This window comes from Phragmites australis, chromosome 10, assembly GCF_958298935.1.
Source record: "Phragmites australis chromosome 10, lpPhrAust1.1, whole genome shotgun sequence".
Taxonomy (NCBI): domain Eukaryota; kingdom Viridiplantae; phylum Streptophyta; class Magnoliopsida; order Poales; family Poaceae; genus Phragmites; species Phragmites australis.
The window spans coordinates 8655217-8725689 of NC_084930.1; the positions used below are offsets into that span (position 1 = coordinate 8655217).

At 43.4% G+C, this 70473-nt stretch overlaps 6 protein-coding genes and 2 pseudogenes across 6 annotated transcripts in view; 4 read left to right on the top strand and 4 right to left on the bottom strand.

Annotated features, from left to right (window-relative positions):
- Positions 1-4746: 4746 nt before the first annotated feature.
- Positions 4747-6037, top strand: LOC133931224 (protein MKS1-like). The gene has a single exon (XM_062378062.1). It carries the CDS (start codon positions 4882-4884, stop codon positions 5512-5514), a length of 633 nt encoding a protein of 210 aa, XP_062234046.1. The 5' UTR covers positions 4747-4881; the 3' UTR covers positions 5515-6037.
- Positions 6038-33466: 27429 nt separating this feature from the next.
- Positions 33467-37559, top strand: LOC133883467 (heme oxygenase 1, chloroplastic-like). The gene is made up of 4 exons (XM_062322801.1): positions 33467-34109; positions 36548-36771; positions 37120-37227; positions 37326-37559. Exons 1-4 carry the CDS (start codon positions 33710-33712, stop codon positions 37416-37418), a joined length of 825 nt encoding a protein of 274 aa, XP_062178785.1. The 5' UTR covers positions 33467-33709; the 3' UTR covers positions 37419-37559.
- Positions 37560-37707: 148 nt separating this feature from the next.
- LOC133883466 (2-alkenal reductase (NADP(+)-dependent)-like) lies at positions 37708-40417 on the top strand. Its single transcript, XM_062322800.1, has 4 exons — positions 37708-38761; positions 38896-39249; positions 39736-39818; positions 39898-40417. The coding sequence occupies exons 1-4, from the start codon at positions 38543-38545 to the stop codon at positions 40325-40327; spliced, it is 1086 nt and encodes a 361-aa protein (XP_062178784.1). The 5' UTR covers positions 37708-38542; the 3' UTR covers positions 40328-40417.
- A 325-nt stretch (positions 40418-40742) lies between these two features.
- Positions 40743-46087, bottom strand: LOC133883465 (beta-glucuronosyltransferase GlcAT14A-like). Its single transcript, XM_062322799.1, has 4 exons — positions 45219-46087; positions 44584-44659; positions 44393-44508; positions 40743-41750 (listed from the first exon to the last, which is right to left on the bottom strand). Exons 1-4 carry the CDS (start codon positions 45829-45831, stop codon positions 41236-41238), a joined length of 1320 nt encoding a protein of 439 aa, XP_062178783.1. The 5' UTR covers positions 45832-46087; the 3' UTR covers positions 40743-41235.
- Positions 46088-57235: 11148 nt separating this feature from the next.
- Positions 57236-58758, bottom strand: LOC133930070 (uncharacterized). Its single transcript, XM_062376782.1, has 4 exons — positions 58432-58758; positions 58283-58355; positions 57740-58179; positions 57236-57268 (listed from the first exon to the last, which is right to left on the bottom strand). Exons 1-4 carry the CDS (start codon positions 58477-58479, stop codon positions 57236-57238), a joined length of 594 nt encoding a protein of 197 aa, XP_062232766.1. The 5' UTR covers positions 58480-58758.
- Positions 58759-58951: 193 nt separating this feature from the next.
- LOC133930071 (uncharacterized) lies at positions 58952-60226 on the bottom strand (annotated as a pseudogene).
- A 6516-nt stretch (positions 60227-66742) lies between these two features.
- Positions 66743-70022, top strand: LOC133931253 (adenine nucleotide transporter BT1, chloroplastic/amyloplastic/mitochondrial-like; annotated as a pseudogene).
- A 279-nt stretch (positions 70023-70301) lies between these two features.
- The window catches only part of LOC133931160 (uncharacterized protein At2g34160-like), a 1484-nt gene continuing 1312 nt past the window's right edge, over positions 70302-70473 (bottom strand). The window contains exon 4 of the mRNA XM_062377973.1: positions 70302-70473. This exon is cut by the window's right edge and continues 124 nt beyond it. Within this exon, the coding sequence (XP_062233957.1) occupies positions 70437-70473 (37 nt within the window). The 3' untranslated portion in view covers positions 70302-70436.

The following is a 70473-nucleotide window of genomic DNA, read 5'->3' on the forward strand; positions in this document are numbered from 1 at the left end:
CTCGTAACACTTTTTGTCAACTTGAGTCTGTTCTGTAGATTGTAGAAGGCCTGCAGAACCAAAAAAACTCACATACCTGTTCATGACTAGCTTTTGTTAACATAGATGCTTAGATGGTGTCAGTAATTTTTCTATCTTTTTGGGAAGGAAAAATTCATGTGTTAGTTAGCTGCATCTTGTTATCCTGAGTTGCCAATCTGAATAGTTTAAGAAAATGATTTTTTAGTCAACCATTCTAGTATAGCTTATCTGGTACAGTATATTAAACTGACAGCATGAATTCAACAAAATGCAATGAGTGGCACTTGTCTGGTTTGGACATTTCTTAGATCTCAGTTTTTTCCATTCTATCATTCTGAAATCAACGAGTAAACATGCACAAATCTCATATTTTTGATGTTGATTCCTGTTACATACCAACCATTACCTCTATTATTTTTGTACCGAATAGATGGATGAGTTTGACAAAGCAGATTGGAATACAATGTTCTGTAAAATATGTGTTGAGGAAATAATAGATGGGAATAGGCTTATTAGAGTTATGACTACTACATGCTATAAGAATATAGCTGAGAAGTACTTGTTAAGCACGGGGTTGCGTCACTCTAGAATGCAACTGAAGAATAGGTGGGATGCACTTAAGGGTTTGTATAGCTTCTAGCTAAGGCTAAACAAAGATACTGATCTTGTATGGGACAATGCTAAAGGAACGGTAACTGTAAGTGACACTTATTGGAAAGAGAACACAAAGGTAGGAGGTTTCTAATAATGTCCATCATTCAAAGAGCATGTATTGTTTACAAATCTGAACTACTATTATCGTGTAATGTTTGCAGAATCATGTATAATGGAGGAAGCTCAAGAATGGTCCACCTGAGTGTCTGGATGAGCTTCAGATCATATTCGATCTTACTGCAGTGGATGGTTCTTCTTCTTGTGTTTCCAAAGAAGGAATTGGAGAAGGAGGTGGTGAAGAAATGGCAGAGAAGAGAGCAATTCAAAGGGCAGCAATCTACTAAAGCGATGTAGTAGTAGTAACAATGCTACTAGCCCAAAGAAGAAAGTGAAGGATCCCATGCTTAAAATAATGAAAGGCATTTGGGAGACTATGCAAGCTAATAGTGTTGTTTCCAAAAAGATGATGCAAGGTGAAATGAGGTTTGATTCCATGGCTAGCCAACTCTTTGTAAAGGTTGAAATCGTGATGTATTCCACACCATAACCACAAACGAAGGGCGGTTCAGTTGGTTGAAGATGTGGTGCAAGAAGGAAGGCTATTAGTAGTCATCTAATATTAGCTTGTGTTAATTTACTTTGCTTGAACCTATATTCGGCAATAGTTATGTAATATTTGCTTGAACCTATGTATGACAATGGCTTTGTTTAAACCTATGTATTGGTTGCATTATCAATGCGAACTATGTTTGACAATGTCTATGTTTAAAAATGTTGTAGATGAACATGTATGGAAATGATGATGAGGATGAAGCATTTGAGGTTGCACACAATCAACTTGATGTGCTTGAACAATATAGAGCAATATCTTGCGCATTTGGTACATACTATGCCGACACTTATTTGAACAAGTCACAAAGAAGAGAATCTATTTTATCGGGTCATGATTGGGTTATGCATAGCCTTAATATTTCAAAAGATTTTATGACATATTTAGGATGAGTAGGCCACTTTTGGATAGGCTTCATAACTTGTCGGTGTCATCTTATGGTTTGAAGACAACTAGTAAGATGATCTCCATTGAAGCTTTAGGCATGTTTTTATGGATTATTGGAGCTCCTCAGCCATTTACTCAAGTGAAAACTGATTTGAGATGTCAAAGTAAATAATCAGTAGGAAATTTAATGAAGTGTTAGATAGTATATATCTTATTTTCAATAGATGTTGTGAAACCAAGGGACCCAGAGTGTACAATGGAGCATCCAAGACTTCAAGGTTCTCGTTTTGCACCATATTTTAACAATTGCATAGGTGCAATAGATAGTATTCATATGCTAGTTGTTGTGCCTGTGGCAAAAATGGTACAACATGTGGGACACTACGGATGTTCCACTTAAAATGTGTTGGCCATATGTGACTTTGATATGAAGTTCATTTTTGTTGTTGCGGGGTGGCCCGAATCAGTACTTGATATGAGGGTGTTCAATGATGCTATATAGAAATATACCGACAAGTTCCCATTTCCTCCACATGGCATAGCCACATATATTATCGATTTCATCTCACTTGTTTCAATATCGAAAATAATTTCTCATGTTGTACATTATTTTTTAGGAAAATTTTATCTTGTTGACTCAGACTATCCTAATCGAACGGGTTTTATAGCTCCATACAAAAGGACGAGGTATCATTTACCGGAGTTTCGACAAGGCCCATGTCCTAATGGCAAGAAGGAGGTATTCAACTATTTGCATTCATCTCTTCGCAATGTGATTGAGTGCTTATTTAGTGTTTTGAAGATGAAGTGGAGAATTTTATTGGACTTACCAAGTTATCCTAAGCTAAAGCAAACAAGAATAATACATGCATACATAACTCTTTATAACTTCATTCGGGATAGTGCTATGAGTGATGAAGATGAAAACTACATGCCAATACTCTCTCAAGGTAGTGGTGGTAATAGTGAATTAGGAGATGAAGAGGGAGATATGAGTGTCTTCCGTGATAACCTTGCTAATACTTTATATGTCATGAGAGAGTAGATTATTTATTGGAGGATATTGGTATAGACAAAAATTAAAGTTTGTATGAATGATGTATCTTTTGTAATTTAATTATGCATTTTCGTATTTTTCAAATATGGAGCTTATTTTATTGCATTATTTGTGAAAGACACCATTGCTCAGACATCTTTTAAGTTGGACATATTGTTTGAGAGAAAATAATGTTTAATTTTGAAAATTTTGCAAACAATTGATGTCCACCAGACAAGAAAATACGAAAATATAGCTAAACTGCACCTATGTGTTAATGACATGGCCAAGAAGACATGTATACCTCAAACAATTCTAAAATAAATTCATATGTGGAATTATGCACATCAAAAGCAACTAATAGTAAGTCAAAAGCAATTTAGGAGAAACTGACATGACAACTCAACAAGAGGCGTTTAAGCATTGTATACTCGTGTCGCACCCTTATCCGGTCACATGCACTGTGTACACATAAATACGCAGATCAGGTTAATGTGAATGATACAGTGATGATCAGTTGAGTGTAATGTATTTCGGACTTTTGATATGTACACACAGCAATCCAATCTATCCAGAATCTAGGTTACTAAACAACCCTTAACTTTGATTGTCAGTTTTTTACGATCTAAAATCTAAAAGCTATTTTTAAATTCACAACTGAAACAAATGGGTCTTAGACCCCGTTTTAGAGCATAGAAAATTAACTTACCTGGTTTATGTCGTATTCATATAAAACTCCCACTTCCAAATAGAGCACAGAGACATAGGCGGACCCAGAGAGACTCAGTGAGAGCATAGGCCCGTTCAAATTCTTGTTTTTATAAACTTGGCCTATCTTTTTAAGTTGAAAAGGCTTGGTTATCGTTATGCCACCGTTCACTTTTTAGACTGGTCCGTCCTTGGCACCAGAGGTTATAAGTATATGATATCAAATCGCGGGACCGCATCCCACGAGCGCGAGTTGGTACGCAGTCGAACGCGGCCGCCGACGCGCGCGCACGCACGCATGAACGTGGTAGAATCACTTGAACCACACCAGTCACCACCTCGTGCTCGCCTGCCCTTTCCGCCGGTCCGGTCTCTCTCCCTCCCCGCCAACTCCGAAGGTTCGTGCATGCGCTCGCCGCATACGTACGCCGTACGCCGTACACCCGTGCCCGCGCGACTTTCGCCTCCGCGCGTCTTGTCGGTCTCGGCGGCAGGTGGCAGGTGGTCCCCGGCTGCCTCGCGCGCGCCGTCTCGGCGACAGCACAACGCACGCCGCCTCCCTCCCGTAGCCGCCGGCGGCCAGGCGTGCGCTGACTCCGCGGCCTCTCGGGCCAATGGCGTGAGGTGAACGGAGCGGAGGCCGTGGCCGCCTCCCCGCTCTCAGCCGAAGCCGACAGGAAGGATACAAAAGCGAGAGGACGGCCATCTGCACTACTAGTAGTAGAGTATTTTTGTTGCTTTCGTAGTCGGCAACTCTTACCTGCAGGTGGGGCCCAAAGGCAGATGCGCTTTTGTCAAAAGGTTAGTTGCGTAAGCGTGGCATGATCCATTGTGGCTGTCAGATGTCATGTTTCCATGAAGCAGGTAGTGGAGAACTGAAGTTTCAATAGGATGGGTTCACTCTGTTGTCTTAGCCTCTGTAGAGTTAGACAGAGCAAGAGCTTGAGTTATCATGGCCAAAATACCAAGACATAACGTTATCATAATGACAAATAGAATGATTTTGTATGTCATATAACGCTGAATGATGTAGTGTCATGAATAATAGAGTCTGATCTCATATGTCATATAGCATTAAACTTTGCCGAGAAATTACAAATGTTATAGTGACAGGAGAGAAAATCTGCTCTTTCTATAGGAGACTCCTAACGATGGAATAAGAGATAAACCGGTTTACAATTTGCGCTCCACAAACAATGTGGCACAACTAGGGTTACGGAGACGTGTGCACATGGGATGGATCGAGTGGCACGTGCCCTCCGATTTTCTCAGTTGACCAGAGCCAATCCAAGACGCCGTCCTAGCCTATATATGCATCCATGCCCTCCCCCACCCCGTACATTTGTCTTGGCCTCTTGCTGTCCCGTCAGCCTGTCCCCTTCAAATCTTTCGTGTCCACTTCCACTTGCTTCCTGCCTCCAATCCATCGATCCATTGATCGTCGCCCTCGCTACCGTCAACGTTCATGGCCACTGCGAGCTTCGACGGCAATGTCCCGCGGCACGGCGGCGGCGCCGGGAGCGGGCCCCTCGGCGTGCACGGAGCGTCGCGCAAGATCGGAAAGCCTGGCGCCGGGCAGCAGGACCGGAAGCCGGTCATTATCTACGTGGTATCCCCCAAGGTCATCCACGTTGAGGCCCACGAGTTCATGGCGCTCGTGCAGCGGCTCACCGGACCGGACGCCGGCCGCGGGGACAAGAAGAGCAGGCCGTCAACGCCCGGCGGCGCGTCGTCCCCCGCGAGGCCGGAACCGGAAGGCGCGCGCAACAAGGGCGCTGGGACCAGAGCGGCGCCGCCGGTGCGCGTGACGGCGTGCGCACTGAATCGGCCCGCGGGATCCGCGGTGTCGGTGTCGGTGACGGCCACGAGGCAGCAGGCCGCCGGTCCCTCGGCGGCGGCCGCTGCGTCGCCGTCGGGATTCATGTTCCACGACCTCAGCCCGCTCCGCGGCGGCGCGCTCAAGGGCGAGCACCCCCTGATGGTGTCCCCCGGATGGCTGCACCACGTCAGCGACCACTTCCTCAGCCCCGGCACCTCGCCGTCGGCCGGCTTCCTCGACATCTTCGGGCCACTGTCCACTTCCTCGCAGCAGCAGTGATCGAATCAACCGGTGAGTGGTGACATGACATGCATGGCCAGCATGCGCTAGGGTTTCTGCATGCACTCGCATGCATGGACAGTTGGACACTGATGAGATCGAAGAGGCCATGCATGCATATTTCTTCTCGATGTTTGATAGGACTGGTTCAGAAACTGTTTATAGTGTAGGTTCTACACTTTTCCCTTCGACCCGATCATCCAATCGCTTCACAACAACTGACCGGATAGACAAAAACCCCAAGCTTCTGCTGCACTCGTCTGGAAGATGAAGAAGATTGAATTGGAAGAAAGGAGAGATGGGGATGAAGGGGGTATATATACACATCATATGTACATGAGTTCTCGATCTGATATTGTATTTGTTCTTGCTTACTTTCCCTTGATTAGTATTTTGTGATGGGAGTTTTTGATGCAAGGATTGTTTTGATTTTGGTGGAGTGCTAGTTGTAACATCAATAATGTATGTATGGTACCATTTCGTACGCTACTCATGGAATTGATTTATTTATTGATTCGTTTTAGTGGCGTGCAAGTTAATCAATTGACAGCTAACTATTGAAATGTTTGGTTAATAATATTGGGGAATATGTACATCCTGTGCGAACGGGCGAATGCCCAGCGTTAAAGCTCGGTGGGGAGCAATAACCATGGGTCGGGGGATCGTGTCCCCGCTCTCGCACCATTCCGCTGAGTCAAGCTCGGCGGGGGCTCCGTTCCCCGTTTCACATCTAACCTCAAACCTCAAATGACCGTGTAGATAGAGTCGCACTGGAAAAAAAACATCCTGAAGCTGGTATACACCTTGATACAACTTTTTTGCTGCTATAATCTATCTGCAAATTCTGCATCATGGAAACCACTTCTGATCGAAGAGAGCATACTGGTTTAGGGATTGCAGGAGAAGAACTTCACCACTATATATCTTCGAGCTAGCAATTGATATATAGGTGGATGTCTTTCAAATCAGGCGATCGTGCGTGTATGAACTGAGCGAGTTGCAAAGTGCAGTGCGCATTTTTCTAAAGGAACTACCAAAAAAGAGATTTCAAAGAGAGTTTGAACCAAAGTTACAATGATCTAACTTTACTAATTTGGCAGTTTTGCTTAAGCTCTCTTAGTTATGCTATCCTCCGAAATTAATCAGTTAGTGCATCGAAATTCACAAATTAGAAGAACCTGTAACGTGAGTTTGTCTGGACTATCGGGTGATTCTCCATACCACTACTACAGAACAGGTCATAAGTAGCGACTCGTCAGTATCGGTTCGAGTAACCGATATTGTTGATGTATCAGTGTCGGTTCTTAAACTTTCGCGCGTGAACCACGATTGAGATGCCAAGAACTAGTACTGATAGGCGCTATCAGTGTCAGTTCTTGGCGCCTCAATTATTGCTCGTGCGCGGGAGTTTAAGAACCGACGCTGATAGTCACTATCAGTGCCGATGGGAACTAGAACCGGCACTAATGTCTCTGTTATATGTATATCCAGCACTTAGCCTCTCTCCTCGTCTGCTCCATTTAGCATGACACCGCTCCTCCTCCCCAACCGCCGCCTCCTCCCCGTCTGCAGCCTCCTCGTCGCGCATCGGCTCGTTGCCTCCTCGTCGTGCATTGGCCCGCCGCCGCCTCCACATCCTCATCGCCTCCTCGATGTCCTCATGGCGAGCAGCAGTGGTAGTGGAGGTGGAGGGCATAGAATTAGGCAGCGTGGAGGCGGCCGCTCCATCCTATTCGGACGCTCGGGTCCGGATGACCACCCTCGTCCTCCCGGCCTCTAGATCCTCAATAGTGTGTCCCCTTCCTATCCAGAAGGGCTACCAAACATCTGGGTTAGTTCTGAAACTCAAGTTAGCAAATTGAATTTAGCAAATTGTAGTTAGCGAATTGTAGTTAGCCAATTTAGGTCCTGAAATTAGATATGTATTTTAGTTCAAAATATATTGGCTTATTAGTAGATGTGTATGTCATGATATTTGTAAGACCCCCATTACCGGGATCTCCTGTGCCTCCTGTATCAGTTCCTGGATTATGTAGTTGATACGCACAGTATAACAGTTGTAGTATCACAGTCAAACTTCGTATGTAAATAATAAGGTTCTGGGTATAAAAGGCTTACAATTCATACCAAATATTACAAGCCTGGCCTAGTGACCATCAAAACACACAACGGAAGAAAAAGCCCAAGCCACAAGCAGTGAGGGTGCGAACACGACTTCAGGGACTATTCTTCATCCATGGCTTCACCTATAGCGAAGTCGGCATCGGGATCTTCATCTGAATGACAGCAAAAGTGAGTACGGAAGGTACTCAGCAAGCCCTATATTACTTTAAGGTGTTGATAGATGCATAAAGAGTTTATTCAAGGATAAGCTTTACAGTTTAGATTTAAACGTAAAATAGTTTATGCAAATTATCAATTGTATCAACTATGATCGACTTCAAAACATTTTAAGTAGTTCAAAAATCCGCAACAAGCTGAATCTGGGGTTTCTCAGTCCCAGGAGGGGCTATACCTCACTCCACAGTCCCTTTTATCACATCTGGTTTATCTCTAGTACCACACAACTTCTGACGAAGTGAGCTAGGAACCTCATCATACGGACATCTAGTCCACACACTCACTCATCAAGACACATGCATCCGGAGTCTATTCAAGCGTGACGATGCCTTCGCACGTCCATGACTGTAGACACGGCTATTTGAATAGATTTACACTCTACAGAGGTTATACAGCTTTACCCACGCGATATGCTCAGCCTCTATTCGTAGCTAGCGGAGGAGCGAATCATACCGAGACTCTCCCAACACCTTTCCTGCCGGACTTTTCCACAAGACACGCCAAGTCTCAGAGGTGCATGTTCCGAAGGCCAGCATCCCTTTTTAAGCCTAAGCCGGTCCCTGAAACCTCCAAACAGCATGACAGATAGACCCTTGGCTGCTCGTTGCTCTCAGCCTCCTGGTATGATGCCCAACTCAGTCCAGTGAAAGAAAAATCAAGTCTTGCTGTCGGTGAATCAGGAACCAGGGGTCCCCGAGTCCCGAGGTCAGGCCAGCAGTTTGCCACATGGCGCCCTCCCGCGGGGATCATCTCCGCGAGGTACGAGAAGACTAAGTCCCGGGAGGGGGTGCTCGAGGCCATAAACAGTGGTCCCCGAGTACCCGAGTTCCCCGATGATCTGCAAAGACCAAGTGCCGAGAAGAGAGTGCTCGGTGTCATGAACAGTGGCCCCCGAGCACGCAAGTCCCCCGACGACCAGAAAAGCTGAGTACCGGGAAGGGTGTGCTCGTGGCTGCGAACAGCGGCCCCCGAGCGCCCGAGTACCCCGAGGACCCAATGGAGTTAGTTCCGGGAGAGAGTGCTCGGGGCTGTGAACAGCGGCCCCCCGAGCACTCGGTTCCCCGAGGATCTGAACAGTCAGTCCGGGAGAGAGTGCTCAGGGCCGTGAACAGTGGCCCCCGAGCACTCGGTTCCCCGAGGACCAAGAAAGGGTATATCTGGGAGAGAGTGCTCAGGGATGTGAACAGTGACCCCCGAACACTCGATTCCCCGACGGCCTAAGAAGTCCTTCGTTGGTGGCCCCCACAGGGGTCCAGCGGTGAGGTGTCAGCTAGTGAAAGGCCCGATGCCGCATTTAAGAGGGCGCGTGGCCTGTCACTTCCAACTACTCCAGCCACGCTCAGTGTTTGTCCCTACCACATTCTGGCAGGAGGGCGTGGGGACATTTAATGCACGGGTCCCATCCCGCGTTATCCGGCGTGCCTTGGGATAGCATCGCGAGGCCCAAGGTGCCCTGCCTGCCGCCCTGCTGTGTCAGACGTACAAGATCGGGCGGGCACGCCGGGCTGCTCGGTGGCTGCCCGGTGGGCCCTCTCCGGGGTGCCCGTTGCAGAACGCCATCATGACGACCGAGACCGGGCGGGGGGCTCGTTTTCAACCCCCCCCCCCCCCCCCGGTCACTTCGCGCAGCAGCCCATGATGGTTGCTTTTCCATTTATGGCACCTTGGAACTCGTGCCCTCCCTTTCGGGGCACGCTACCACCGGCGAGTATTTAAGAGGAGCCGGTGGACTCCGAAAAAGGGACTCTCTCTCTCTCTCTCGAGGCCCCGGATTCAAACACTCAGAGCTCCAGTACAAGCACAGAAACTAAGATCACCGAAGAACAAGGAGCCCGAAGCTCTAGGATAGACAAACATTCTTATAACCAGCAACATCCCTGAGAGACATTCTCAGTGCATTTATAACATCCACACAGGAGTAGGGTATTACGCTCAGTGCGGCCCGAACCTGTCTAAAAACCTCCAGAACATTTATTGCATTCTGCATCCGATCATTCCATTCCACCTGCCACGCATTTACACCCATTTATTTCTCCCGCAAACAGATTCAAAATCATCCCCCGGCCGAATCTCAAAGGGGGTCCCTCCGGATCCCTGCTTTAGGAGTTCACCCTCCGACACCTGCCCATACATGACGTATGGTTGCACGGGGTGGCTAAACATGACGGCGCAAGACTCGGTCCTTAAGCGACCGGGCTAGGCATCTTCATGGGCAATGAATACCATCATGTAACTCAAGCCCCCAAGAGCATCCTCCCCGGAGGACCACTCTACATGCCCGCGCTAAAACAGTTTTCATCCATTTTTACACATCACCCTCCATATCTCACATGACATCAAGGATTTCACAACTATCACAGAATTCACAACCATCAAGGATTCATTGTATATGAGTTGTCATTGATAACAGTAAATCTTGTCTCTGAGGAGAGGTGTTTTAAAAGCGACATCTTCGAGGAGACGTATTCAATCCTAAACATGCTAGATATCATGGCGTCGTCCGACGTTAATATAGATAACGACATGTAATCCTAGGGTGATATGTATTCTGGATGATAACATTTAAGACATGGCTTGTGTTTGATAGGATTAACTATTATAAGTAGTTTTATAAAAGCGTAATACATAACACATGCGATAATAAGTCCAGTTTTAGTTGATCATGTATATTATTTAAAAACATAGGTTCAATATGATCAAGGAGATAGGACTTGCCTTCTCCAGAATTTTCTTCGAAGTCTTAATTGTAATCGGGATCCTCCTCACTCCTGATGCTTCCTGCGCAGCACTCGCAGAACTCTGGTTGCCCTGAAATCACGACTACGATCAATAACGGTGATACTAAAGAAGAACTAATTAACACCAAATGTAAAGCCAAATGAGCCCTAATGGATACCATAACATGACAGATGAGTAGATCTCAATTTTAGATGAATTTTGGCGAAAGAATTACCGAAATCGGAGCCAAAACGGAGAAGTTATGGCTCCTGAAAGATTTAATCAGAATTTAAATCAAAAAAATTAAGAAATGCCATTGTTCATAGGTGGGGCCCACAAGTGGGACCCACTGAATAGTAACCTAGCCCCACATGAACAGTGATCGGTGGGACACACATGAACAGTATGGGTTTGGGCCGAATGGGCTTGGATGGGCTGGGCTGGGCTTGTACTGCACAGTGTCGGCCCGCTTAGGTTTAGGCTGGGTGTTTGAGTGGGCCACAGGAGCTAGGCCAGCCCACGGACTCCCGGCCTTTGGCAGTCAGGCCGGCCTGGCTGGCCAGCCGATCGTTGGGTCGAAACATGGCCCATTCAGCCAGGCCGAGCCACGCCGGCTTGGCTGGGCCGCAGGCGCACGGGCAGCGGCCCGGTCAGGCGTGATCGCAGGCGCGCGGACGCACGGGGCGGTGAAGGGGGAAGAATGTCCCGGTGGGGAGGAGTAACGGCGGAGCCGCGCCGGAGTGCTCGTCGGCGGCGCGTTCCAGCCAGAGACTCACGAGGACGAGCGAACGCCGAGATACTACAGGGTACGGCGGACTCAGGGGGAAGCTCATCGACAGTAGACGGTGACAGAGGTACGTCCAGACGACAGCCGGAGAAGAGCGCAAAGGCGCGGAATGATTGGGAAGCACCTCCCCTTCATTGGGAGGTGCCAACCTGCAAGGGAAGGAGGCCTAGCGCCTCTAGGTATCACAGCGTGACGACCGACCGCACTTATGGAGAAGATACACGCTGGCGGCTATAATGGCGATGGCGGCAGAGCCACTCACACGACAGTGCGTGGCAATAAGCTACGAGGGAGCCCCGGGGATACCTACACGCTACCTACGCAGACATAAGAGGGAACTGGGAAGCTCACCGAGCGCAGAAATGGCGATGGGCGGGGCGGCGGGGTGGGCGGGCTCCCGTCGGGCTTCCGATGATTGGACTGCGGCCCTGAAGCTCCTCGGCAGCACGTGGTCGGCGGATTGATGACGGTGAGGTCACGGCGGCAGTAATGGCGATGGCGGTGGTGGTGTCGATGGCGAAAAGGGGAAAATGAGAGAGAGAGACCGGGCATGTTATTTATAGAGGGAAGGGAGAGTCGGAGAGAGGCAGTGCACGTGCTGGCGTCACGGGGACGTCGGCGGCGAGGTGGCGGCTGGGGCCCACCTTTTTCTCCGGGGTATGGGCCGCTTGCGCCGGCCAAGCATGGGAGTGCGTCCGGAAGTCGTGCGTGCAGGGCATGGGAGGAGAGAGGAGCGCGTAAGAGATAGAAGAGAGAGAGCGAGGAAGCGGAGGCTGGTCGGGCGCGCACGGGGGATATTTCCCGGAGAAACGACGGCCGATGAAGGCATCGTCACGTTGGAAGGGAAGAAGTAAGGAGAGGGAGGATGGCGTGCGGGCGGATGGGCGACGCGTGGACGGCGCAGTGAGGGTGGGGCGCGGGCGAGCGCTGGGCCGGTAGCGCGGTGGCGTGGGCCGAGCGCTGGCGCGCGCTTGGGCGAGATGGGTCGGCAACGCGGGAGAAGAGGGAGAAAAGGGAGAAGGAACGGGCCGGCTCGGTGGGCCGGGAAAGTGAGAAGAAGGAGAATTCAGCCCGAGAAGAGGAAAAAGAAATAATTGGGATAAGAATTAACTTTAGATTCAAATTTCGTATTTGAATTTGGATTTGACATTGAATTTAGATCAACTTTATTTAGAATATCTGATCCTGGATCTTGAGACTTTTGAAGATGATTTGAATCCAAGAATTTGAATTCGAATTGGATTTGAGCTGAACAGAATCTCAGAGTAGGTTTTAAAATTGAGAGACATTCAATTTCAAACCACCACACAAAGAACCATAAGAATCTCAAACCAAAGCATATAAACCAACCTAATGCAGAGATTACTTTGGAATTGATTCTAGTGCTATTTGGAACACTTATTCAACTTAGCACATCTAATGTACATGAAGGTATATATACATCCACATACTTATCTTCTTAACCTTAGTTAGATTAATAAACCCTAAAAATTTAATTTGGAGCTAAACTTGCAACTAGATAAACATGCTAAAACTCAGGATGTTACAATATTATATGTGTATCGCTATATCGGTGTTATAGATGTTACCATCACTTCTCAGTGAGTAACTAGTTTGATACTTTCTTGTTCTGCAATTGATGACTTGACATAATTATGAGATTATCCACAGGTGTCGATTGATATGGTATTGGCGTTTTTTTTCTCTGGTTATGTAGACGTACCTATGACTTGTCCTAGGTACATATGGATGCTCAGGAATGAAAATCCATTTGTTATAAATTATAACAAGATCAATTAATATTACAGTTTGAAGTTAACAAATTCAGAAACTAACATACCAATTGATGTAGATGCTTCCTCATCTACAATGGCTACATGACATTATTACAGACCTTGGTGGCACATCATCTGTGGTGATGACCATATTGGTTGATAACAATAAAATGAACATCACTATCTCTTTTAGCATTGCTTTTCCTAAAGAAGGATATATCACTTTAACAGCATCAAGCTCTGAAATAGACCAAAGATTTATGGCTGAAAGATCTGCTGTCCATACGCTTCTACAATCGGTTAACCTGCAACTTGGATACATATTTTCGGACTACAGCTATTTCAAATTGAAAGTGCTAGAACAGAATGAGGATGTGCTTGCAATGACTTCTAGGCTCTCGCGGTTACATGCAGCTAAAACAGTTGGTGACATGAACCTATAGTTTATAGATATGGTTATTTCAGTAATATGAATTTATTCCTCTATATTATTGCTCTTTGTCTGTAGGGTTTTTACTAGAACAGTCGGATGCAGATGGATCGTAGCTTGACTTCAACTTTTCGTCTTCTTGTCCAGCAGTGGAGGTACACATTACTTAGTCCTCAATGCAAGAAGGTTTGAGAAGGAAAGTAATAATTACACATTAAGTTTTAATGTGATAGTAACAGTTTTTTTATTTACGGAAGTTCAATGAAACTTCCATTTGAAGCAACAGCTAGTGCGCTCATTTATGCACTGAATTATTTTGATGTAATATTTGGAGTTAAAATTTTAGATATCAACTATGCATGTAATGATATTTGATGTAATTTTAGAAATGCTTGTAGTTTGAATTAATATATTAAGTGTTTATCGTGACTTAAACATTAGAAGAATGTATGCATGTGCATGTGATGTATTTTAGATTGTGTAATTTTTTTTGGTTGCCGAATATCTATCAGTGTCGGTTCTATTTTAGAACCGATACTGATAATCAGTATCAGTGTCAGTTACTGACTATCAGTATCGAGTAATCAGTGTCTATTCGAAACTCTCCACTTATAACAATTTTAAATTGATACTGATGAAGTATTCTGCAGTAACGCACACTGCTTAGTGCTGAGGAAGAATGCGTATGTTTTATAGGAACATATATAATATTCCATTAACCAGACGGCATAGCTAAATCGCTAGCCAAATGACCTGGTACAAAGTTTTGCTCGGTGACCGATGTATTTCAAGAAAACATGATTTGCCACGCTTATGTTTAGGGCAGCACATCTTGCCTTAAGTGTGCCGAATAATCCACATGCACATATTTTCAGAACGCTTATTATATCGGAGAAGCTAAATAGTGCTCGTGCGTTTCATTGCATCCCAGCACACGATATTTTGTCCACCTACGCTGAGTGTTTGAGGAAAAAATAATGTGCTTTTAGAGCCCTACTCACCTGAATTTTAGTTAAGAGATATTCATGTGTTTTTAAGGCCTCCAATAAATGATTGTTTTTGTCATAGCTACCGGTACAGTTAATTTATACTAGAATTATAGTTACTCTATGCTGGAGTTAAGTCATTTATTTGGTGTAATTTTCAAGTAGTGTTGGTGTAAATAAAAAAATTCTTGTGTCAGAGTGTCCAATTACACATGATTTTTTGGCTAGTATAAAGTTACATCTAATATGAGGTAGACATCTAGAATTGGAAGGCTGAAAAAAAAAACAGGTGTTGGCATTCACTGCATAAAAAAAAAATCTAAGGTGACTCCGAATACGTTATCAATGACTAGTCAGGACCTATCACCAATAAGATCACACGAGATAGGTCGTAACCGTGATCCGTCACCTATGAGCGTCGTCCATGTGCTTGGAAGCAAGACATAAGTGACGGATAACCTCACCCATCACTTATGTCCTAACATAAGTAACAGGTGACCGTCACTTATGGCTTTCACCCAAGTGATGGGTTAATAAGTTACTTATCATTATATGAACACATAAATGACTGGTAACAAAGCTACTTGTCACTTATGTATATTTACCCGGGATGATTGTATTGTTTCATGGCTACATCCTGGAGCATAGCCAGGATTTAGCAGTCATCTTCTCCCTGCAAACAACAGTCGTATCCAGATTCATATCGATAAACACACTTATATAAGAACTCATTTATCACATACTCGCAAAAGTTACAAAGCTTCCATCAATTCATTACTGAATCACAAATATTACAAAGGTTCAGTCAACTCATATTACATAAGATATCTAGGGTTTCTATAGTGCAACTCGCTATGTGGGTTGATGACTTCACACATCATGAACTTGGCGATCTGTTGTCGAATCCCCGGGAGTGCACCGTCATCGAGAAAACAAGCTGAAAAATCATGTATAATTTGATGTGTAACCAATGTCACGTTATCAAGGAATTTAATTAATTACTAAAATTAGTATTGAATAATATTGTATTGAACTTACAATGGGGGATTTGATATCCTTTGATTGGAGCGTGAAGAGTATGTTACACGCAACACAGAATTCGCAGGCGTTGTCTGGTGGTTGGTGGTGGCATTGCAGAAAAGAAAATTTACGTTTAGATCGAAAGGAAAAAAGCTCAAAGATATATCTGTTTGGTAGCACTTTCAGAAAATTTACTTTTATGAAAAAGAAATTTTCATAAAATACAACTTTGGTATACATTTGTTTTTTTTAAAAAAATCATTAAGAAGGCCTAAACCTTATCTGAACATGACCGAACTTTTTTTTATGATGAAACAACAACAGCAAGTTTAAATGGCCAAAACTGGAGTTCTACTCATCCTATGAAGACATACTTTGCGTTGTTGGAAAGATTATGAAAAATTCTACAATCTTGCTTCAGATCATACCATAAAATTATTCCATTATGATGGCCAATAACTAGTTTGATCTACTACTATCCAGATTCTTGACAGAGAAAAATAGTCAACTTTTAACGATGATATCTCTCAAACTACATGAGTTATGACGGTAATCTTTGTGCAAAAAGAAAGGTATTGAAGTCCTATTCAACGTTTTTCATAGTGGACAAATTTATTTTGGCCGCTAACTTTCCCAAAAACGACGTTGAAGAGGGACTACACAATCTGATGGATTTCAGATCAAGGACAAAACTGATTTCGACCCAACCTCCAACTAGGGCCCCTCTAAACTCGTGATCTAAACCACAAAAATCAACCAAAAGGAGGGGATTAGAGGTGAGGAACCTCACCTAGGCAACCACAGAGAGCACGACGACGTTCCCTAGGGTTCTCCTCCTCCTTCCATTCTTCCCTTCTTCCTTTTCTTCCTTCCCTCTCCCTTCTTAGCCGGATTCTAGAAGGATTCGGCTATTGACAAATTCGGCGGGGACCAGAGGGAGGCGGTGCCCGGGGAGACCAGGCCGCATCGGGGATGAGGAGGCTAGGGCATCGCATCGGGGATGAGGAGGCCGTGGCGAGTCGGGGACGAGGGAGGTGGTGCTCTGAGTGTAGCAGCGTGCGAAGGAGAGGGCGTCGACGGAGGCCAGGTGCTCGGAGGTGGCTCAGGGTCGATGGAGGAGGCGCGCGGTGGAGGGTGAAGGGCGGTAGAGAGGTTTTGGGGGGCTTTGAGGCATGGTGGAGATGGGCGGCAACGAACCCTAGCACGTTCTCGCGAGAAATGACTTAGGCAAAATAAGACGAAGGAGGGTGCGTGGGGACTTCCTATATATACATATATGGTCATAGGTGTCGGGTTAAGAATTTCACCCGTCACCTATTATAAATTATAAGTGATGGATTAAGAATTTCACCCATCAATTATAATATTTACCCATCACCTATTATAAGTCATAGGTGATGGGTTATAATTTTAATCCGTCACTTATGACTTATAATAGGTGATGGGTGAATAATATAGGTGACATGTTACAGTCTTCACCCTTCACCTTTTACTTGTGTCCTATCAATTTGACAGAAATCTTCCAAGTTCAAATTCATAAATTATTTTGTGAAAGCAAACAATTAATATTACAAGTTTGACATTAATATTACAAATTCAAATAACTTGAAACCTAAAATTCAAATTTGACATATTAATATTACATATTTGACATTAATATTCCAAATTTAATATATATAAATTCAAATTTCTTCAAGGCAACTCGTCTGTTCTCATGACCCTTTCCTTTTCCCTTCATTTGGACCAATGTAGCGATCAAACTCTCACATATATTCTTCTTTACATGCATGTTGTTGGTAGAGTGGCGAATATCTAATTTTTTTCAATACTCTAGCTCGAATAGTATTGATTTCTTGTTCCATATTCCTTTTGTGCATCGTCCTTAGAGGATCATTTTTGCTTGCCAAGGACAACATTAATATACTTAATCTGTTTGTGGACATCTTCCCTGCTGAAATGTCTCAAGGTAACGTTTTATCCCTTGTGCCATCGAATTGCTTGTTCATGTTTCAGTATGGGTGCTTCTTATTAGGAAAACATCTATGTCGCATATACACTATTTTCTTTGAGTTATTCAACCTCAAACTGCATGTGCCATCTAAGCAATGGGGGCAGGCTTCACCTTTTCTTTTGCTCTGACCTGAGAAGTTATGAAGTGCTGCCAGATCATTGATGTTGATGAACAGCATAGCATGCAAGGTAAAGTACTCTTGCTTGTACTAATCCCAAACCTTGATGCTTTTCGAATAGAGTTTCTTAAGATTGTCGACTAAATGTCTGAGGTACACATCGATATCGTTATCAGGTTGTTTCGATCCTGATATCAAGATCGACAACATAATGTATTTCCACTTGTTACTACAAAGCCAGAATGGAAGGTTATAGATCGACAATACAACACATCCGGTGCTATGTGAGGTACTCATGTTACCGAATAGATTCATGTCATATGTGCTCATAGCAAACCTAACATTTCTCAATTCTTCAATGAACCAACCAAATGTGGAATCAATGATTCGCCCTTGAGCGGAATCCATCGAGTGTTGTATCATTGCATCATTTTTACGACCTTCCCTATGCTAACACACTAATTGGGCCTCCTTTATGTTGGCAAACAAATGTTTCAGACGAAAAATTATAGAAAAATACCACACCACCTTGTTAGAAGATCTTTCACTTTTCTTGCCTCCATCCCCATCACCACAGTCATTTCTAAACTTATATTAATGGGTTCCACATACAGAGTATTGATCTAGTTCTGTATACTCTCCACAAAATAAGATACAATCTTGCTTATATGCGTGTATTTTTTCTATCCGGTCCTAAAGGACAAGTTATTTTCTTCGCGTCGTAGACACCTTCGGGCATCAAATTCCCCTCTGGTAGCATGTTCCTTAGCAGATCTAACAATGCTTCGAAACTCTTATCAGTCCAACCATAGGTTGCCTTCAGAAGTAGAAGCTTTAGGTTCCTAAATATCCGTGTGTACTTCTCCTTATAGTTGGGATAAAGTGGCATGTTGGAACCCCGCACAAATTTCTGAAATTTAGCAAACTCACCATTACTATATTCGACATCCCGCACCATTTGGTCCATATTCTCCACAAAATTCTCGAGATCATTATCATTGAAACCTAATATGCCCTCGTCCCTGAGATCATGATCCATATCATAGGGTGTAAGTCCTTGAGCCACACTGTCGACATTGAGGGCCCAATCCATCTTTCCCTCGTTAAGTCATACATCGCCATGTTTATTCCAACATGTATAATTCTCTTTAAATCCATGCATGATCAAGTGTACATAGACATTGTCTTGTTTCAGGAACTTATTATCATTCCTGCAATCATGATATGGATAATATATTGTCGTTTTACTATAATCTTTCATATCCACCAAAGCAGCACTAAAGAAATACTTCACTCCGCTTAGGTACTCTAATAAGTTCAGGTCTCAAGATACATTCAATTTCTGTCCGCCATCTACAATGTAAAAATATTCATTCTTCATTAACAATTATATTAATTCGGTGATTAAATATGCGATTAAAAAATCTATACAATTACACTATATCTGTTACATGATGCGATAGATCGGACAAACCTAGTATCAAATCTAACATAAATACAACTCACTTGTACTAAGATTTTGGAGAAAGATGCAAAATAATCGATTACAACTCAAAGTACTAAACATCATGATTAAATAGACGTTAGAGGAGGAAAGGGAGAGATGCAAACCTTCAAAAACCTAGCAATAATTCAAACTTCGAATCAACAAGATATTGGAGAGTCTATGATGAAACCGAACAAAATCGTCAGATCTACTGTGCGCGCAGTAAGGTTGAGTTTATTCTACGCACACGGTACCTAACCAGCTCTTATAATAGAGCTAAGTCATCAATGATAGGTTAAAATATAACTTATCACCTATAATAGTCATAAGTAATAGATCATAATATGACCCGTCACTTATGACTAGTAGGTAATATATGACCTGTCACTAATAATTTGTTATCAGTGATAGATCAATATTCAGTCCTGATCTAAGATTATATAAGTGACGGGTTATATAATATCCTATCACTAAATTATATTTTTTTATCTATTTTTTACATAGGGATTAAAAAATCCCTGGGTATCATATAGACAACCCCGTATTATATTGGCCGTGCATATCACAAACACACAAGCAAATAACTAGCACTCGTATAGCTGATTGAAATAAAATAATTTGGAAAAATATTTATCTAGTGGTATGATTCTCGCTTAGGGTGCGAGAGGTCCCGAATTCAATTCTCGGAATATCCCCAAATCTCCTATTATTTTTTTTCCCTTTTTATTCCTTCAAATCTCCTCCCACCTGCTTAACTAACACCGCCCATTTGAAACGTCGTTCCTGAACACAGATCAGCTGAATGCGAAACACGATCAGGCATGGAATACTGAAGTTTTCAGTATCTTCTCTCTTTCGCGCAAGTCAACTGTACCTTGCTTGATGGGAAAAGAAGAAGAAATGCGCCACTCGACAATCATGCAGTTGAATATTCGTACAATTTGATCTGATTAGTACTGGAACTTCAATTTGTTTACTGAAACGTTCGAGTTCACAAGAACCCGTAAATGAAGCTAGCGTGAGGTCTACATCTAAGCGTGGGTTCATATAAGTAAGTCATCCGACACAAATCAAATGTCCATGACCACAAATAATTCGCGATGGTCCTATGACATTGTTGCAATGGTGTGTGCATTAATTAGAGCATTAATTCTTTCTTTTCTTTTTTCCGAGAGGATTACACTATTATTCTTTCTAATTTTATCAGAAGTGTGTTTGGTTGTAGCACAAGATTAAAAAATGGGATATGATCATTCATGTTTTATTAAATGAGACATCCAATTTATTGTTTGGTAGTATTGATATGACAATATAATTTGTTGTTTTAATGGATGGATAGGACTTGGATGAGGTTAGCTAATTTTGTGAGACCTACTCGTTATTTATTTAGTTTTTCATCAAAATATAATCATGTGAGATCTTGTTTTGTCGATTTAATTGAAATAAATACAGTGGTACAATCAGATCGTAAATCAGATAAACTATTTAGGAGATAATATAATTTGAACCATGTCAAAAAAAGTGCATTTGCTCTAACCAATCAGAATATGTCACATCGGTAAAGATAAAGTTTATTCAGAATATAGATAGCTCCGTCCAATTATTTTTGGTGAAATAGCTCATCCAACATCTAAGAAGAATATTCCCTCTCGATGATCATCCTATCCATCTTGTTATTTAACCAAACACTTTAAAAACTGAATAATCATCTCTCATCCAAAAATATCCCTCCAACCAAATATATCATAAACGTATCGATGTGCGCTAGAAAGAGAGTCCATACCCCGACTTTACCTACCACTACCTGCCGCCTCGCCAACCCACTCGCCAACCACCGGTTAACCCTCCCTCTCACTTCTATAGCCAATGGAGATAAAGACCCATCACAATCTAGAACCCTAACCGTAGCTCTAAACTCACAAAGCAATAGCGACACGACACCAGCGACATGGGAGGGGTGAGGTTGCGGCGCCGAGAGAGGCTCAAGACGACGTGATCCGAGGAAGGAGAAGCAAAGATAATTGCCGCCGTCCGTCGCTCCTTGGCACGTATCTCAAAATGACCAAAATGGGCTTCGGGCTCAGTCGACCGATGTATAGGAAGTTCCAGAAAAAGGCCCGTGTATTTAAATCGGGGTTGGAGAGGCTCAGGCCTAGCCCAAGGACAGTGGCCTGCCGTCAAGGTTTGTGGGCCACTTCACTCCCAGTTAGAACAAAGGCCCAGATAAGGAGGAGGGCCTCTAACGGGCGCGCATTTGCGCGAGAGCGTATGGCCCAGTAATCGGTCCTTTTGGTTTTCCCTTTAGCAGTTTTTTTGGACGCCGTAGCACGGCAAGCAAGACTCCCAGCCGTCCTCTACGACGCAATGTTGGGAAAATGCAAACTTTTAGTTCTTACAGAATTTGTATAAATATTCCTGTATTTGAAGTATATCCTTAAAACATGAGCTAGGCATAAAAAATCATTGTTGCCCAAGCATCAAGTCACCTATTTTATGGACAATCTTGTTTTATACTCCCTCTGATCATAAATACACATAATTTTATATAAGGTACGGTCTTCAGTACATAACTTTGATCACTTTTTTCTATTAGAATATATTTACAAGATCTATTGAATCTGTGATATTATAAAAGATTTTTTTCAAGACATATCTACGTATGATTTTAAAGTTTCCAAACTAAATATTTTGAAAGCTATTGTTAATCAAAGTTTTAAAAGTTTGACGAAACTTTTTTCAAAAATGACATTTATTTATGATCGGAGGGAGTATAATTGCTGGAGAGAGAAAAAACTAAAGTTGAAATTCATCATAATATGGTGTTATCCAGTCATCTAGCATGTAGAACATACGTAAGCGCAAACCATATAAGGTTTCACATAGTGAGTTCTTATAATTCATTCAGTTAAATAAATGAAAAATTACATAAACCACCCCAATTATAACTCGGGTTTTGAGATCCCCCCCCCCCAAAAAAAACATTTCGCTGCAAAAGGCACCCAATTTCCCAGCCTGATCTGATTTGAACCCCTCTGCTCGCGTGCTCATCCAAGTCGGTCCGTTTTCACCACAGTGGAGCCAAGCGAGCTAGGTCAGCTACGTCAGGCTTGATTCGCCATGGAAGCTTGTTTAGCCATGTTGCCTGATCCAAGCCTGAACCTTGTCTCCGAGTATGTTCAAGCACAGACAACATCGCCTCACACGATGGGAGCAGGAGGGAAGAGAGAGTCACAGCGGCGGCGGTGGGAATGGCTGGTCACTCCGAGCTGATGAAGTCATACTCTGGACAGGTGCGCTCGATTTTCTTCAGTCGGGTATGCATGGATTTGGGAGATTAGGGTTCCACCGAATGAGGGTTTTGTGTTCATGGTGTGATTCGGATCGTAGGCAAGTTGTGATTAGGAATTGGTATGAATTTAGGGATTGATTAGCAATAAAAATATTTAATTTGTACTTGCAATGTGTGATTTGGAAGGCTTCAAGCTCTTCATCTGGCATTGGGAGCTACTACTTGGAGTCCTCTTCCCATGACACTTGCCTTAGATTTCCTACAAGATTGTGCAAGCACCAGTTGTTTGTTGCAGTTAGGTACGCTTGGACTTTTGACAACCCTGGATGACATTTTGCTTGCTGCCCCCAAGGTAATTGGAAGTTGTTTGCAATATATAAATGTTGCTTCTACTATTGAGATTGCATTATCTGAATTTGGTCCATCTTTGTTGACTATAGGAAACAAGGCAATGCTTAGCCTAGAAATGGGTCAATGCTGAGTGGGATGCTAGAACTTATAGTGTCCCGGTAAAGCTGATGCGAAGGAAGGAATGAGCTGAATAGGATGCCAAGAAGTGGGAGGAAGAATGGGAGAAGGTGAACAAGGAGCATGAAGAGGCTACCAAAAGAGCTAAACAAGGTGAAGAAACAGCCGTAGAAGGTGAACAAGGAGCTGAAGTCATGGTAGAATTATGCTCATGTGGTAGTGTCAAGGTGTCCTGTTGTTGGCATTTTGGGAATGTAATAGCTGTTTGTGGCATTCGTCATCCTAAAATCTTCAACATACTCCTTTGGAATACACTTTGCATCCATTTGTTTCACATCATGGGACCTTCCACATGTATGATATTTCACAAACATCCTTAACTTGAATGTCTTCTCATCAGGAATCACTCTTCCAAATATGTACCATGGACAACTTCCCTCGAACACTTAGCAGAAACCTTTTATGGATCATTCTTCTTCCTTTCAACCTTCCTCCCTTATCTAATTATCATATTCTTCATCGCCTCCTTGAATTGACCAACATCAGTAAACAGCATCCCCACTTCAAGTAATGGATGTCCCATTGTTCCCTTGTCAAACCATTTCTCCTTAAGACTCTTTGATCTATGCACAAATACTGGACTTTCAAATGCCTCATCTAGGGTGTGGTTGCTATCATCTGGTTCATCAAAGAGATATATCGCACATGCTTCTTATTTTCTAAACTATAAGCAACTGCATTGTTCTTTTCCCACGCTCCGTGCCATTCTAATTGACCTTGCACTAACCCAAGGTTACAAAAGGTGCTAGGAATTACGGGCGGTGACCCTTCGCCTCGAGCTTAGGCTTGCCTAGGCGTTTCCTAGGTGCCGCCTAGGTGGTTTGTACTGTAGTAGGGCAGGAGATCAAGGTCAAGAAGGCTAAATCCCGGGACAGATGCGAAGATGGTGCGATGCATACAAGGGGAAAAGTAGGATAGAGCAACCAGTTTGTGGATGAATAAATGGCACATTGTAAAATTACTTAAGGTGAAGCAATTTAAATGAAGAGTAGCAGTTCCAAAATTCTAACTTTGTATGTGTAATTGACTAATTATGAATAATAAATAGCAGCATACATCATTTGATCTTTATTTCTAGAGTTTTCATTATCGAGCTGAGCAGTTCTTGACTTCTTGTTTTCAACTTATAACAGAGATGAGAAATATCAAATAAGTACTCATTAACTAATTGATAAACTGAATGAGTGAACAATAATAGTAAGGAATTAGAAACTCATCTGAATGATCTCATAGATATACACCCATAACAGGTTCAACCATCCAAGATCGTAACTCTTAGTAGCTTGTAACTCATAAACAGCACACAAAAAGTTATAAACACGCTGTAATAGTCACTAACAAGTAACAATTGTTGATCATAAGAACATTACATAACAAGTTCATAAATAATGTCCTTTATTAGTTTAGACTTCTCTCACAAGTCACAAAATGAACATAGTCCCACACATGACACACATAAAAGATAAAACATCACATGATGACACACATAAAAGTCCCACGGCCACATATATAACAAAAGATGCATTGCCATCATTCCAGCCTCCTCAATCTTCATTCATGCTATCCTCATCACCTTCATCAAACTCCTCTTCTTCGGACTCAAATTCCTCTTCTTCATAAAGCCCTCTTAGTCTTGCACTTCTACGTAGCTCAAGTTGTTCATCCACTCCCATTGCTTCTCCAATAACAGACCATCGTATCCGCTACCGGGTATTTCTTCCTCCTCTTCATCCCTATAGAAAACGATTGCACAATCATCTCCATCCTCATACAGAAAACCTTGAGCTTCAAAAGCTTCAGTAGATAGGAGGACATCGTTGATTTTCTTTGACTTGATCTTTTGTTGCTTGGTCATCAGTTTGGAATTGAATTGTATGGAGACAAGAGAGTTGAGGCGGTTTGTAGTCAACCTATTTCTTCTCTTGGTATGTATCTACAAATTAAACATGAAAATCTAAGATTGAGTAATTGATTATTCATTATTGAATAACTAGCGTTAAGAAAAGCACAATACTTTGTGCTCCAGTGCAATATTTTTTTGCATAAGGATACTCTAAGCAAGATAAGCAAACAAATGGCTACAACTTTAAAAACATAAGAGAAGCATAACAGAAAGTTGTAGCATTTCCAGCTGTATATGTGGTATTACTTGTCAGACACTAATAGTGATACGCCAAATAAAAGAAATCATAAGAAGATTTGTGAGAGGGCCACAATTTATCTCTAGAATTGTAACATTTGCTCAAATAACAATATAAGAAAAATATTCATATTACCAATCAAACCATCGGTAAATAATATTACTAAAAAATAAACAAAAACTAAAAGAATATCAAAGGCACAATAAGAGTGAATATTTAGACTTGAGAATAGGGACTAAATGACTAACCAATTAAAAAATGCTCCAATTTCTTTCACAACCAGAACAGCTTGAAGTCAATGAGAGGAGTCTCATAGCCATCCTTTGTAAAACTGGCATGTCGATTCCATAGAGTTTCCACCAAGATGCTGAAAGGAATAGAGAATTAGTTTCCACCAAGATGCTGAAAGCAATATTTAAAGGTCTGAGGTAGAGAATTAAGTTGCCCGAGTTATAATAAAGTTTTGACAAGTCCTCTCAAGCTTCTTCGCAAAGGAACCTTCTCTACTCTGAAATTTCCTCAGCTCAGCCTGATCTTGCTTATCTTCATCACCATGATAAAAGGTCTCAACACAATTGATAAACCCTTCTATTATTGTGCCATCATCGAAGATTGAACTATTAGTATAATTATAGTGTGGATTCAGCAAGTATGCAGTCAAGTGCAGTGGAGAATCAAGTCACCCTTTCATCTTGTTGTCAACAATAGCCATGACATCCTTGTAACTAAACTCCACATTGCCATATGACTGCTTGATCTCTCTCTTTACCTTGATTAATTCTCCAAACAGGAAACCCATAGATGGCTTCACATCCCCATCAACCAAACAAAGAACTTTTACCAAAGGCTCAAAAACATTCAAGCACATCTTCACATCTTTCCAAAAGGTTGCATTCATCGTTGTTGTTGTTGCATCCTTTCCTCTTTTTTTTTTTTGATTTCACATCTTTCAATGTGTCCCATTTACTATGAACCACTATCTTTCTTAGCTCATCCTTCTTCTCCAGAATGCTATTCAAAGTAAGATAGGCTGAAGCAAATCTAGTCACTCCTAGCCTTATGATTTATTTCCCCTTCGTGAAGTATCTCAAGCAATCTAAGGTTCGTGTGTGCCCATAAACGAAGATGGTGAATGCCTTTGCTTGGTCCAGTACTGTCTTGAACCTTGGCAGGTTGCCAATTCCTTGGAGCATCAAGTTGATTGTGTGAGATGCGCAAGAGCTCCAAAAGATGTTTGGTCTCTTGTCAAACAAGAGTTTTTTCGCTCCCAAGTTGTTAGAAGCATTATCAGTCACTACTTGTACCATTTCATGTGGACCAATTTCTTCAATTGCTTTGTCCACTAGTTCAAAGATGATTTCACTTGTATGTGACACATCTGACATCTCCTTTGAGCTGATAAAACTTGCTCCATCAGCACAATGCGTGCACAAGTTCATTATTCTTCTCCTCTTCCTATCTGACCAAGCATCGGTGATAATAGAGCACCCATTCTTCACCTTTTCAGCCTCACGTTCTTGTAGCAAACTCCTGGTTCTTGCGTATTCCTCAACTAACAAAGTCCCCCTTAGATCATGTTGAGAAGGAAGTTCAAATCCAACACCAAACTGATCAATGGCTTACACATTTGCTTAAACTCATCATTGTCACAAGCATTAAATGGTATGGCTAGAAAAGAATACACATAAAAGAGGTTAGTAACAGCTAACAACAAGTAAGAACTAATAAGATAGCAAATAATACAGGTAGTGAAAAATGAAAACAGAATAATATATGGCAGCAAGGGTAATTAGTTATACCATGTGCATACACCCATCTAGCAACATAACATTGCACCTCATGTGTTCATTGTCTCCAAAGTTTCTTGTTTAACTTTTGCTGCTTGAAGGCTTCAGCTTGTGTTGATTTAGAATCAATAGGACTTGTCCAATTATCAATGAGGCCTAATTTGTGAGGCTCTGAACTCCCAACACAAGTAACTTCATCCTTTGTCTCTCCTCCAACTCGAGAAACATTCACACTTTCTCTAAGATCTAGCTCACAAGCAATCTTTTCCCTCCTCTTCCGTGTTGCCTCCTCAAGTGATTTCCTGCACTTGTCTTTTACTTCCTTTGTGCTTTTCTTACATTTAGTCACAACACTCCCAATATGAGCTACATGTTGCTTGAGATGATAAATCCCTCCTGAGCTCACATAGGCACAAAACAAGCACTTCACCTTTTCCTTGTTGGTAGGATGAACTAGAACCCCATACTCCCATCCCACATCGTCTAACTTCCTCTTGAGGACACTCTCTTCCTCCACTGCTGCTGTCACATTCGATTCAGGTGTTAACATCCTACAAGTGCAAAGCAAGTATGCAACCAATCAACATACAATGTCATAATCACTAATCTGTAATCACTTAACCAGAGGAATATAGTATGTCTAGATGGACCAGATCACAAGTAAAGTAGCAATATATTACACGCAATTAGGCAATATTCTATTCAACTATTAAGCTATACAAGTAGCAATATATTATGCAAGGCAATATAGTATATATTGCTGCAATCCAGAGGCAGAGTAAGATATTATTGTATTATAGTATTGTACACTAAGCAAGCTGCAATTCAGAGGCACAAATAATCAAATACAAGTGGCAATCTAGAGGAACAAGCACACATGCGCTACGGTGTACAAACTACAAGGCTACAGCCTACAAGCACATCTGGATAAGCACATCTAGGTCAGAGCACATCAACAAATCGCCAAACCCACATCTATACACACATACATCTAGATCAGAGCACCTTAGAGAATTGAGAAGAGAGGAGGGAGAAGCAAAGAAGGGATAAGGGAGAGGAAGGAGAAGCAGAGAAGGGAGGAGGGAGAAGGGAGAAGCAGAGAAGAAAGGAGGGAGGAGCAGAGAATGGAGGAGCTGAGAAGAGGATGAGGGCTCACCTTGCTGGACGCATCGATGGGAGCTGAAAGGAGGTGTGCAGGGGTCAGGTGGCGACGGCGAGATGAAGGGGACGAAGGAGCTTAGGGTCACGAGCACGCAACAAGTTGATGAGGAGGAGGAGGACGAGGTCGACCTCAGGTCCAGTGGCACGACAAGGGTTCCAGCAGCATGGCACAGCACAACAATCCGCTCACTCTCTAAACCTAGCCCCTTAGATTCGGCGGCGCGACCTCAGGTCTGGCTCCAGGTCGACCTTTTATTCCTCGCCCGTGATGCGTGAAATAAATCATGCCAAGCCGCTCGCTTGTACGCTTCGCGGATCCATCTTCCTGCTAAGCTGCTAGTGAGCTCGCTCTACTTCCGCGCCACTTTTCTATGCTTTCCTCCTCCTCCGCCCACCTCGGTGCCCGCTTTTCTATGTGTAAGTGCTCACGATGCCTAGGGTGCCGCTTATGCCCCTAAATCGTCACGGTGCCCATTCGCTCAGCGCTTCAACGCGATGAAGCGAACGCTTCTCTACACTTTTTTGAATGCTGCACTAACTTTGCATTTTTCTTTCTCTTTTGAGGTACCATCAGCAGTTCCTTTACCAACTTGTTGAGCCCTAGTGTGTTGCTTGTTCAAAGAGTACAATTCATCATCCCCGACATCACCATCAAAGAGATAACCACCTACATCCACAACAATGTTTTTCCCCTCATGTTCAGAAACAAGCTCCACATCAGGGGAGTAATCATCAGTTTCATCCAGTCCAGTATGCTTGTATGTCTCATCTTCTACATTGTCTTCATCATCACTTGATGTTGTTGTCATTTGTCCTTCAGCACCACCATATTGTTTTCTAGTAGGACTATGCATTGAACTTCATTCATTTATCACTAGGCTTGCAGGGTTTGGGACAATGTACATAATACAATTTGCTTTTCCTTCATGTTCAGCAAATAGTTGATCATATTGCTTGTCATCAATCCAAAGCACAAGACTATTGGGTGCACGATATCCAGGCTTCAAGTAATACAAGATGTCATCATCCTTAAGCCCAAATTCCTTCAACCAGTCACACAACTCAAAGTAGCTCATATAATATTTGTCAAAGTCAAGGATAGTTCTACAAGAACCACACCGACATGTGTTTGCTCTCATAAAATGATCCACCGTTGATAATCTTCACCGATATTACACCAAGTTTAGCCATCATGAAAGATTTCAAAGCCCTGTCATTAAGAATACACATAATACAAACAAAGTGCACTACTATAACATATAAAAAATAACTTTAAGCCCAAGACCTGACATCATGCAAACCATTGCACTAATCCCATTGATTGTACCCAATTCCAAGAAACATGGTAAACCCTAACCCCTGACTTTTCATCAAATACTTTGCAAAACTCAACAACCACTGCAAGGTTTCGTGATTTACTATCCTATGGTGCCATGAAATCCCCCAATTATATATTCAGACGAAAACCCCTACTTTTTTCTCCCAAAAATATGGCCTCTGTAACCTGAAATCCAACAAATTACCAAGAAACTTACCAATCCGTAGTGCTGAAAGAGGCGAAACCAATCCACCTGAATAGAAGAGTGATTGTTGTTGGAATTTGAAGGGGGTTTTCCCTTTAAAATTCGAATTTGAGTTGAAGTCAAATTTGAATTGAGCAAATTCCTTAAAAAGAAAAAAAAAATGAGGCCAGACCGAGTGGGTCGCTTCAAGGCCCAAAGGTCGAGCAGCCCACCCGGCCGGCTGCCTAACCTAAAAGGGTGCCTGAGCCCTGGGTGCTGGCGGCGGCCGCCACAGAGGCGCGTGAGGGGCTCCGCCCTTCCCGGTCGCCCGTTCGTCATCCGGCGGATTCGGTGCGTCGTTGTAGCGTCGTGGGGTTTAAGCCGGGCCTCTCCTTCTCCCTTGAAAAGCAGGTGAACTCGCCTGAGCTTTCCCCGACTTTCAACTTGCTGCTCTCCACTTGCGCTCAAGGCCGCGGTTCTCTCTCTTTCTCTCTCTCGCGTGAGCCTGTGCCGCCTTCTTCCGGTGGGGCGACGACCGATGCAGTAGAGCTCGTCTTTGGTCGAGTTCCCGTCAGCTCTCTCTCGCCGGCCTCGTGCAGGATTTGGCGCGGCGCCTTCCGCTTGTTCGGCGCTCGGTGGTTCGATTGCCGGCTGCGCGTGTGCGCGTGCGGGTCCGTGGTGCTGTCGGCGTGGTGGTTTCTGGGTTGTGCCTTCGTACCCGCCATTGCTTGCAGTGTTTGGCCACTTCGCCTTGGCCCGGTGTTGGACTCTTGCTATTGTGGTCTTCTCTGCTTCTCGGGTGTCGGCTGTGGTGTGCCTCACAGCCGGCTCTGTGGCATTGTATCTTCGAAAACTATTCCCAGTTGTCCTCGGCATAGAGGGAGAATCTCTATTTTCTAGGACAGCGCGTTCGCGTGCCTTGCCATCTTCATCTTGTTCGACAGTAAGCTCGTTCCAATCCCTCTTTTACATTCTAGCGTACAATTTTGATTCTCAGTCAATTTTAATGTATATGCATGCTAGAAGAGGCAATAATTTGCTCTGTGATGATTGCGGGCTAAGTAAGATTAGTGTATCAATTGTGCTCTTAAGCTGGGCCGTAGTCGCCAGTTATTGATCTAGTGGTATCTTTGTTAATCAGCTTTGTGTCCACTGTGGTGTGCCTTTTGACACCCTCTGTTCAGTGGCTCTGTCTTGGCTCAGTGACTCTGGAGAGCACTTGATGCTCTCTGTTCTTATTGGCAAGGGCGCCCTTGGACTTATCTCTTGATCTGGTGCCACTTTGTGGCACTTTGTGTTGGTTTGTTGCCTTCGGCTGTCTTCGTTGCTGCCTGGTCCTGGTGGGCTTGAGCGCCCTGCTGTTCTCTGTGTTTGGCTCTCTCTCTGTAGTTTGTGGAGGCCGACTGGTACTGTGCTTTAGGTTTTCAGAGTTGTTCACTTGATCATAAACTAGGTAGCTAGGCCTAGCTCTAGAGGTGATTTGATACACTGATCGGTAACATCTTAGTATGTGTTGGATAGCCGTTAATTCAGCAACTCGCACTGAGAGCCATAACTTTGTTTTAACAATTGTTTATGTGTTATATTGCCTCTCATTGTCAACTGTCATTTTTGATTCATTTGTATCCATGAGTAGCTTATGTGCTTCAATATATGCTTTTGAAATGCTCATGTTTACCTATATGATATATGTTGGCAGTTATGCTTTTATATATTCATGTAAATTCGGAATCAATTTAATCGGAATATTGCTAAAATGTACTTTACAACAACAATTGTACCACGACCAACGTTGATTGCCTTTGTCCTCTCGTCGCTCCCGCCCTCTGGCCTCTCCACCCTCCTCTTCCTGCTTCAAACTGACTCGAGGACAAGGAGTCGGGATCGGGTCACACGGCTAACTGAGCCCAATTTAACTAACCTGGCCCACTACGCTCCATGGTGGTAAAAATGGGCCTACTTGGATGAGCACATGCGCAGAGGGGTTCAAATAAGACCGGACTGAGAAATTGGGTGGGCTTTTGCAATGAAATGGCTTTTTTGAGAATCTCAAAACCCGAGTGACAATTGAAGTAGTTTATGCAATTTTCCCTTAACTAAATTATCTTGGATCAAAATTTAAATAAACATGTGATGTAGATTTCCATATATCAATAGCATAACAATTTATCGCTCGACGATACCTTACACGATAAGGACACATGTATTTTTCTCACAACAATACCACAACTTGCAACGAAAGAAACTTTAGGAGTGGGGAGCGTTGCTTCTTTCCACAAAGAAAAATAATGGAAAGTCATATGACGCCTTTAGTCAATTTTGTTGGATTTTTTAGAGAAGAGGATGAGGATCAGGATGGCGAGTTTCTTCGTATCGGCATTGAATTCATCTTTAAATCACAGTATACGATTTTTTCATAACAGAACAAAAATTATCACAATCTCTGCCTCCCATGATTTTTATAGCCGTAACCGTGCCCCATCTCAAGATTGGGCAAACAGTTCATCCCTTCCCCACTTTCAAGGTCACCATCGTCTCGGACACATTTCACATTTGCACGCAATGATTCAAGCAACTGGGCACCTAGAACGCTTCACGGAGACTCGCCAAACAAATCAACACGCATACCAACCGTAAGATTAGAAGATGATGTATCACTGCAAGAATCATGACGCCTGCCACGGATGACAGGTAATTAAAAGTTTAAAACCACAAGCTGGTACCCCTGCGTAAATAGATTAAGGAAAAAAACCTTTCGTCTGATTCGATTAGATACCGAGATAATCAAGTCGTCTCCATCCAATGGCGTAGTCAAGCAAAGGAGCCACTAATGAATCCCTGTCTCCCTGAGCTCATGGAAAGTGTCGCGCTAGCTTTCTAAATCCAGGGCGTGACGGCACCGAAAGCCTCTGCCCTCACACAGCATTTTCCAATGGAGTAAAAGCAAAGGTCTCTTCTGTACTACCCGGCCTAAACTGCCGAATATTCCAGGATGCTTCAACGATTAAATTTTATCAACTAATATACGGGAGAAGAAATATAACCGACGAACTTATATAAGCCTATACTAAAAATCTGAGAACCAAGGATTGTTTTGAGTGGCTGAGATCAAATCTAAAGTTTGCTTATTGTATGTCTCACTTAGGTGAAACTGTCTTTCAGTAGTAGATGATTGATCTGTTGATAATGAGACGTCTTTGATAATTTTATTAATCTTTGGTCATCAATAGGTATTGTATATTTGGTATTGTTAGTATGTAAGTGTCTACGTTTTGTACTAAATTTTCTAAAAAAGCATATAGTAAAATGTAATTGGAGATTTGGGTTATTTTATGTAACAAAAACTAATTGGGTTTAACTTCTCGCCGCATGGGCAAGAGGCAAAACCAAGGATCATGGATGAGACTGTCGCCCAGGTTCCTGACACGTGAAGACCCATTGGCCCCTCGTTGGCCCCGGGACCCACCGTCGGAGACCACCACAGTGGTAACACGTTAGACCTGTTTGTTTTTTATTTATAGTTTTATTTTTACTACTGTTGAAAGTTAGAAGTCAGAATAAATATAATTTTATAGAAGTAATTTCTAAGAAGCTAGAAGTCTGTTTTTAATAGAAAATAAACTTAAGAATCTCAGTTCGAGACATTTTTAAAAAATACTAAAAAACTAAAAATTTATTGTAACAACAAATAACTTATTTTAAAAATAACTTTTTAGATAAATTAAAAGTACGACTTTTTAGAAAAAGGGAAAACAGAAGCTCAAACAAAGTCCTCCTCCCATCCCCTCGGGCCTCCCTCTGACAGCCGGACCCGCTCTGAACCTGGCCCCACATGTCAGAGGCAACCGTCTCCTCCATTCCGCCATCGTCTTCCCCAGCCGGCCGTTCCAATCCACTCCCCCGGTTATTCTTTTCGATTCCCACCCCCGTCTCCTCATCGCGCTCACGACCACGCCCCAGCGCCTTTGCTGCCCGCACCACCACAACACCGCACTCCAACGCCACCGTCCCACCCCGTCCCCGTCGCTTTCGTTCGTCATCGGCGCCTTCCCTTCCCCCGCACGGAACCTCAGCAGCGGTATAAGCCTATAAGGCAGTCCTATCCCCCGCCGCACCATGGCCCCCGCATCGCTCTCCGCCCCGCACGCCCTCTCCCTCCTCGCGCCCCCTAGAGTCGCGTCCGGGAGGAGGAGGAGCTTGTCCGTGCCGGTCGCGGTCTGGCCGGTGACCGGGGTGTCCGTCGCGGCGGGGAGGAGGCTTGTGGCGGCGGCGGCGGCGACGGAGATGGCGCCTGCGGCGAGCGAGGAAGAGGGGAAGGCGTTTGTGGAGGAGATGCGGGCGGTGGCCATGCGGCTGCACACCAAGGACCAGGCCAGGGAGGGGGAGAAGGAGCCCCAGGCGCCGCCCGTCGCCAAGTGGGAGCCCTCCGTTGAGGGGTACCTCCGCTTCCTCGTCGACAGCAGGCTCGTCTTCCAGACGCTCGAGGACATCGTCGACCGCGCCGCCGTCCCCTGGTGTGAGTGCTCCGATAGTCCGCTTCGATGGCCCTCCCTTCACTTTTTTCTTCCTTGGTTTGTCTTGATCGGAGGAAAAGGTGTGGCTGTCGCGCGATGTCATACTAGTGAGTGGATGGCGTTTATTGTGCTTAGTGTGCCTTTGTTGAATCGGTGAAATTCGATTTGCTCTTGGCCAGAAAAATATGCCTTTACTTTTCTTCTCGTTGCACTCACAGGAACAGAAAATTCGTATTTGCTATGCATGAATCAAGTACTTTTTTTAAATGGTCCATAGATAGCTCCCCAAAAATCTCCAGAATAATTTGGCTATAAATTCTAAAATTTTGTTAAATTGAAGGTTAAGTCTGGTGGGTTGGCGAGGTAGCGCCATGAAGGGATGGCCGGATGGGGCTGTATTTTTTGGTAGTTATTTCCCTTTTCGCGGTGAGTTTGGGTGTTGAAGGAAGCGTTTAGTTCATCAGTTCAAATTTAAGTAAAGAAAGACCCAAAACCATTGATGGTTGCATATTCTTGCCAGGAAATAGTTAGTTAACTAAAGTCAACGGTCGGCCTGCTATTATTAGGGCATGTTTGTTTCAGGCTGCGTCTAATTTCTGCTTCTGCTTCTGCTTCTGTCAAAAGCCCAGAAGACAGAAGCCCAAACAAATGGGTTTGCTAAAAAGTGGCTTCCGGAGAAGCCAGAGGAAATGAACTAGAAGCTGAGAAGCTAGCTGAGAGTAGTTTTTCTGAGAAGTAGTGTGCTGAGAAGCTAAAAAATATTATAAAATTTAACAGTTAAAATTCAAAAACAGCTTTTCAGAAAAGTCAAAAGCACAGCTTTTCAAAAAAGTTTTTTCAGGAAAACTAAAAGCACAGCTTTTCAGAGAAGCCAGAAGTAGAAACCTAAACAAACAAGCCTTTAATAAAACGTTGTTTTTCCCAGCTTTTGTGATGAATTCTGTTGCACATAGAACCAGTGGCAGAACCAGAGCATGTGTTGTATTGGCTCAAGTGCAAACTCTAAATTGTTCTTTTCACATCATTTATGTATTTAAAAATGCTTCAGATCAAAAAAATGTTTAGTAAGTATGTAGAGTTTCCTCAGAATTTATCATGTCTTCTCATTTATAAACTAAGGGTATGGAGAGTGGGAGCTGTTTCATATGAAGTGGGGTGTGCTATTGTCCATGTGTAAGCTGTACATAAAAAATATCTTTGTAACGTTACTTTTTACTGTGGCAAACTTGTGTAGCTCTCTGAGGTCTAACTAGGTCAATGAATGGCTCATCTCACTCAAACGTGGTGGTCAGAGCCATTTATATTATCAGCTGATGGATTTTAGTGTCTTTTCGATTGTTATCTCTGCATTGCTATCAACTCCTCTCTTGCAGTGGCATCACCAGCTCAATTATTAAATTGAAATGGCTTATATCAAATTACCTGTTTTTGGTCTGTAGAACCATTTCTTAGGATAAGCCCCGAAAATGAAACCATTTCCCCATATTATTGTACTGGCATTCTGCTTGTGCTATAGCACACAACACACATTGCCTCTGGTTTTGAGCTGATGTAAAGGATCAATGCCATTGTCTTATTGAACACTTATGTGCGCATTATGATTTTAGTCTGACGTGTACTTGTACCTGTGACTGCGTTTTCCCCCTTTAACATTATTTATCGGGAAGTAAAGTAAGAAATATTGGTCGTTTGATACAAGTATCCTATTCCAAATTCACACTGCCACCCTTCCTCTTGTTAGATCCATAAAGAGCACTCCGACAAGTATCCTATTCCAAATTACTATATGGTTGTATGTTTGCTTGTGGGCTTGTGCTAGCTCTTCATTATAGATTGGCTTGTCAGTCATTGCAATCTCTTTTCTGTTGAATTACTTCGCATTTTGCTAGAAAAAACAATGTTTGCTGAAAGAAGCACCGGTAAGGTGCAATCAAATGATATGCACCTTTAGCTGCAGCTAATATTCCCTCCAGTCACAGAAGTGACGTTTTGGGCATCAACACGGTCTCCAAAACACAACTTTAACTACTATTTTTTGTTATAATATATTTATAATCATAGCAAAAGTATACTATTACGAAACTACTTTTCGAGACAAATCTACCTGTATCATTTTCAAATATCCAAACTCAACATATAAAAAATAATTTGTAACCAAAGTTTTAAATTGTTGCCTGCACGCAACTAAAAACGTCACTTATTAGTGACTAGGGGGATTATTACATTACTCTGTGTACACTTAAATGAACCTTGAAAGTGTATCAGAGTAGAAACTTCTATACTTTTGTCTTTCTTAAGGAACATGATTAACAAAAGCTCGTGGCTAATGGATGATTGCAAAAATAAACCTGTATTATTAACTTGCTGAAGCAGTTAGATATCTTCCATTAAGATTAGCAAGATGATTCTTGTTGACATTCTAGTTATCTCCATCTTTCAGATGCTGAGTTCCGGAATACTGGGTTGGAGAGATCAGAGGCACTCAAGAAGGATTTGGAATGGTTCAGGCAACAGGGCCACACAATTCGAGAACCATCTGCTCCTGGTACTACATACGCTTCCTATCTGGAAGAGCTGTCTGAGAGGGACCCCCAGGCATTTATCTGCCATTTCTATAATGTGTACTTTGCTCACACTGCTGGAGGCCGGATGATTGGAAAAAAGGTCCCCCCCCCCCCCCCTTCTCTAAGAAAATGATGAATATCTGACATCATGAAAACCTTGCTATGACATTTAATAACACAATTTAGATGGCTTTAACATAGTTTAGCATCGCTTTCATTATAACTTTTATCTGATGTCATATCAAATCCTCAAGCATTCTTCTGCCCTTTCTATTGAAAGAATAACTGTTTCCTTTTTTTTGGATAGTATTGCAATGCAGTTCTGGTTGGGAATATGAGTCTTGTGTCTTTCCTTGCTAATCAGAGCATTTTAGAAGTCCGAAGTTATTTGTCACTCCATTACCTTGTATGTTTTTTACCGAGTAAGTGTGCGCTTTGGTCATCTTAGGTTGCCGAGAAGATTCTGAACAAGAAAGAGCTGGAGTTCTACAAGTGGGAAGGTAACCTTTCCCAGCTGCTGCAGAATGTCCGCAACAAGCTTAACCAAGTTGCTTCGGTAAGTCCCTGAAACCTTAAATTGCACGTTTCCTCTTCTCTTTTGTACGCCTATCATTGACCAAAATGACAACTCTGTTGCGTTCACTGGTGTTGCAGAGCTGGTCTCGGCAGGAGAAGGACCATTGTCTTGAGGAGACGGAGAAGTCGTTCGCGTACTCTGGAGACCTCCTCCGCCATATATTCACCTGATATACGATCGTTGTCTGATTCAATCACAAACGCTGTAAATACATAATCCGTGACTGATCAGACTCTCTTAACTGGGGAGGGAGACTCTACCAGGTGTGATATGCCTTGCCAAATGTCAAGAACCCCTCGGTTTGGTGGGCCGTTGCCTGTCTGCAAACCGCGTTTATGGGTGCGAGGTCAGGGTGTTTGTGAGAGTTTGGCTGTGAAAGAAAGGGGTCCGTTCAGCCGTTGCTATGTGCTTGCTGTGCTACTGCTACTGCACTGTACTGTGCAGGGGCTGGGTCCTGACACCCGAGCCGCATGTACGCCGGGCAGAGCAGAGCAGGATGCATGCTGAACTCGAAGTAGCATAGCTCATAACCATGTGTGAGCTTGTTGAGCAAACACGTTACCCTTCGGCGCATCCTGATGTCTCGACATGTCCGTATCGTCGTCGCACGGGATATCAAAATTTCCGTCGGAAATAAGGTAGGCCAGCCTCGTTCTCGTACCAAACACCAGAACCCTCCAAATAGGCGCCTGTCTCTTGCTACCGTCCTGATGGTTGGATGGATGGTCACCGGTCACTACCGTCCTGACTTGCTACCGTATCCGTGATGATCCGCATCTTCTGACTTTTCTAAAGTATCCGTGATGGTGTAAACAGTAAAATGCAGTACTGTAAGCAAACTGTCGGTTACTGTGGCAAAGCATAGTCAGATGATACGGATCCATGGGAGAGGTATCACACACGAGTTGGCTCCACAGTATGCTGGAATCGGTGGGAGCTCGGTGACAAAGCTTCGGAATGGAGTCAAGCCGATGGGTTCGAGCCCCGTTTCGTACCTTAGGTTTCCAACGAATACCGAAGCGCCGATTAAAAAAAGCATGCCGGAATCGGGCGAGAGCAGCATCTCCGTCTTCTGTACCTACCCCTCCCGTGGCATCTGAAAAACCTCGCCGCCCTTTTGGCCTCTTGTGCTGCTCGGCGCTCGCATCCATCGGGTGCAACGTATGAACCCAACGGCGTCCATATATTTCAGCGGACCACGCGACCTGTGATACTCGATCGGCTCGTCTCTCCGGCCTCCATTTACATTGTCCACTTGTCCTTGGATTTGCTGTTGGTGGTGGTGTTGCCGTCGATGGAGGTCGGGAACCGGTACGTGGCCATCAGGCACCACATCGAGGGCGCCCCGACGGAGGCCGACTTCGAGGTGAGGGAGGCGCCGGCGAGGTGGGCGCCGGGGTCCGGGGAGGTGCTGGTCCGGAACCTCTACGTGTCCGTCGACCCGTACCAGCTCAACCGCATGAAGAGGACGAGCACGTCGCACCTCGCCGTCGACGGCATCCAGCCCGGCCAGGTGAGTTACTGGCCGGCGGCGGCGGCGGTGACCGGACCGTCTCGGCCACACCCTCCTCTCCCTGTACCATGTGTAATGTGTGCAAGTGCAAGACGTGACATGTGGCTTTCTCTTGCTTCACTCCGGCTGTGCAGAGGATCGCGGCGTACGCGGCCGGCGAGGTGGTGGCGTCGGCGTGCCCGGAGTACAAGGAGGGGGACTTGGTCGCCGGCGTGCTGGGGTGGGAGGACTACACGCTGTTCCGGCCGTCGCCTACCGTGCTCATGTCCAAGATCGACGCCTCCGCCGGCTTCCCCTTGTCCTATCACATCAGCGTGCTGGGGACGAGCGGGATGACGGCGTACGGCGGCTTCTTCGAGGTGTGCAAGCCGGTGAAGGGGGAGAAGGTGTTCGTGTCCGCGGCGTCCGGCTCCGTCGGCAGCCTCGTCGGCCAGTTCGCCAAGCTCGCCGGCTGCTACGTCGTCGGTTGCGCCGGCAGCAAAGCCAAGGTGGCTTCTCTGTTACTATTTTTTTCTTTACCATTTTCCAACATCTAATCATAGTCTGTCACACAGCGACGGGCTAAAAAGTAAGTCTTTTATATAAACAAGTAAATTAGTGCAAATATACAAATAGTGAATATTATTTGTCTTATCATCATCTGAATATTGTTATTTTGTGATATTTCGTGACCCCATGGGGAAACGGCAAACTTTGTGTCCCATTCATACATGCGTCATGCCACGTGTCAGGGCCTCAGGGGGTGTAACCTCTCATGCATATGACACGAGGCAGTAGTTCAGACTATACGAACTAATAGTTTGATTGCTGATCGTGGATTTTCGCCAAAGTTCAGAGTTTCTTCTCCCTGGAAAACCAAAATTCAGAGTGATATAGTCGTGTGGTTGGGAATCATAAGAAACCAAAAGTCCAAAACTTTTCGGCACATACTGAAAAGAATTCTGCTAACTATGAAATTCTGAATTAACTCTCAGGTGGATCTGCTGAAAGACAAGCTGGGATTTGATGATGCTTTCAATTACAAAGACGAGCCCGACCTGAAATCAGCGCTGAAGAGGTCAGTGACCCAGTTCATGATCTTCTCAGAAGCGTCTGAATGATTTGCATTGGCTCAGTCTGACGAAATAATGCGGCAGGTACTTCCCCGACGGGATCGACATCTACTTCGAGAACGTCGGCGGTGAGATGCTGGAGGCGGCGCTGGCCAACATGAACACCTACGGCCGGGTCGCCGTCTGCGGCGTCATCTCCGAGTACACGGGCGCCGGGCGGCGCGCGGTGCCGGACCTGCTGGAGATTATCTACAAGCGCATCACCATCCGGGGGTTCCTCGCCTGGGACTTCCTGGGCAGGTTCGGCGAGTTCAACGCGATCATCGGCGACTGGATCCGTCAGGGAAAGGTCCAGGTCATCGAGGACGTCTCCGACGGGCTGGAGAGCATCCCGTCGGCGTTTGCCGCGCTGTTTCGCGGCGAAAATATTGGCAAGAAGCTTGTGAGGCTTCGAAACAGGATCCAGGAGACTGCTGGCCATGCCGATGATTCAGCACCCAATAAATTGGAGTAGTTGAAGAGATTTACTGGAGTGTGAAATGCAGTAGTTTTGTTCAGCAAACAGAAAAGAATAAGCACATACGGCAAGGCATCCTATCTGAAATGGCTTTGCTGCGACGCAATACAGTCCAGATATTAGTTACTTGCAAATTCACACATACTGATTTCCTTCGCAAAAAAAAAAAAACGACACACACACACACATACTGATTGGAACAATATTATGTGCAGATGTATGCATAGCCAACCAGAAAAAAACTTCACCTGATAGATACTAGCTTAGTTCCCATAACTGAAAGTTGAAACCCAGTTTAAAAGATCCAAACTCCAGAACAGTACAAAAGCCAGATATTCCCAACAGCATTGATAACTATGTCTCGCAACAAAAACAGCGCGGCAAAAGCTGAAACAAGTGCATTTACAGAATGTAGGGATGAAATCAGCGCAAGCATTTTTCTATACTCATAAAAAAAGGAGAAATAAAAGAATACATGTGTGCAATCAAATGTATCAGTTTGCCCAGAAATATCCACCAGTCAATACAACGAAGTCTCACACGCTACCAGTTGGTAGATACTTGGTGCCATGGCTTCTGAACGAAGAATGGACCACCTTGCACAACCCGCGTGCAGAGATGTAAAAAATTCCAAGATTATTATTGGTTCGGGGTTGATATAATCATCTAACATAACCTAATGAGCTACTAGTTCTGTATAATGTCCGCCTGCTACATCCGTGGTCTCCTGCTGTACGGTAACTCAGGTCAAACGGTTGTCTATAAGGGCACCTATCTTACCATTGCATCACCGGGGATTTGAGGCTCTGTGCTGCTGCTTTAGCTAGTAGAAATAACTAGCTAATTGCTCAATGCCCCCAAGATTTCACCGTGTAGGCTATCCCATAATCATCTTGATGGGAGTTTCACAAGCAATGCTTGTCATCAAAACCTTCTTGGGTGAGCAAACCTGTGACAAGTTTCTTTAATCTATCCGCACCAGGCCCTGGGCGGAGATCTTGCACACGTTCAACAGTGAAGGATCTTCCTTTCATGGTTGTGCTCAACAGATCTGTCCATCCACCAGGCACAAATCCATCAGCTTGACGGCCCAATAGTTCCTGGTCGATCTTGTCCAGCACAGGATCTTCTCTTCCAAACTTCCTTGCAAAGGGAGCATTACTGTTAACCATGCCATCAAAGTCATCGAGTGTGAGATAATGAGGATGTTGCTTTGGTGGGTTGTCCCAAGAAATGAAATGTAGATCATGGTTGACTGTCGTATTGCGGAACTCAGGAACATTGCAGATGACTGTGTGGAAGTAACCCTCAGGCGAAGAGAGAAAATTGGCATAATACATAAGGACTGTCCTTGGGAGATTGTCCCATCCCCATACGCAGTATTCAATAAATTGATGAGTAAGCATCATCCATGCTGAGCCTGAAATTTGTACGTAGTGAAAGTGTTTATATTCCACAAATACAAAGTGAAAAAACACATATTTATATGAACAAAATTGGGCAGGAAATGACAACACAATATACATCATCTCCAAGAATCACATTTCAGCATGCAGCTATTTTTTAGACGAGCATGTGGCTCTTGGTTGTGCCATCCGAACAAGAAAGAAGTAATAGAACTAGTTGTAAAGTCTGAAATTACAAGTTTGGTTGCTTAAGGTAATAAAAAAAAGAAAGTGTTCCCAACATCACTCAAAACAAATACTACAACATGATACTTTCATGAAAAGCAAGTAGCATACAGATAAAAAGCTTTGTTATAATATGCAACATAATGTAATTCTAATGTCATAGTCGGGTGCCAGTATCGTCGTCGCAGGAGCAGGGTATCCGGCATGGTTTAGTCTTTATCTACAAGTCTAGAGTTGGTTTACAATTCGGTTAGCTTCCTCTGGATATTAGGAGTTTGTTTAGATTACAAGTCGGTTACGGAGTCAGATTGTATTGAGCTGGCTATATAAGCCAATTGTATCTTCACAATGGAAGCAAGCAATACAAAACCAATCTTGTTCTCATCCCTATTCTCTATCCTCATCTCCTTGCTGCTCGACGCCTAGCTGGCGTCAACAACTCGGCCAAGGAGCGGCCGGCGACCACCCACAACTACCCTATCCGCTCACTGCCTCACGACCGGACCTTCATGGGATCTGGGGCTGATCACAAGTAGTTCAAGAAGCTCCTCACAGAGCAGGAGGAACTGCTGCGCAAAGAGTTCCAAACCGGCTTCACCGACGCCCAGTCCACCCTAAACGATGTCACCAAGGCATTGAACAGCGTGATGGATCGGTTGACGCGGCTGGAGCAAGCGAAGGGCGTGGAGGAGCTGAGCGCAAACGACGGCACCGAGCCGCCAGTGCTCACGGACGAAGCCAACAAGACCAAGGTTGCGCCTGCTGTCGGGAAGCCACCGATTGGCATGGCCACCCTCGGGAATTCTGCAGCACAATGGTATATTGCAACACGGCTCCGACCCTCTGCCAAAGCAACCGTTCGTGGAGCTACCGCAATTAAGCCATGGTCCTCACACCACAATCCCAGCAATGACACAGACGGTGTCGTTGGTGGTGTGCCCAAGTTTTTCAAGCTGGACTTTCTAAAATATGACAGCAAAGAGGATCCATTACCGTGGCTTAATCGCTGCGAGATGTTCTTTCGTGGCCAGAAGATGGAGGAACGGCACAAGGTGTGGCTAGCAACGTTCAATATGGACGGCGACACCCATCATTGGTATGCCCATCTGGAGCGCTCCCGCGGCGAACCGTTGTGGGCCGAATTTCGGGATCTCTACAATACACGCTTCGGCCCTCCAATCCGAAGCAATCCACTGGGCGAACTGGCCATGACAACTAATGACTTTTGTGACCAAGTATAAATTACGGCTGACACAATCTTAGTCAACTGTAAGATGTTTAATGTTGAGTCTTTTATTTTGTATTGAATAAATTGTGAAATCAGAGCGGATGGGGACAATGATTTCAGATGAAGAAAACTAGAAAAGTCAGAATGTCACTTTCACCAACGCAAGCTGGTGATTGGCAAGGTGGTAACTGGAAGTGCTACCCAGAAGCAGCCAATCTGATGTGCCTTCTGCATGATGCTTACCCTCACAAACCCCTCTGCTAGTGGCTTAATATTCTGATATGCAGGATGCAGAAATAACCCAAACTACATATTATACTGTCTCATAAATTTTTAGAGTCCCGTGCTCCCTCCCCATTAAAGATTGCGATTTTCAGCAACCCAGGAATCAACGAAATTTAGCTTTTATTAGAGGAAAAAATTAACCTTAAGTGGAGTATTAAGGTCTCATACCTGTCTTAATAATATTGAAAGTAAGGAAAAAGAGAATGCAGAGTCATACAAATAAGTGACCAAATTGTTATGTCCATGGAGAACTAAAATGAAGCCATCTAGTGCCATCTCAACTGCTAGTCTGATATTAGTTCTTTTCCCTTCTTGGAGAGATGGTACTGATTCTACTTAAAGTGTTGTATCATCTGTTTTCTAACTAATCATTTCATGCTAACAAGCCATTCTGGTAATGCAGCAATAATCCATATACAAGAATACTGACTAACATGTGACTGCCCAGAAATTACTAGGTAGCATGTACACGCTAGCAAAATAAGACCATAGTTCTAAATTAAGCAACAGTAACCGATGGAATATTATAATACTATCTACTAACTTTTCAGCTTGACCCTAATGTCCCAACAGCCAAACAAGTCAAACACCTGCAAGGCTGCAACTCTATGTGCTGGCAGAAGTACCAAAATCCTGATTCATGCTCAACCAACATAAATTAAGCCTGAACACATCAAGGTCAGCAAAAGAAAAAATGAAGTGTCCCCTTTGCATATCTCAAGCATAGTCAACAGCGATACATGAAAGTTATGAGTTAAACATGATTCCAGAAAAAACAGACAAGTAGAGAGCAAGCAACTAACAGACAGTAATTAGCAAATGAAATATAGTGAACACACGAGATAGTGCAAAGAAGAAAAACTAAAACCTAGAAGGTGAGACAGCTCATGTCAACATCAAGAAAGAGGATGCATTTACCAGTAAAGAGCTTGAATGCAGTTGGGACACTCCTTTTCTCTGTAATCCAGAAAACATCAGACTTCTGCAGGCTGTATAGCCCAGGGTCGATGATCACTGGCTTGGCCCTCTGGTACCTACAGAGACAAATTTAGCCACTGCACAACTCTCAGGAACAGAGAACAGAACTTTCAGAGAAACTCCATGCTTACTCCTTCCACCCGATGTCACTGGTATGCTCAATGAAGTTAAGCTGCCTAGGCAAGTCAGAGAGCACATGCAACAGATCTGCCAATAAGGATAGATATGTCAGAAAACAGAGACATGTTGATCACAACTAATCTTCTCACTCCATGAACAAGTAGAGGAATCCAGTATAGGAGGAGATCGAAATAGAAGGGGCAAAAACAAGACTGTAATCAAGAGGGGAGGAGCAGAGAAAGTCTCTATTTAAAGAATGAATACGCACAAGATTTGACTCTCCCCAGATACCACCTAGAACGGGCAAAAGTAATCAAATCTAAACAAATTCCCAGACCAATTGGGAAAAAAACATGTCATAAATTAATCGAAACATCACTCCATGCCCCAATTGGAAACTCGAAGCGTATAAAAATCGCATCTTTGCCAAACGCTTGCAGCCAGCAACTGTACGCCCAGTTTGAAATCCCCAATCCACTACTATCCTCCGGTGAGTGCCCCCAAGTCTGAATCGATTTCGCCGAAATTGGCACGCAAAGATCGCGCCTTTGGAAGCGCAAATTTTGGATCAAAGGTCGCGTCTTTGCAGGATCGATCCAATCGTGGAATTGGGGACCGCAAAGAGACAGACCGCATCTGCGCTCACCGTCCTGTGTGACGAGGGGGTAGTCGGAGGCAGAGAGGTTGATGAACCAGTCCCAATCGCTTCCCTCGCGCAGCAGGATGGCCGCGGCGTGCAGCGTGTTAGCCACCATGGTCGGGCCCCGGTAGGTGACAAGGTTCGCGCGGGTGACGACCTTGACGTTGCGGAACCTGGAGTAGACGGGGTCGGCGCGCACCGCGGCTGCGAGCTCGGCGCGCTCAGCGGCGGGTGCCTCCAGGTCGAGGTGTACCACGTAGGTGTTGGCCGGGTGGTAGAGAGCCCTGAGCGTCCGGCGCAGCGCGGCGCCGTCCCCTGCGGAGCCGGAGACGAGGTATGCGATCTTGGGCACGGCCCCCCGCGGCGGACGGTCCTCGGCCCGCATCTGCTGGCGGAGCTTGGCCTCGACGAAGAGCGGCTCGGCGGAGGCCGCGGAGGGGAGCGGCGAGAAGGAGAGGAGCAGCGCGCGGGAGGAGGAGAAGAAGAGCGATGCGGAGATGAGGAGCGAGGACAGCAACACGGACGCCAGCAGCGGCGCCGCCCACCGCCGGTGGTGGTGGATGTGCGCCGCTGCCCCCGCCGCGCCGGACCCCGGCGACGGCAGCTTCGCCTCTAACATCCCCCTCGTCTACTCCTCCTCAGCCTCCGGCAGGGCGGCGGCCACCGGATCCCGCCGCGGGAGCGGCTTAATTGCGGGCCGGCGACGGTTGGGGCTCGCTCGCGATGTGGCGTGGCGTCGTGAGGCGCCGTGAGGTTACCGCGGTCGCAGGCGCAGCAGGGGGAGGTGGGCACGGGCGGGGAAGCGCGTCGGAACGAACGGACTGGACTGGTGGGCAGGGTGGGTTAACCTTTTTGCGTTGGTGCGCCGTGCCGGTCGGGTCGGGTTGGCGTGCGCGCCGTCGTGGCACGGATGGAGATTGGAGACGGACCAACAAAAGATCCATTTGTCACTGCCCGTGGACATGGAGTGGAGTGACGTGATGGGTTTGGAATTTTGGTGCACATGATTATCTACTAGCATGACCTTGAAGTATCCGTAAATTACAATAGATACAAAAATTATACAAAATTAAGTATATGTAAAAGCTATGAACTTCAAGGTCATGAATTAACTTATAGATGAAAAAAATAAGGCAATATCTGGATTATGAGCCTTAGCGCGGCAGGAGATATATATGCATAGGAATAGATTTACAAACAATGTCAATTCTTATTTTAGTTCATTGAGTTTACAACCAACTGTATCACTCTTCAAGATTTGCTAAGTCATATGGATATGGCAGCAGATATAACAGCACATGTATTGCACATGTTCTCTGCCATTTCGTACTACATGAAGAGATAGATACAAATCAAGGGCAAAATTATTGAAATTTATTGAAAATATAACCATTTGAAACCACGGGGAGTGATGTACTCATACAATTGTTGACCACCAAGGAATAATAATTTCCACTATACCATTGCATACATACTGAAAGAAATCAAATCATCAAAGTGCTAAAATTTTAATAAGAAGAGAATACATAACATGATCATGTATCAGTTTACAATGATATCTCTTTTCCAAAATTTGTGAAACCACTTAACTAACAGTGAACTACCATCTGACATGACATTCAATTTTCAGTCCAATCATCAGAATGTGAGAAGAAGCAAAAGTAGTACATGTTTCTCTTCAATATAAGTAGTAGATGGTTGATTGAAAATTTAGGAGCCCCTTTCACTTGGAGCAAAGAACCAGCTCAAACTTCTTTGCAGCTTTCCAATTCCAAAAGTAGAAAAAGGAAAAACCAAGTTACAAACAAGTTAACTTTTTCAGCTATCAGGTTGACATTGACGTCTTTCATTTACTAATGCTAGTATTTCCATTGTGCTAGGTCATATTCACTGTTTTGCAGGAAAAACATGACATGATCACTCATAAGAATGTATAAAAAAAGAAAAAAGAAAAAAGTGAGGATGAGTGATCAGCCGATCAAGCTGCTGACTTTGTCACACAAGACATGTGGCCACCATGCTAATGGCAATGGCAAGCATGGCAAAACACTCCTTGCCTTGTGATAGCATACAAATATTAGAGCCATTATAAAATCATATAAGAAAAAAATTCTCTTGTTCTGACACTTTAGCTGCTAATTAAAAGAAAAGAAAATGCATACTGCCACACTAAAACTATGTGAACTGTGATTCTCTATAGCAACCTCCAAAAATATATGTTATCACATAGCTTTTCAATTCTGCAAGCCTACAACTAACATATGGTCAATCAGACCTTAAAGAGCACTATGTTCATAGAAATAGCGGGTGTAGCATGCAGCATGTATGGTTAAGTGTCCAACAATGCAGTGGCGATAATGATGCATGGAGTGCAGCAATGTTCTGTCATTTAGTTCATCGTTCAGTAGCCAAAGCCCTGAAGGGAAGAACAGGTGGGCCTACTCTACCACCATCAAGGCTAGAACTACTTGGTGTTCCACGCTATCTTACATTATTAATTTGACCTCCTTGATTATTAGACGCTAAAGTCCATCTCAATCGTACACCACTATTTTCCCTCCTAACTTCCCTTTTAGATCATATCACAAAATGGAATCAGAATAAGCAGTACACTTTAACAATCTTTATTTGTCCAAGACTAACCAAACAAAGACCTCTTCTCTTATGCGTTACATCAATCTTGAGAATAGAACAAATCAAACATGGGAAGCAAAGCAAGGAAAATGTTGTTAACTTTTCTTGAACTAATGAATCAGCATGAAAGATAGTTGAATAACCATCTTAGTATTCCAAAATGTCATTCTTAGTCGTGTTGTATTGTAGCAGTGTAGTTTATTCAGCTTGTGTGCTCTTATGATAACCTAACCCTACAGGTTCTTTATATTGTGTTAAAAAAAATGCTAAATTAGATGCAACATCTAACAAATATTGAAATATCAACATACTGTCCTATAAGGCCCCAATACATCTTATAATTAAAAAAACACCCAAGCTCACCCACCTGAAGCAGACATGTCGTCGGGGCTCTAGGATAATATTAGCAGGTGATGCATGGCACTTCTAAAATATCTTAGGCAGAAATTTCTATGTTAATCCTTTTCATAGCTCTCACATTAAAACACAATGCTTCATTTTACAAGAATGAATAAATATTTGTCATAAATCAGATATATAGAGTTCAGTTGCATGCAAAATTTTCGTTTAAGTTACAAATGCATACCTATAGAATCTATTGCCAGAGATGTCGATTTGAGGTTCCGTACTAGCTGAGCTACATTTCATCAAATACATCATGGGTTGAATGAAGATCGGTTGGGCTATCACAGTTCCTAAGCGACAAAAAGTTGCTCCAGTTAAAATAGATAAAATGCTTCATCATAAGAAGAAAATAAATTCAAAGAAGGTAGATGGGAGGAGATCAAACCGGAAATGCAAATTTTGTGAGGCATGCGTAGTGAACTCACATGTGACGTATGCCCAACTACTCTATTCCATATCGGCACTTCTTCCAGCTGCAAGGATGGTAGCCTGTAGAACTTCGAGCTGCTCAAGCAAGACGCCGGGGGTCATGGGCATTGCAAGAGGCCGCTTGTCGGTGATATGGGAAACAGGGGTTCCCGAGTCCCGAGGTCAGGACAGCACAATGCCACATGGTGCCATCCCTCGGGGACCATCTCCCCGAGGGCCGAGATGAGCCAGTTCCGGGAGGGGTGCTCGGGGCCATGAACAGTTGGTCCCTAAGTACCCAGAGTTCCCCGAGGATCCGAGAAGTGCCAGTTCCGAGAGGGGTGCTCGGGGCCATGAACAGTTGGTCCCCGAGTACCCAAAGTTCCCCGAGGACCCGAGAAGAGCCAGTTCCGGGAGGGGTGCTCGGGGCCATGAACAGTTGGCCCCCGAGTACCTGGAGTTCCCCGAGGACCCGAGAAGAGACAAATCCGGGAGAGGGTGCTCGGGACCATGAGAAAGGCATTCCAAGAGCATTAATAGCACATCAGACACACAGGAGTAGGGTATTACGCTCCGTGCGGTCCAAACCTGTCTAAAATCCCTTGAGCATTTACTCCTACTAGCCGACGATTATCCGTCCCGCCTAGATCTCATACATTCGTATTAAATCCACGTACGAGGTAGATCCAGAATCAGCCCTCCGACCGAATCTCAAAGGAGGTCCCTCAGGATCCCCGCTTGCGGTGTTCATCCACTGACACCGCTATTCTTAAGTGTATGAGGAGGCCAGGGCCGCCATTCGTAAGCAGCATGACCTCCATCAAGGTTTAGCCATAATCATTAGTTCTTAACCAATCTAAAATGGTAGAGAAAGAAGGAAGTCGATATGATTCAATACCTAGCGCCTGAGGTAAGATCAGGGACAAGATCAGAGCAGGTGACAGGCGGCTTGCTCCCTTTGCAATTACTGCAGAACAATTATGGAGGGGGGCCGTCTGTGTGTCTCCCTTGATGCCAGTCCGCCAGCGAAGGTGATCGCAACTTCGCAAGTGACCAGGACCTCCGGCGCTGGGACCTCTCGGCAGCGATTATGCTATTGGTGGAGTTGGGAATCCAGCGGAGTGCAGTCCACACCCTTGCCCACCTCGACCCTATAGTCAGCGTTGACTCTGATGCCTCTCCGGCGGTGGTAGCCACTGTGGTAGTGGTGGACGCCCTTCTCATATCCTCGGCCGCCACCCTCGTCATCGCAGTGGTGGCGCGACGCATACAATGCAGGGCATATGGAAAATGTGTGTCAGCCTCCCCACTTCTCCACCTTCCTAGGGGGAGCAACCTACCGTCAGTGCACGCTCGCTTCCCGACGGATTGGCTATGGCTGTCGACTTGCAAACCCGCACACACGAATTGTGAGACTTCGTGGATGGCTAGGATCCAGATGGGGATCGATGAGCACAGCACACGAGAGACTCAGAATCCATCCACGCTCCTAGCACGATGGATGGATGGGCCTCGAAGCTGAGTCAAACCCTAATTGATCTACGGGGATGAGGAGGCAGTACCTGAGAAGACAGGTTGGTGGTGGAACCCAGCGAGTGGCACGGCGAGAAGCCTAGGCTACTCTTTGGGGGTGGGGGGATGCCACAGGGATGGACGTGGGGGATACTATAGGGCGGGGGCGGGGGCGGAGACGTTGTGGGGATGGGTGTGGGGGTGGACGCGGTCACGTAGATTGGAGGCCCACTTGTCGGCGCACATGGGATGAGGAGGGGGGAATGGGATCGCCTTTCGAGCGGAATAGGGATGGGAGCGAACCATGCTTGAAGTTACGATGTAGTACGAACTTTTTAAGTAGTAGAGGGGTTTTTGGTTCTCGAAAGAGATTTCAAATAGTTGTTGTGTATAAGTAAGCCAAGTATATGAGTGAAGTCATATTTGTTAAAAAAAGAGTGTTTGTTTAGTTGTATGTGTAAAGACAAATTGAGCTGAGTTTCTATTTGGTTGATTGAATCTGATGTCACGTGAGTGGATATAAAAATTGAGATTGTGATTGGTTATTCGCGTGAAGATGATTTGTAATACTGACAAGTGGGCTCGCATGCATGAGCGGATGCTGAGCCTACATCCGCTGGGTCAAGCTGCGGAGTGAAGCTTGAATCAAGTTTAACTTTCTGGGACACAATGAGGCCATATATTTGCATCTGCTGGGCTAGGCTAGAACATTATATGTGGATAACCAAATACGTTTTTCTTTAAGATTATACGCATCTACAGGGCTAGGCTAGGGGAGATTCAGGCAACCAAACACACCCCAAGCTGTCAGGGGTTGTATCGGTGTGGAATCCTTTTTAGTTTGAGGTTAGTTTAGATTCTCTAAAGACTAATATCAAATTGAACTTTGGGCGTTTGATTTGACAACAGAACAATAACCCATGCAATATGTGTTTTGAGGGATTTAAGATGTGTTGTATTCGAGTTACAATAAATAGGTTAGCTAACCTTAACCTGGCCGACTTAGCTTAAGTTGTATTATTTGGTACCCTAGCCAACTAACTGAAATTGATAAAGTAGATTTGTTGAGTGGATTAGCAATAATAATGGTTGCAGATTAGCATAATCGTGGGTGAGTGGGTTGAAAAGGCTTTGGCCAAATTCTCTTAAAGCGCTCAGGGTCTATTTGTTTTTTATTCTGAGTGTGGATTCTAGTTTTTAAAATTAGAATCCAAAACAAATAGGATGATTCAACAATCTAGAATCTACAATTTGGGATTAGATTGTGCCACAATCCATAATTCAGAAAAATGTTGCTTTCATCAGATTATGACACATATTTATTCACCATTAGCATTACAAACATAACTTAGTTTCTTTATTTCTCACGTTGCTTCTTTCTTCACTCACTTCTTCACTCTCTCTCCCTGCTCTCTCCCTCTTGCTACCGTTCAGCCGAGTCACCATAGCAAATCAGAGCACCTATTCGATATCGTCGAGCCACCTCGGGCATCCTCCCTGTCATCTGCCGCCTGGATCCAGCAGAGAAGACACACCTCGAGCTCATCCACGACCTCCCTAAGCTGAAGCCGACTCGAGCTTCTGCCACCTACGCCTCCCTCTTCCTCTCCGGTAGCCTCCTCACCGTCCTCCTCACCGTCTGCCGCCTAGATCCAGTGGAGAAGTCGCGCCTTGAGCTTGTCCACGACATCCCCAAGCCAAAGCCGACCTGAGCTCCCGCTGCCCACACCTCCCTCTTCCTATTCGGTAGTTGCCTCGACTGTCCTCCTCACCGTCTGCCGCCTGGATCTAGTGAAGAAGCCGCGCCTTGAGCTCATCCACGATATCCCCGAGCCAAAGCTCACCCAAGCTCCCATCGCACACACCTCCCTCTTCCTCTTAGGCAGCTGCCTCGACCGTCCTCCTCATCGTCTGCCACCTGGATCCAACGGAGAAGCCATGCCTTGAGTTCATCCAAGACCTCCTCGAGCCTAAGCTGACTCAAGCTACTGCCACCCGCGCCTCCCTCTTCCTCTACAGAATCCGCCATCATGATCTCCTCCACCTCGCTGTCAATCTACTGGCCTCTGACCTCCTTCCTTGACTTCGATCCTAGGGTGAGCTTCGTCGTGCTCCATTGAGCATCGCGCGCCTTTCCTCCCCCTCCTTCGTTCACAGTAGCGCATCACCGCCGTCAGCCAAGCACCACCATCCGCCATGCTCACCGCCGATGCTCAGTGAACCAGATGATGGAGTCGAAGAACATTGTCTTGGCCAGCCACCCAAGTAGCAGTCGATGACGAAGTTTGGCCTCCAATGACGAAAGTAGAGAGAGACTGAAAGGATCGAATGGCCTAAGAGGAGGGGTGAATTGGACTCTAATTAAAAATACTTCTACCAAATACTAAAACAAGTAGCAACCTTATCCTATATAAAATATAATGCAATTACGCGAACAAGCTAGAGCAAAGACACTAAGAAAATTATGAAATTAAAGCTTGCAAGAATGTAAATAATCAAAATAAATGTGAGAAAGTAGAAAGATGGATAAGAGGACATTGATTTTTCCTGAGATATCGGGGAGTTGGCACTCCCCCTTAGTCCTCGTTGAAGCATCCACCAATGATATCGCTCCCCCTTGAGTCACTAAGACTCAAGTGCTCCCTAGGAGTGGGCATTCGGGTATACCCGAATTTTCGGTCCGGGTATTTTGGGTTTTTTAAATTTCGGTATTCTGAAACTAGTACCCAAAATATGGTTCAAAAATTCGGGTAACCAAAATACCCAAAATACCCTAATTTCTTATATGTTACTTCTTTTGTTATTTTTGGTTTGATGTTTTAGATTTATGCACAACTATTAAGAAAAAGAAAAAAGCAAAAGCTTACCACATGCCCTTAGTAAAGTTGTCGCTTACTACCTTATCAAATTTGTTTGTCCTAAACTACCCATATTGACCAATGGACAATAAAATCGAGTCTCATAATCTTATATAATGTATCACAATTCACACACTAAATAATCGAACAGGCGCTATAGGAACATATATGTATATGTCTCTTCTCGAAACAATATAACATCAAATAAAAAAGAACACTTTCCCTCTCCAGAAACACTAAATGAAAAGAACATAATGATATTTCGATTATTTTGGGTACCCGAGGAACATACCCGAAAAAACAAAAAAAAAATCGGTCATCTGGGACACATACTCGAAATACTGCTCGAAATTTTGGGCTTTAGGTAATTCGGGTTCGGCATTGGGTAGTTCTGCCTCAGTTTTTGGTCTTGGGTATTTTTGCCCACCCCTAGTGCTCCCTCACGATCGCCACTTCTTTATCTCTGGATTGGAGGGCATCAAACCAAGTATATCGCACTTCTTGAGGCTCCCATAAAAACTCCAAGAGCTCACCGGGACAACTCCAATCACTTAAAACTGGCTAAGCGTTTTTAATCACCAAGAGTAACAAACTAATAGTTTCACTTTACCAAGATCAAGCATAAAAAACTACAGTTAGATACACATTTGCTACTCTCTAAGCACAAATGATGTCCTTAATCTTCCAATTAGATACTTTGCAAATCACTTAAGTGCTATCTCTTACTTTTTGATGACACACACAATGTATAGGCTCCTCTGGGTTGCAAGAAATCAAAGTGAGACCAAGTGATGGGGTATTTATAGGCTAGAGGTCTAAATATAGACATTGCCTAACCAACAACTTTTTTTTTAACGCTACAAGGTCCGGCATGTACTGGCTCACACACGCCAAACCATCCGGCTAATGGTGATATACCCTAGAGGCAATCATAGAGATGATTGTATCGCACATCTATGTTCATGTATTTCTGAATAATGTGCTATTCCTAGAATAAATGTCATTTACATTGATTAGCAAGTATTTAACTTATTCGTGAAACTCTTTGTTTGTATCATGATGTTATTCAAAATTGACCTCTGGTCACGTATCATTATGATGATTTATAAGACCAGTACATGTATTGATTGATAATCATGTTTCATGGATCATAGGTATAGAGATACAATATCAATAATATGGACATTCATATTAGAGAACATGATTTTGGATAGACCCACCTTGAAATACTGTTGGGATTGTTATTTGTGACGTGTCATCAGTTGTTATCTCAAATGGTGTACCTACATGATCCTTATACCTGAGATCATCATTGATTCGTAGAATGTGTAGTGACATTTTGGAGCTGTCAAACGCTATTTCATAATTGGGTAGTTATAAAGGTAGTTTTTGGGTTTGTCATGAAACATGTTGTGGGGTGTGAGTGATCAAGATGGAATTTGCGCATCCTTGATAACGAAAGAGATATATATGTGCCTCTCGAGGTAGTTGGATTGAGAAAGTGCATGGTCATGTCAATATGATTAAAGAGTTAATCATGATGAATCCACTACTTGATCGAGTGAATGATCGAGCTATCACAAGGGTGAAACGTATCTCGCCTTATGCTTGACTGGTATCATAAGATGAAGGGATCCATGCATGTGTGTATCAAGGTTCAGCCAATATGATCTTTATGTATACTTGAAAGTCAACATGTCCTGCTAGGGACCGCTATTGATTTTGGTTTGGAAAGAGTTTCCGAGTTGTAGCTGTTTGTATATGAATCTAACGGGTCATACACTTAATGGGTTGAAACAAAACATGCAAATTGGATTCGTATATGGGTTTGATTAGATTGTAATCCATGAGGTGTTAAGTCCTAAAGGGCTCCCAACATGAGAGCCCATTAGCGAGCTCTATATAAGGAGAGTTGTAGGGTGGGGCGTGAAGGGGTGAGCCACTCTGATACTGTAGCTGCAACCTTCCACACGATCTCTAAAACCCTATGTGCGCGTGCGGTGCTAGCACATCGGCACTCGATGATTCCGCCTAGTACGTGTGGATACCGTAGATGCATTGTTGCTATTGCGGCGCAGATCTCCTCAATGTGAAGTTTGCGATACTTTTGTCGGGCTATTCAAGGACCTACTTGGCTGGTCGACATACCTACTCGCGACGCGACCACTCAGAGCTAGTCGAGGACACGACAGACCTGCTCGAGGAACTGGTTGAGGAGTACGACCACCTGCTCAGAGTTAGTCGAAGACGTGACAGACCTGCTCAAGGAACTAGTCGAGAAGCACGACCACCTGCTCGGAGCTAGTCGAGGAGCATGACCACCTGTGTGGGGCTGGTCGTGGATATTATCGAGAAGTTGCTTGAGGAGTTTGATGAACATGACGTTGGATCGGTCTACTCCAACTCTTCTCTCGATGCACTGCGCGTTCAGTGGTAATGGTATATGATCTCCTACTTACATGGTTTTCTGGGTGAATGCGGTAGCCAACCCATTCCCTAACACTAGCATGTACCTTTTTCAAACACTGTTGGTGCCATCTGTCATTAGTCATTACTATTTTGACATTCTTCGATGAAGCCTCCGTTATACACGTCGGACCATCCAACGAGTATAAAAAAAATCATCTGAGAAAACTTCTCTGTAAGAAATGCTCCAGCAAAGTCATTGGGTGAACGTCGGGCCATTCAGCGTGCACACTCACTTTTTTAGTAGAAATTCCAATTCGGTGTAAAAAGCCCTGGCGTGTTTCATCCTCAGCGCCAGACCATCAGACGCGTTGATTTGAAGCGCCTCTTCAAAGTTAAAACACTCCGGCATGTTCAACCTGCAAAGTGTTGGACCATCCGGCATTGACTTGTACTTTTTTAGCTATGTCACCAGAAAAATGGTTCGACGTTAGAACCTTTTGCGTCACCAGATCATCCAGTGAACTTTGTTCTTTTCAAAGCCATGAGGGCATCGGGCCTCGGGCCTTCCGGGCCGTGCTAGGATGGCCCGAGAAACTGTTCGGGATGGGCCGGGCTGGCCCAAGCCACCTTCAGCTAGGCCCAGACCCGGCACGAATGCACGATGGGCCTCGTTGGGCCGGGCTGGCACAGGCCCAGCACCGTCACACTCCACCGCACTGGAGGGCGCGGACCCATTTTTTTACCGGGCCGGACCGCCCATTGAGCCCCATATCAAGGCCCGGCCCGACCCATAAATTGGGCCGGGTCAGCCCGGCCCATCAATGCTCGGGCCGGGTCGGGCTTAGACTGGATCGAGCCGTGCCGAGCTCGGGCCGGCCCAAAAAGCACGGCCCAAAGTCCCAACTCTATGTAGGGCACAGAAACACATCGTGTTGGATGCCGACACCTGCAGTGTACTACTACTACCATTTCTTTTATTTTTTTAACTACTACTCATGAATGGCACTGAAAAAACATTCAGGGCATGTTTGGAAGCAAGAGGGAGGGAAACCAGAGAAGAAAACCCCGAAGGGGATTTTGCTGTGCACATTGAATCCCCAGGAGAATAACCCCACCAGTGGAATCCTTCTCGGTTGCTGTTTGGTAATTGATGGGGGGGGGAGGGGGAGCATAATGTACTTGGGCAGCTGCTCCCACTGGCTGCTACTCACGGATGAAGCAAAAAATATAACTTGATCGCACATGAAGCAGAAAATACTAGAATTAAAATGCTCTTCACAAAACACATATGAAATACGCCATGCTAAAAAAGACACATGACTCAAATAGTACTAATTTATCCAACTGAAATGCTTAAAGTCTGCACCAAAATTACAAGACCATCCATACATTCAAATTATGGATCCCTCCATCCATTAAAATCCAAGAAGATTTAGCTAAAGTCTGCACCAACATTCAAATTATGCTTCTCTACATCCATACATCAACATAGATAACTGAAATATAAAATCAGACTTGAGTTCATTTCATAAAAAAGTTGAACCGAAGTATCATTGAGAACATCGAGTAGAATCTGTGTAGCCACTGAATCTGTGTAACGTTGTCACAGAATCTGCTGCAAAAGTTTAGTAATCACATAGATAAGAGATAAGTGCTAAAAGAGGGGCATCATAGGTGCAGACAGTAGTACATCGCTCTCTTTTTGGAACAACAGTCAGACTACCAGCAAATTCAGAAAGAGGCTATGATCATACAAAAGCAAGAAAACATGTCCCACTCTGTGATTTAACCAGGAGGTCATGTCATCTGCCTTCCACCGAGTACATGCAACTGCAAATGATAGACAGATTGGCATGTGGACAGAAATGATACACCATTAGCATAAAGATGTCCCACATATTGTATGTCCTTTCAGTTTGGAGCAAAGAACTAAATTTGTCACAGAAGGAGAACAAATATGGACATCTAAATTGTATTAACTAGGGAATTAGCTTGCTAGTTAACCCAGAATCCACATTAAGTTGACCAAAGGTGCGAGTGCACCATCTAAAATTGCAGTAAATTGCAACAAAACAAAGATATATCATTTTAATTCTAGTATGCTTTGTTAATGTAGTAACCAATCTGCAGCACCTTTAATTCTAGTATACTTTGTTAATGTATATCAATGGATACATGACAATCGACTATGGACTAACAAGCAGAAATTTGAAATGATCATATCTATGGAGTAATTTTCTTCTTCAGCCAAATTAATCGCACATTTGGATTCTTGGTTTTGATTAATATTTGTCTATTCACCTCACTTTCGAAGACCACCAATGCGTCTGCCTTCTCTTCATCGGTTAATTCTTCCATGGCTTCCAAGTTATCAATATACTTTTCAATGGAATAATCATCTTCACGTCTTTTCTTTTCATTCAGATTTTCCATAACTTTTTCTGTTTGTTCCTTTTTGTAGTCCAAGTAGTCTCCAAGAACAGCTACAACTTGACTTTGCTTGCGCTTTTTCCCACTATCACCTTCTTGCTGTCCTAAATTATGATCGAATGGTGCATATTGAGCTTCATTGGGTTCAATATGTTGATTTGATGTCCCTTGACCATCCAAACTTGAAGCAAATGGATTTGTTTCATTTGGAGGGGGCACGTGTTGTATGCTTTGTTCGGAGGTACTTCTTTCATTTGGAGGTTCCACTCGCTCAGTTGATGTAAAATTTAAATCTCCCGTAGCAATGCTTCCTATTCCAAAGCAAAAAATCAGCAGCACGAAAAACTGTAAAACTGATAAAACGAGGATCATAATTCTGAGAATCAAGCAAATTCTTATAAGGAACAATTTTACCTTCATATAGAGATGCCAAGTAATTAAAGAGAGGAAAAGGCTTTTGGCGGAACTTCCTCACTTTGGGGTGATCCTATGCAACATAACAATGTAATTAGTACCAAAAAAAATTACAAGATTACTATTTCTAGAGAGAGTAAATGTCTTACCTTAATAATTTTATCCCAGATTTTTGGTTCAGCAATTATCATGCCCATAGAATCATCCTAACCCGTACCACTCTGTTTCTTTGCATCCCTTATTGATTTATAGCTTGCTTTAAGTTCCTTCTCCTTTTCTTGTAGTTGTTGCTTTGTAAAATGTGCTATAGGGAACCTCTCATTGAACTTGATGGTGATACTCCTCCAACCCTCTGATACCCAACCATTTTGCCCTTTGAACTTTGGGTTGTTGTTATGGTCATGTAATATATCAACAAGACCTTTCTCATATGTGGAGTTCCAAGCAACCCTTGAGACTTCTTTTGACATATCAATTCTATGAAAAGAACGTTCAGCATGTCCAGCATTAAAAAAAAGACAGCATGTCCAACATTAAAAAAAAGACATATCAAAGTATAATGATGTCTCTTACATATCAAATCATAAGCAAACTAGTGAGTACTACTACTTTAAGCATCTATTACACATAGTAGAGGTACCATACTACTTTACAAGATATAATGTTGAATTAATTATTGTAGGCAGCCCACATCTGTAGTGCGATTTGATCTCTGAGAGTACTTCCATCACTTGACTCCAAGTCATTTGGGTAGTTGTCATCGCCCTCCGGAACATCAACATAGTTGACTGGTGAGATATTAGTTGGTTGGTCATCTAGCCACCCTTCTTGACCGTTTTGCCCTCTAATTATATTGTGAAATGCAACAGCTGCAGTTAGAATCTTAATCTGAGACTCTATGGGATAGAATGTGCCCACTTTTAGAATCGGAAACCGCTTCTTTAGAACACCAATAGCCCTCTCTATGTGGTTGCGAAGTATTGCATGACGATGGTTGAACAATTCTCTATAGTTAGCATAACCACTTTGAGATGAACGACGCCTCCTAAATTCACTGAGGTGGTATCGAACTCCTCTATATGGGGCAATAAAGGATGGTGTGTTTGCGTACCCACCATCTACAAGATAGAATTTCCCCTCCGGCACATGAAATCCCTTGCTAAGAGCAGATCTAAGGACCCCTGCATCTGATGCAGACCATTCCCATCCACATGAAATGAATGTGAAGTTAAGATCAAAGTCGCAAGCTAACATAACATTTTGAGACAGAGTTCCTTTCCTATTCCTATAGGGAGGAGCCTTGTCTTCTGCAATGGTGATTGGTATATGTGTCCCATCGATGGCACCAATGCAATTCGGCACGTAAGGAAAGAAATTAAGGACTTGGCACTCAAGGAAACAAAAGCTTGGGGAAAGGTATGTGTTTAGTATATGGCTCACCTGAAAAAAGGGCATAAAATGAGGATCTGTTGCAATTTTCGTATGAGTTTGGATTGACCTTGGGAGCTTCACAAATTTTTTAGTCAAGGCAGAAATTATATTGAAAACTTATGTTATTTTCCTATGGATTGTTTCCCTACTGTGTTGAAAAGCTTTTTGTAGCATCTGATTGCTAGCATTGTATGAGAGCATGAACATGAACATCCCAAGGTGCTCCTCAACAGCAACACCTCGTGTGTCACGCAACAAATTCTTCCTTCTAAGAAAATTTGACGTGGCTCTAAATATCTCTGGCTCCATACGGAACTCAACTCTACACCAAATCTCATGCCCTTCTAGGATTTCCTTAACCTTTTTAGCACCAGGAAGAGAGGAGGTGTGGACGTACCTTTTCTCTTCTTGTAGGCATAAAAGTAAAGTAGGAACAAGTAAAAGAAATAGCTCATCGTCCTCTTCTTCCTCCTCTAAATTTTTTTGCCTAACTTGCTCCTCCCAAGAACCCATTATCTAGTAAAATGACAAGAAAACATGCAGATATGAATTGAAGCTGTAACAAACATGCAGATCTTAATTCATTAACCTAGCCACTAGTATTCAAGAAAACATGTATAAGAAGCAGAGTAAATGTTAAACTAAGAGACGATGTGAAACAAATAAGACCAATTCAGTACCTCTTTGCACTGCAGGCCTTTTTTTAGGTGTACTAATTGTATAATCACATTCTAAACTAGAAGCCTATCTGCTCCAACTGTTTCAAAGACAGTCCAAAGTGAACAATATGCAAGGTCACATGCTAATCTTCTACTGATTGTGTTTATGTGTGCAATCTTAACTTAGTTGGTTCTGATCTAAAAAATAAAAATAAAACAAATTTGCTATCTGACAGAACTCAGATACAAATTTACAGGCTATACTTTCATATTTTATATCTTTCTAAGGGTTAGTGCAGTGGTCAGTGATCTTTCTAAGGATACTTTCATAATATCACATAAATTCCTACATACTACTCATCATGCTTCAGAAATAAGAGGAAAATGGCCGATTATTCTTATACTCGGTAAGTTTTAGCCTACTTTTAAATTATGTTAAATTCAGCAGATAAGATTGTAAGTCCAAAGGCTGAAGCATAAATAAAGATTGTAGACTGCTAAGTGATCAGTGATCAAATACAGCGCTGACTGAACACTACTGGGCAGCTTCTAGTGCTATGTTCAGCAGCATAAGAAAAGAAACATGCTGTAACAAAGTGATGGTATAATAGTTATATCTGACAAAGTAAATCATTTTTCAGTGCTGATATAAATTACTAAAGTATATTTCAACAATATGGTTCCCGACTGTTACAAGAGCCACCAAAGTGAAAAAGCACACAAGCTCTTTTATTTGAAGCTTGAGTAGTATCTTCCTAAACTTGAAGCCTATCTACTCCAACTGTTTCAAAGACAGTCCAAAGTGAACAATATGCAAGGTCACATGCTAATCTACTACTGATTGTGTTTACCTGAAAACAGTCTTTTGCACAAGAAAGATTCATGCACAAACTAGACTCAAGTCCTACCCAAATCACTGGATATCTTCAGTGATCAAGTCCTATCCATCACTGTGCCATTCAGAATCTTGCAAACTTATCTCGGTGAACACTGAATCTAATGTATCCCATGTTACCCTTATCCATCAACCACACAAGAAAATGACTCAGATAGTGTATAACAGGTCCATAAGAAAGATCTCTAGCTAAACTGCATCCATCCTACTTAGGACAATGACGTGTGGTTAGGGCCATCCCTTTCACTGGATCTTCCTCTGTATTAGGCCACAGATCTCACGACGCGTGCGGATTTGGAGATCTCTAGAAATCTTTTGAACCAAAACCATAGGTAAATGCATCGCGCGCAGGTAGCAGGGTTGCGCCACTACCATAGGTAAACCAGAGATGGATCTGGAGGCGAACTCACCGTTCGTCGGAGCGGAAGGGGCTGCGGGGTTGGAGGCGGAGACGAAGGCGGCGGGAGGTGGAGGCGGAGACGGAGGCTGCGCGGAGGCAGAGGCGGAGACGGAGACGGCGGGAGGCGGAGGCGGAGACGGAGATGGCAGGAGGCGGAGGCCTCTTGTGTGCGAGGGAGGTGGAGACGGGGAACGATTCCCGATCGGTAGAGGCGTGGCTCGGGCCCCCACGGAAAGGACGTGGATCGGGCCGAGAAACCCTGTCTGATGGGCTTCCAAATGGCGCGATTTTCTGGCCCGTGGGAGGTTGCCCAGTGGACTTTCCAACCGGGGAAAAAGGCTGGGATCCCGGAGTGGATCAGGCCTTCCAAACTAGCCCTCATAGTGTTTGGGTGAGATACACGTGTCCAAGTAGGAGTACGGACGAGTGCATCTCCGGCCGAAAGGAAAATGTTTTTTACGTGTCACTTCTTCCGTCTCAAAATGAATAATATTTTAAAGTTCATTATAAGTATTAAGATAAAAGATAAAATAACCATCTTATTCTCTTTAAATATTATTTATTGCGTGCGAAATGAGACTTGTATTGAGAAATAAGTTAGTTAATGAAAAGAGTAAAATTGAAAAACTTAGTCTAAAGTTATATCGAAATTATAAAACGCGATATATTTTAAATATTGTAGAAGAGACTAAAACGTTATTTATTATAAGATGGATAAAATAGTAATCTAGCAGCATAAGCATAATACCGTTCTTTTCTTCATCATGCATTTAAGGTCGTGGAAAGTACTATACGGTCGAAAATTCTTCGTTTCAAGGCCCTTATTTGTTTCTTGATTTACTTTTTACATATAGTTCTCTTGTTGTCGCAATTGCAAATTATCTTAACATACTTAGTAGTTAGTACCGAATCATTATGGCCGTTGTAATATTTTCACAAATAGCCAGTAGAGGCTTCTTTACCTGTTGCAAGTAGCGAGAAAGATTAATTGCTTTCTTTTGGCTAAATGTCGGATTCCTAATAATCACTTGTCATATAGACTTTTTTAATATTTATTAGTCTCTTGACTGCTTCCTCCGATCACAAAATACGTGGATTTTTGTTGCTTGCATCACAATTATTTAAATTTCCGTCGATTACTTGTCAGTGTCAGGATTGACATTTACAGTTTTCCAACTTGTTTTAGAAATGATCCCTCCCACTAATCGTGACAAATAAACTTGTATAGAGGGTCTGCATTAGCAGCATTTCCCAGTATTCAATGGAGTGGCTAGTTTCTGAGAATAAGATTAGTTGAGGTTATTTTTATAAAAAATGTATTATATACATGTAGAAATTGTTTAATATGTCCCACGATAGAGAAGGGGTACTTAGTGTTGATTAGCATCTGACATCTGGAGTGGAATCTGGTGCTCAACAGCAATTGGACAATTTTTTTCTGTATTTCTGCTTCAAAAGAGATTGGATAGCGGAGCTCAACCTGCCCCAACAGTTGACAAATGGACGGCGGATGTTTTAGAAAATTATTCCTAGAATCTTGTGACATCTGCAGCAGCGTAAGCAGAATCCCTGATGATTTGAGAGTGCTTGCAATGTGGTACCCGCTGCATCCACTCTTGGGAAATTTACAATTTTGATTGGAAAATGCGTTTATGTGCTATGCACTATTAGTTGTTTCAATGCGGTAACTGAGTAAAAGAGAATAGGTCAAATGTAGACAGCACATCATTTGCGACGGTCAGTGGCAGCCAGGAATCTTCCGATGAAGGTTCAAACTCGAGACAGGAAAGCATTGAATCTATCTATTGGTGTAAAGATGTCAATTATCTTGTACATTAGACCAAGACATTAACACTAAAATCCTGATTTTTTTAATAAAAAATCCTCCTAGCTAAGCTTGTCCCCATAGCCATATAATTTGAGCTCAAGGAATAATCATGTAGTTACAACCATGGATTTCAATTTCGTTTTATATTTTTTCTTCACTCACTGACGAGAAAATTAGATATTTCCCCCCTTCGGAATTCTTGAAATTAATGAAATTTTGATAAAATTTTAATCCCTGTTACAACTTATTCACTCAAGGCTTCATTTCCCCGATACTACCTTCGTTTTCATTTACTTGTTATCAATGATTTACTATAGTAATTTTAATCTTATGTTTTTAAAAAAATTATAGATATTTAAAACTTTTGTATTATTAGATTCATTATGAAATTTGCTTCATTGGTATTGTATAGTTTTAAGTATTAGTAATTTTTTATAAAAAACGTATAATCAAAATTGGTATAATAAATTATTAGTGATAAATAAACGAAAACGGTTATAATATTTCTGTTAGATGCTCTCCATCACGCGTCATTAAACTTACATGTATTTTTGTCCTCTGTATATCCCTTTTTCTTTTCATTTCACATCGCCAAAGATGGGACCAATCCAATCACGTGTGGACCGCCCGCCACTGCGATAGGCTCGCCGTCGACGCGCCGCCGTGCCGTTGTGGCGTGTACGGATCTTGACGAGGAGAGATAGGCACAGCCGATGGGAGGACGCCACGTCGTCTCCAGCTCCACGTGGCACGGCATCTTTTCGTGTCCTTTTCTTTTCCGCCTCGTATCAGCTAGGACGTTCTGGACCGCTCGATCACGTACCCTCTGTACTTTTATTTTGTGTTTGGATTAGTTTGGTGAGTCCCAGGCCTGGACAAAGACGTGGCAGCTGACACGACGGCGATGGTACCAGTATGTTCTGTACCTTCTCCTGGTTCAAATTGCAAACGGGGCAGTACTGGAGTACAAGCGACATCGGGCACCTACGTCGTCATTTTTGGACCGGAATGCTCTAGAGTCGTGCCGTGTTAATCGATTTCCCGTGAAATTCACAAGAAACTCGCGCTTTAGATTTTGTTTAGCAGACCTCTATATGTAATAATTTGTGAGATATATTGAGGGATATTTAGATGAGCAATCCTATTTTTATTTTAAATTAAAAATAAAGACTTAAATTATTTTATTTTAATTTACCGGATTTAAAATCTGACATGAAATATGATCTCAATTTTCAGTAGGACTTCATAACTGAAGCACTTCTATCCGACCCGTTGTTTAGTTTGCATGGATATATATAGAGTATACGGCTAGCTGGTGCAAATAACACGGTTCGATTAGTGATTATGTTGTTACGCTAGCTTGCATGGCTTTTCTTCCTTCCTTCCTTTTTTTTTAGAAAAAAAGCTACCTAGCAGCTTGTGATTTGACCCCAGCAGGGTGTCGTATCGACGCGTGCGACATACTCATGTAGTATGGATTAGATTGCTAATCATGCAGAACCATGCACCTTCCTTTGGTGGTAAACTCGTGTGATGCACGGCAAGGCCCCGCCGCGAAATCAACAAGCCAACCAATTCAGCTGTTGCTGCATGTTGTCATCGAACTTTTTTTATTATTTTGCTTTTAAATTTGCGCCTTTTTTAGCCAAGCCTTATGCACTGCGTAATACTCCCAGCTGCTGCTCTGTATCGGAAATGTCGTTGACCGACTTGAAAGGTTTGTACTGGTGAATTACACGCAAGGAATTACTTCGATCCGTGACCTACACGCATCCATCCGTCTTTTTCTTGCCCCTTGTCCTCCGACAACAGAAGTGCTGCTCAGTACGTGCTTGGAGCATGTAAAGGTCCGTCTGTACGTGTCAAAGATTAGAGCAGACAGCACGTGTATACCAGTCGATCAGGCCTCAAATAAGCTGGTGGTCAAATATATAGTTACTAATGTACACCGCATGTAACATTTCAAAAGAGCGAAACTGACCGCTTTCTTGAGTAGATCTGTCGTGTATTCAATGAGGATGTAAAATTGATTTAGAATTGATTATTTTTATATATTAACAATATGTTCATAGTGTAAATAAATAATTTATTGATGCTAAGGATAATTAATATAAGTGTGTTAAATATTGTAGGTTAGATAAAAAAAATATAAATGTAATTTATTATTTTCTATATATAATATAATGTTTATATATTTATATAATAAAAAATATGTATATGTGTGATATCAGTAATATAACGGTAGTGGGGACGAAGAGTGTTTTGCTGTCCACATCTCCGTATAATTTGGTGAGGATAAATTTTTTTCATCCTATCCTCTAATAAAGAAATTTTGCACGAGTTATTAGAAAACGGAACTCTATTGTCATTATTGTCATTCCTAGTGGTCAGCCTTTAAGCTAGGCTGTGCAGGGTCAGGTCAAGTCGGCCCTATCTCCATCAATACAAGACAGTAGAGGCTTTAAGCTCACATTTGTGTTAGGGAGTCCGTCTCCCTAAAATTTGTTTTTTCTCATTATATAAACAATTATTTGAGTTGAAGTGTTTTAAGAGTTTCTCTCTCCGAATGTAAATATAGGTTATTTTAGATTTATATATAAAGATTAAAAAAAATTAAATGACCTTATTACTCTTTATTTATTTTATATTGAAAAAGATAACTTATTTATTAGTGAGAGTATTAGTATTTATTAAACAAAGATAAAATGGAAACGAAGGAGAAAAAATACATAAAAGTTCGAGAATGATTTATATTTAGAGAATAGTTAAAGAGGCTAAAATAATCTACATTTGTAACTAGAGGGATTAGATGATAGTATCTTGTACGTTACATAATTTCTCATGGCGATTTCGGTAATATTTTAAATTTTAAAAGTACTGGAAAGCAACATTTTTTGATTTTTAAAACAGAAATATGTATTTTAAATTAAACAATTTCCACCGATGTACCGTATGTCCCTAACACACACATGCCCGAGTTAATCAGGTGGGCAGGGCCTCCTCGTTACACGCGCTGCATCCTAAAAATCCTCTACGAATGGTCGGAAATGCTCTCACTTGATCCGGCAACGAGCCCTGGTCGTTCCCTTCCTCGAACGGACCCGGTTCTCTCTGAAGCGAGGTATAGTATTTTGTGATAAGATGAACAGTATTTTTATGTCAAATATGTGGTACTAAGCAAATCCGCCTGTTACTGTAGCAATGATACTGTAACATAGAACTATAGCAAGTCCGATGAAGTCAGACGATCTCATTCGCCTGAACAAAAGGGAGATGGGATCGGGCTCCCGGCTCCCCCCGTCGCAAAAGGCGGCACCTCCTCTCCTGTCGAGCTCGGAGAGCAACGCAAGAGGGGGGAGGAAGAAGCCGCCGCCGGAGCGGCCGCAACCTATAGGTAGGTCCGTTCTTCTCGACGAGTAGCCGCGGCGGCGGCGCAAAGGCTTCTTTCTTGGGAGTTGTCGGATGGGGTAGGGATTGGCGGTTTCCTTTAGGGTTAATTCGTTCGTTTGCTGTGAGTGGAGGTCGGCAGAGGAGATGCTAGGTTCATTGCATCTTCTCCCGTGCTCGTCGTATTAAGTGGCGATGTTCTATTGGTCCATCAAAATCGCAACTTTTTTACCACATTTACTTAATTTTGTAGTGGAGAAGGTAGGTTAGATTCATGTTTCTTAGTGGCAAACTTCTCTTTTCTTTTTTGAATGAATGGTGCCAAACTTTTGGATTTGGTGGATGAGAATATACTCCTTGTTGTAACCGTCAATGTAGCGCAGCTGAAAGCCTGAACCCGCACTGTGTGCTGCAGATTTAGCCAAAAATATTTTCTAAGCAATGGCGGCGACGATGGTGGGTATGACCGCCCAGAGCAAGAACAGCGTGTTAGCCGTGGAGAAGAAGCAGCCAAGCAGGTCTGGTCTATTCAGCTCCCTGAGCTCCGGTTCCCTTGGGATTCGCATTCATGAGGACAAAAGCTTCTCTTTAAGCATACATGGCTCTGCGACTCCTCACGGTGGGCTGTTTGCTAGTGTTGGTCTCAAAGTATTGACGGGCGCGCCAGCAGTGGCACCCAGTCCGGGCGAGAAGGACATCAAGATTCCATTCGCTGATCATTGCATAAAGTATGTCTCCGAGGCGGTTGGGTACCAAGTTCTCGGGGCCCAGGCTGAGCTCGTCGAGGAGGAGGAAGTGGTGGATGAAAAGGCTAAGAAAAAGGCCAAGAGGCGTGGACTGAAGCTGAAAATCAAGATTGGGAACTCGCATTTGAGGAGGCTGGTTAGCGGAGCTATTGCAGGGGCTGTCTCGAGGACTTGTGTGGCGCCGCTGGAGACAGTAGGACTTATCTGATGGTTGGGAGCAATGGGGACTCCATGATGGAGGTGTTCCAGTCAATCATGAACACTGAGGGGTGGACAGGGTTGTTCCGTGGGAATCTTGTCAATGTTAGTTGCGCCAAGCAAAGCAATTGAGGTAAATTATTCCCTTTTGTTTATTTGGTACCATTTCAATGTCCAGGAGGTCCTGTTGCTAAAACTTACCATGTGATGTTACTGTTGTCTGTTGTATCAGTGATGCTAGTGGGCATTATTTGATTTACCAATCCACTAGTTTTTTTTAAAAAAAAAATCTTTAAATTTTTAACATTGAACAAATCATTCTGTGTTTTACACTTCAGTGGAGGGCTAATTCTACGTGTGTGATTAAGACAAGATGAACTATTATAGCTTCTATTGTACATCCAATTCCATTTTTCTGACGCTTATCAGAACAAACAAATTTCATGCAGAAGAAAACTGTACCAATACTGAGACAGTGCCACTCTGAAGTCAATCTTATGTAGCAGTAGTACCCAGGCTGCTATTAATATAGTAGCATGCAGTTTACAAAAACACATTCTTGAAAAGAGTTAGGGTACGCTTAACGCTTTCCTTCATCTAGGTACAAATGATGGTTACATCTTTGATATGATCTTTATCCTCAACAAGGATGTATGTTATATTATTGCTATCTGTGGTCTTGATGACATTTGGCGAGTCAAACTATGGACCCTGGGGTTTGTGGTGCGACAGTTATGTCTAGTTTGCCAATTTATGAACGATCAATTGAGTTGCCACTATCTTCCACCCTATATTCTGAATCTTGTATTTCTTCTGATATTTTGAGCTCGCTCTCAGGTCAAGTACAATATGCTTTGTTAGGCTCTCTGAAGATGGCAAACATGTAAAATGTGCTACTCTTGTAACTTTGCTTGTGAACTTCTGAGAGGCCTCAAATTGAACTAGTGGGTTAGCAGTTTGCCTGTTGAATTTTCATTTTTTATGGCCTGCACTGATAAAGAAATTTATTTGGTTATGGGTTTGCGAAAAGATAGTCGCTAGTTATTTTGACTTTGTTTGTGAGACTCCATGACCATATTTTTACTTACGAATTTCAAGATGTTTATAGCCTACGCCAATTTGCTTGGGACTAAAAGGCTTCGTTATTATTGTTGTTGATGAATTTCAAGATGTTTGGAGACCTTGGTTTTGCAACAATTGATCAAGCATCACCTCTATTGTTCTACTGACATAGCAATACCTTTGTCTATCTGACCTCTTTGTCCAAATGCAGCTATTTGCTTTTGATACGGCCAAGAAATTCTTGACTCCAAAGGCTGACGAGTCCCCGAAGACCTCCCTCCCTCCGTCGCTTGTTGCTGGAGCACTTGCTGGAGTCAGCTCAACCTTGTGCACATATCCTTTGGAACTGATTAAGACCAGATTGACTACAGAGGTGAATAGAACTCTTTCTCAACAACATGGAGAAATGACGTTTCTTTGTGCACCTCACCTCACTCCTTGTTTCTGCAGAAGGACATATACAATAACTTCCTCCATGCTTTCGTCAAGATTCTACGAGAGGAAGGCGCATCAGAGCTCTACCGCGGTCTTACACCAAGTACGATAACTTCCTCCATGCTTTCGTCAAGATTCTACGAGAGGAGTGGTGCCATATGCCGCGACCAATTACTACACCTATGACACCCGGAAGAAGCTCTATAAGAAGACGTTCAAGCAGGAGGAGATCAGCAACATCGTGACTCCTCATCGGTTCAGCCGCTGGTGCCATCTCGAGCACCGCCACCTTCCCGCTTGAGGTGGCTCGCAAGCAAATGCAGGTTGGAGCAGTAGGTGGGAGGCAGGTCTACAGGAACGTGTTCCATGCTCTCTACTGCATAATGGAGAAGGGAGGGATTGGTGGTCTGTACAAGGGGCTTGAACCGAGCTGCATCAAGCTGATGCCTGCGTCAGGCATCTCTTTCATGTGCTATGAGGCCTGCAAGAAGATACTTGAAGATGCGGAATCCGAGTGAAGCATGTGACCCTGAAGAAAAGGGGGATGAGTGATGTTCTCGGCACATGATTATACCTAGTTTTCTTTGAATTGAGAATCGGATTTGATACTCATAAAAAAAATTAGGTCTGAGATATCAAGTTTTGGGTTAGTTAGCTTTGTGTTGAAATTCTAAACAATATTCTCACTTGACGGTATGGAAGCAGTTTTGTCGGTGTTTTGTGGTTCTATCCCACTGCCCCTACATGTAATCCTTCTGAGCATCGATTCTCGTTTTATGTTTCTTTTCTACATTAGATCTTGATATATTTTGCATTGATTTTATGAGAAACTGAACCCTTTATCACTTGTAGCAAACCCCATCCCTTTCGCGCATGGCAGACGCTTAGCAACCCAACCCAAACGTGGACTCAGCTTTCGTTCAAAGACGAACCAAACGTAAAGACCGGAATTGCCAGCACATCATGAACAGAAGAAGCTACTATTCAAATAAATCAAATGAGCAGAGCTCTTGATAGATTGCAAAAGTATGTCTCTTGTTGGCCAAGAGATTAAAACGTAAAACCTAGCATCAGGGTACTAATTAAACTATTACAATAGCGAACTTAAATTGTTTAGCTCTGCTCCTCGGCCTCAGCAGCTTCCCTCTCC

What these genes read in the sequence shown, in the direction of transcription:
- LOC133931224 (XM_062378062.1), top strand. Translation starts at nt 4,882, where the DNA reads ATGGCCACTGCGAGCTTCGACGGCAATGTCCCGCGGCACGGCGGCGGC.
- LOC133883467 (XM_062322801.1), top strand. Translation starts at nt 33,710, where the DNA reads ATGGCCCCCGCATCGCTCTCCGCCCCGCACGCCCTCTCCCTCCTCGCG. An exon ending in GCCGGATGATTGGAAAAAAG is followed by an intron (nt 36,772 to 37,119) that starts GTCCCCCCCCCC and finishes TGGTCATCTTAG; the next exon opens with GTTGCCGAGAAGATTCTGAA. An exon ending in AGCTTAACCAAGTTGCTTCG is followed by an intron (nt 37,228 to 37,325) that starts GTAAGTCCCTGA and finishes CTGGTGTTGCAG; the next exon opens with AGCTGGTCTCGGCAGGAGAA.
- LOC133883466 (XM_062322800.1), top strand. Translation starts at nt 38,543, where the DNA reads ATGGAGGTCGGGAACCGGTACGTGGCCATCAGGCACCACATCGAGGGC. An exon ending in ACGGCATCCAGCCCGGCCAG is followed by an intron (nt 38,762 to 38,895) that starts GTGAGTTACTGG and finishes CCGGCTGTGCAG; the next exon opens with AGGATCGCGGCGTACGCGGC. An exon ending in CTGAAATCAGCGCTGAAGAG is followed by an intron (nt 39,819 to 39,897) that starts GTCAGTGACCCA and finishes ATAATGCGGCAG; the next exon opens with GTACTTCCCCGACGGGATCG.
- LOC133930070 (XM_062376782.1), bottom strand. Translation starts at nt 58,479, where the DNA reads ATGGGCATGATAATTGCTGAACCAAAAATCTGGGATAAAATTATTAAG. An exon ending in TCTGGGATAAAATTATTAAG is followed by an intron (nt 58,356 to 58,431) that starts GTAAGACATTTA and finishes TATGTTGCATAG; the next exon opens with GATCACCCCAAAGTGAGGAA. An exon ending in TGGTGGTCTTCGAAAGTGAG is followed by an intron (nt 57,269 to 57,739) that starts GTGAATAGACAA and finishes TATCATTTGCAG; the next exon opens with TTGCATGTACTCGGTGGAAG.
- LOC133883465 (XM_062322799.1), bottom strand. Translation starts at nt 45,831, where the DNA reads ATGTTAGAGGCGAAGCTGCCGTCGCCGGGGTCCGGCGCGGCGGGGGCA. An exon ending in AGTGACATCGGGTGGAAGGA is followed by an intron (nt 44,509 to 44,583) that starts GTAAGCATGGAG and finishes TTGTCTCTGTAG; the next exon opens with GTACCAGAGGGCCAAGCCAG. An exon ending in TGCATTCAAGCTCTTTACTG is followed by an intron (nt 41,751 to 44,392) that starts GTAAATGCATCC and finishes TACAAATTTCAG; the next exon opens with GCTCAGCATGGATGATGCTT.